We start from the raw sequence: 70,632 nt of genomic DNA on the forward strand, positions 1-70,632 counted from the left end.
TTTCTTTCTCTATAGCTTTAATGACTATGTCTGTCCTGAAGTTTGTCTGGTTATTCAGGTTTGTCCTTAAGAGATCTTGGGAATGAGACCTCTAACTTCGTGGATCCTAAAACAACCCCTGGCCTCAGTGTGCGCAGAATGTATGGCCTAGTTAACAGGGGGATCTGAAACCTGAATTTCTTCATAGAGGCTGAGTTTGTATTTGGGAGTTTCCAGGCTGTTTGAACGAGATGGATTTGAGCATCAGAGACCTTGTGGAAAGGTCTGGATTATTATTATGTACTGGATTATCTCTGGTTCCTTTTCACAACCATTTTGTCTACCTCTGTGCCTGATGGAGCATTTCTGTGACCACTAGATAAATGGATACTCTGCTTGACAGACTTCTGGCCTCTCCCAACCTTAAGGCTGGGATGAGTCAGCACCAGAATCCTGTCGACTTCCCCGCCTTATTGAAAACAACATCTGAGAATTATGGATTTCCCCTTATTGTAGACTATTTGAAGACCCCACCTACTTTGGGGACTATACAAACTAAAGTAACCTTCTTTACAAAAACAACAACAAAACATGTCTTTTCCAGGTAACTTGAGTTTGAGTTCCCAGGGCATGGTCACTCATGTTTGGCTCAGAATCAATTCTTATTTCCTCGAAGCAGAGTTGTTATTTTCCACGGTCAGCTCTAAACTTGTTGGAGAGCATGCAGACTGATTCCCAGGCAGAAGCCCCTACAGGGAAGACTGGGGAGGGCTGTGGGAGTCGTAGAGAAAGGGATTCAGAAAGGTTACCCAGAAGGTGAGCTGGGGTCTGAATCCTCACCAAACCTCAGGTCTCTTTTAACAGGACACAGAGTTGTAAGGAGTGGAACCAAAGCACCCAATGAGGACTTTCTACTAAAGAGCATCCAGGGTCTCACTTCCTAATCTGGAGCATTCTGCCCAGGCCCCTCCAGTCTGCCTTGGCAGAAGCCTTAGCTACTCTGCACCCAGGTAATAATGGGGACCCTCTAACTGTTGAATCTGAGAGAAGGGGTCCTGGGTAGGCCTGGGCACTGCTCAATTCTAACTGGTTTAGTATCTGCTGCCTAAGACATGTCTGCTATCTCCTTTCTGCATTTGTTGAGAAGAAGAGGAAAGCCAAGTACCAATGTCTAGGTTTTCCCTTTTCAGATTTTCTTACTTCTCCTTTACAGGAAATAATTCGCTGTGTCTAAACCGTATACACTCCCCGCTAAATGTCAGGACAGCTGTCTTAGGCCTTAATTAGCTCAAGATGCTAAGTACTACTAGGAGTCCCAGGAGGAAAACCCCGGGCAAGACCGAATCAAAGACTTCCTCCTGACATGGCATTCACGAGGATTCCAGAGAGCGACAGGGAAGTTCGGGTTTGTGTTCTAATACTGAGCTTCTAGAGAAACTGATCTTTCTGCCCCAAACCACGCACTGCCTAGCTGGCCACTGCCCGTCCCTACTCCTCTTGCAGTCCCCAAATCAGAGGCGCCAACTGTCCGGAAGGGTCTGAAGATAATGCCAAGCATCTCTGGCTGCGTCAGCGGGCGAGGACCCTTCCAGGATCATGCCGAATTGGGGGAGTCCTGGTCACGCTGCTTGCGCAAGAAAGCACAGAAGGGAGGGTGGGTGACCCGTTGCCGACTAGGTGCTGTGGTCTTTGGAAACCATAGTTCAGCTCCCGCTGCCCCAGGGGGACGGGAAGACCCTCCCCTGGGAGGAGCTGGCCGAGAATGAGCGCAGAGGAGGGGGTCTCCCGGGGGCGCGAGGGTAACGAAACAGGGGGGGGGGGTAGCCTACGGCAGGGTGAAGCCACCAGGATCTCCACGCAGGCTCTCTCTTCATCTCCTCAGCCCAGGACAAGCAGCCTCTCCCAGAGGGTGGGAATCCAAGCGGTGCCCAGCAAGTCCCCGGGGACGCGCGGTTGGAGGTGCAGCGCCCGGAACAAAGGCCCACCGAAGGGTCCTGGAGAGCGCGCCCCCCCGGGGGCGGGTCCCCTCCCCTCAGCTCCTCCCCCTGCTCCCCTTCCTCCCGCCCCAGAGGCCCAGCGGGCGCGCAGCCCCAGCATCGCCAACTTCGCCAACGGTTCCCAAGTTGCCGGGCGCGCCGGGGTGGGAGCTGGGTGGGGTGAGAACGGAGCAGGGAGGGGAGGAGGGGGAGGGCAGAGGAGGGAGCCGAGAGGGAGGAGGAGGCTGTCCCGGCTCCTAGGACACGGTTCCGGAATCCGCCGCCGGCGCGGGCCGCTCGCCCACTCGGGCCGAGCGGGTAGGGCACCGGACAGGACCGCTCGCTCGCCGGCTTGCGGCGCAAGACGGCGCCCGCCTGGCGCCGCTTCCTGCCGGGCTAGCGGAGCGGCCGGGCCGCGCCTCCTTCTCCCTGCCCCCTCGCCGCCGAAGGAGGGCGCTGAGTCCCGCCGCGGAGCCGCTGCAGCCCGGGGCTCCAGAGAGGAGGGCGAAGTTGCGAGCGGATGCTGCCCGCGCTGGACGCCGATCGGGGAGAGTCGGATCCGCCTTCGTCGGACGAGGCTCGGCGCCGGGGTAAGTGGGGCCCCGGAGTCCCGGTCCCGGAACCGCTTCCCCGCTCGGCCGAGGCCGCCCAGCCGTGCCTTCGGGTCCCGGCGCCCAGCGCCAAACTTTGCAAGAAGGCGCAGGCGGAGGGTGGGAGAGGGGCTCCCGGCTCGAGAGAAACCCCACGCAGGCGCCTGGACTCGCGGCGCCCAGATTTGCATCTGCCAGGTACCCGCGCCTCCTGGCCGCCCGAGCCCCACGCACAGCGCGTACGCGTGTTAGCGCACGCCGCCCCGACCAGGCGCGTGCAGCCAGCCCAAGTGCACCTTCCGGGAGCCCCGCGAGTTGGGCTTTGAACCCAGGCTCGTCTCCATCTCTCCCAGTTCGATCCACGGTCTTTGTCTACTGCCCTCGCACTCCCTCAGCGAGAGGGAGCCCCCAAAGTGCCAGGGGCAGGGATCGGACTGCCTGGACTTTAGTAAGTCGTGACTGAGATTCCGAGGCCGAGGAGAGGGGAGGAGAAAGCAGTCAGTGCAGATGGTTTTGCGGGTTCGACAGGAGAGGATTTGGTAGGGGCAGGTTTGGTGCGGAAACTCAGCGTCTGGGTGATGTGTCTGGGTGTGCGCAGCCCTTCCGGAGGCGAGGCCGGGAGGCAGGAGGGACTGAGCGTAAACTCACATCGGTGTGCTGGGGTCTGTGAGCAGGGTGGGAAAGCCTGCAGGCCGGCGCTGCGCTGGACACTGAGGGTTGATGGTGACAGGGCCTTGAAAGGAAGCAGAGACCCTTCCCCCTAGCGGATGTACTTCCTCAGAGGGACTTCCAGGGGGACAGGGTGAGGAGAGTCGAGCTATATGCATGGGGAGGAGGGAGACTCCAGGGTGTTAGAAAGACACTTATTTTCCTTGGACTGAAGTTGTGTTTGGTTTCTGATGCAGGGCACTCTGAGGCCCGAGCATGTTTCTGGACCTGGTGCAGTTCTGGGCACAGTGGGTACTCAGTAAGTAGATACTTGATGAGTAACACCAACAATTTATGTCTTTTGCTCTGGCTCTGAGCTGAGCCCACTGGACTTCAGCCAGGTTAGAATTGGTCTTCCTGAAAAGGTCGGGTCCTGGGTGGCTGGAGAGAACCCTGCCTCATCTTTGGGGGAAGCGGATCAGCAGCATGTTCCACTGTGCCTGTGAGCTAGCGTGAAACTTTATCATCTCCCTTTCCCAGGGCAGCAGGAAAAGTTCCATTTCTTTGTCCTGCTAAGCTGGGGATGGAGGAGGAGATGGCATGCTGATTGGCAGACTCATTGGGGTCTTAGGGAAAAACTTTCCATGTGCCGCAGAGAGTAAGAGTAGATTCCCTCAACCCTCCCACACCCTGGCTTTAGGGGACAGGGATGGGTTAATGGGAGAAAGAGATGGGCCAGGCTAGTGGACATGTGCCAAGGTGGAGAGACCATGGGACATGTGGGATTGGGGAGCACCTGCTCTTCTTTCTGGCTCCTGCTAGCCTGGCTGGAGAGAACTCTCATGAAGGGTCTCTGAGCTATGTCTTCCAGCCAGGGCTTGGCTGGATGGTGGCAGCAGGTAGAGGGGCCGTCACAGTCCCCGTACTAAGTATTGGTGTGGATTCTTCTCTGCCAGTTGGCATGAGTTTCCCAGAGGAGCAGAAGCATCCCCTGTTCCTGGAACTGGGACTGAGAGTGCACAAAGACGTGGGGGCGGCCTAGGCATGTCATGGAAAATGTCTCACTCTCCACCCCGCCCCCTCATGAAGAGCTCTGACTAGGTGCAGTGTGCATTTCAACTTCTAAATACTGAAATTAGCAAAGCATGTAGGCAGCTCTGAGGACTGTGGCCCCAGGTGAGAGGGGGAGTGCTCTGGCCTTTGGCCTTGGCCACCCCCAGATTCAAGCAGCACGCTACACACATCCAGTCATTTCTGCACCTTTCCACCTTCGTCATGCCTTCTGGGAATCAGGAGCTTTAGACAGGATCTCATGAAGCAATTACATCCCAGCGAGGTTAGTATTTCATCTCCTTTTTACAGATTAGGAAACTGAGGGTCAGAAAAGTTAAGTCACTTTTTATAAAAGTCACGTAGCCAATGAGAGACAAGGCCAGGAGTTGAACCTGGAGAGTCTGACTCCTGACTGTGCTGTCTCCATCATGGAATTCTCCATAGCAACCAGGAAACAACTCTGATGCTGCTTACTAACACGGTAGTAAGTTAACAAGGAGCCTCTTGACGGTGTCCCTTTTTCCCCCTCACTGCTAAGCCTGGGTTATACCATAGCTGTGGGAATCTGAGGCTGGGTGGTAGCTGGGCATGGTGGCGCACACCTGTAATCCCAGCTACTCAGGAGTCTGAAGCAGGAGGATCATAAGTTTGAAACTTAGTAAGACTCTGCCTCCAAGTTAAAAAAAAAAAAAAAAGCTAAAATTAAAAGGCCTGGGGATGTAGCTCAGTGATAAAGCATCCCTGGGTTCAATCCTCAGTACTGCCTAAAAAAGAAAGAAAAGAAAAGGCTGGGTGGTACCAGGCTTCTAGAGCCTTCTATGTGGATCTGGAGTCAGGAAACAGTGGAGGTTTGGGGGATGGTGAATGTGGAAGATGGTATAGCAATTCCAATGAGAAATTGTCCACTGTTAATCTGAGAAATGTTGACACAGCTGTCCCTCATGACCTTACCTCCGGTAGGGAGGAATGCCAGCAATCCATCCTCAGATAGATTACCACTTCCTCCCCCCTTTGGCCCTCACCAGCTTCACCTGTTACCTGGGGAAATCAGCCCTCACCTGCCAATTCCTGTTGTCACTTAGTTGGGACCATGTCACAGCTGTCTGTCCATTCCTGCCGTGGGCTCTGGAGAGCTAGACTCCTCTACAATGTGTGGTCATCTGAAGAGATGGGTGGGCAGACTGGGGACATGATAGTCACATGGTTCCTGGTTCTTGGCTGTGCTGTCACATAGTCACCCTTCAGAAGGACAGTGGTTATCTGTTGGTCTCACTGTACACATGAAGAAATGAGGCTCTGAGAGGTGTGATGGTCACCCAGAGTCAGGAGGGTAGCAGCTGCCGCCATGCTTCAGGGCCCCCAGCTGAGTTTCTCCATCTGGCTGGTGCTCTGCACCCCTGGACAGCCCCCCAGGACTGAAAAGGGTAACCCTGCTGGGGCAGGGTCCTCACTGCCCTGCCCGGCCCAGCTCATCCACCCCAGAGCTTCTGATACACGTGTCCATAGTAAGAAAAAATTGACACTCTTAAAAGGAAGTGAGGGGCATTGGGTTAGCCCAGCCCAGCTGGCCTCCGCCCACTTCGCCCTGGGCTGGTTCCAAGAGTGTGAGGCTGCAGAGATACTAGAGCCCGCTCCTCCTCCAGGGCACAGTGGACACACTGTCCAGAATGGAATCTGGGACACAGGGTACAGGGAGAAGCCGCCCCAGCTGAGGGGCAACTGCTATCATCTTTGTCCTCCCCTGGGAGGGACTTAAAACCTTGTCAGGTGGTAGGTGAAGCCCTGGGAGGGGCTGGGAGTGTCTCTGCTGAGCAGTGGTACTGCAGGGGCCCCAAGGCATCTTAGCTGAGAAGGATGCTCAGAGAAGACTCTGACTTTGGTGATGTAAAACAGCAGGAGAATCAGCGCTCTTCTTCTTTCCTTAAATAGAAATGGAATTTGTCACCTTTTCTTCTTGGAGGCCCAAAGACCATAGGACGTGCTTGCTCGCTGTGCTTCTTGCTCGCTCTGCGCTATGCGTGCAGATTCCACAGTTGGGAGTGGGAAGCCCCTAGCAGGCCCAGACAGTTGGTTCAGCCTTCAGTCTTCATGGGCCCAAACCTAGCTGGTGGCTCCTGGTCCCCTGCCAGTGTGGAGGGAGGGGGCAGCCTTGGGAGCCCCTGAGCACAGGCAGCTTCGTGTCTTTGGCACCCAAGCCCTCCTCCGCCATGCCCACCCCGCCTCACAAAGATATCTCTGTGTTGAGGGACTGTGGGTTTTCTCTGGGCCCTGGAAATTTACTGGGCCTGGGGAAGACTCTTTACAAAGGACCTGGAGGAAGAGGGGAAGGTCAACACCCCACTTCCCTGAGCAGCCTCTGCAAGTGCCAAGCGAGCGCCATGGTAAACACCACCTCTCCCAGCCTGGGAGGTTCTTATTTGTGGTTATACCTGCCCCCTTCCTGGGAAGTCCCTCCCCCTAGACTTTGGGAACCTCAAAAGTCAGGACACACACCCTCTGTGGCCAGTCCTTGTGCTAGTGGCTGCAGAAAGGAAGAACATGTGGGAGAAAAGACCTCCCCAGGGCCCAGCCCTGCTCCTTCTGGGTAAGTCCCAGCCCCCGCCCCTGGCTGGGGAAAGCAGGTTGGTTGGTGGGTTTGGCTTTGATCTTGGGGCTTTTCTCCAGTTCTGTGACATCTGAGGAAGCTTTGTATCTTAAATGTTGCTTTAGGGTGGATTTATCTGAGTTATTGTCTGGGTTACATCTAATCTGTCAAGAAACCCTCAAAAGCCATGTGTCCGCCACACAGGCCTATAATCCCAGCGGCTCAGAGGCTGAGACAGAAGGATTGCAAGTTTGAGGCGAGTCTCAGCAATTTAGCAAGACCCTGTCTCAAAATAAAAAAGTAAAAAGGGCAGGGGATGTGACTCAGTGCTCCTGGGTTCGATCTCTGGTACCAAAAATAAAAAGTATTGGTTTCCTCTGTAGGCCAACAGAATGTCAAGTTTTTTTCTTTCTTTTTTTTCCAGTAATGGGAATTGAACCTGGGCCTGCTTTACCACTGAGATACATCCCTATCCCTTTTTAATTTTTACTTAAGGTTGATTTTGACTGTAGTCACGTCAACTCAGGGAGAGGTGGTGACTGTGGCACTGATGGATTCCCGAGGCTCAAGCATTGTTGTACATTTTTGTGTCTTTGAGATAGGAAGCGGGTTCTTCATCACTTAATGATGGCAGTTTATTTGGTGACTGACTCTAAACTTAGCACACAGTGAGAAGGGGAGACAGGAGCTCTGGCTGGGGCAGTTCCTCAGTGGGTTGGAAGCCAGGGAGTGACCGGGGGCCTCCCATTGTATGTGGCTTTGACAAGGTGGGTCTGCAAACACGGAAACCTCTGGGATCTGGGAGGGCACTGCCTGAGTCCCAGGGTCTTGTCACTGTCCTGTTGCTGCCAGTCTGCCAGGGTTATGGGGTGAGCTATGTCCTGTACTCTTGGTAGGAGAAGGGCATAACCACGCACTCACACAACAGTGCATGTATCATCATGGACAAAAGTGCCGTGTGGCCTTGGACAAGTACTTAACCTCTCTGAGCCTCAGTTTCCCAGTTTGTAAGAGGAGAATGGTAACCGTAACCAACTGTAGCATGTGGTTGTGAGTTAATAGACATAAAGAATCTAAAAGTGCACACAGTGAGAGCTAGGTATGTGTTAGTGTTGCTAATCAGTCTTGAGTGCAAGCACACAGGGCATTGTAGGGGTACCCACAAACCTGTCAGTGAATGAGATCAATACTTCGCATGCTTTGAGCCCCAGTTCTCTAAGATGCGTGGCATTCCCTATGCTAGACTCTAATTAGAATTTACTGGAAAGATAATCTCATCTTCCCACAGGAAGTTCATATTTTTAGACACTGTGTGTGCTGATTCTCTCGGGAGTGAGAGTAACAGCCTCAGCTACAAGCGTTTTCAATTAGGTTCCGTGGAACCCCAGGGTTCAGTGCAGGGGAACCCTTAGGGGCCTGATGAAGGGGTGGCAGGTCCCTGTCCCTTTTCTGTTCTGTCTGTTGGACTGATGAGGAAAGCTCTGGTTCATAAGAAGTTTCCACAGCTGAGACGTTTGCTGTCCGTGTTCACAGCTCGGTTGGGCTTTCCGTCCTGCGTGTGCATGCTCACCTTCGCACGTGTCACACTGTGGCCCCTGTGCCAACCTCACGCTACCTGAGAGCTGGCCCGGGCCTCCACTGCTGTCTCCCTGCGTCCCTCTCCTCCCTCCCCTCCAGCTGCCTCACCATCTGCAGGGTTCTGGAGAGTGCTAAGGCGCCCTCTGAGCCAGAGCAGTGCTGAGGAAATATTTTGAAAACAAACGGGGCCACCCCCTGGCTGTGACTGCGTGGAGTTTCAACAAGGAATTTCACAACTCCAGCTGCAAGGGCAGGGCCAGGCGTGGGCACCAGCTTTCCTCTGGAGACCGCCAGAGGCTTCTCAGGGGACAGAGGAGCCCAGCCCTTGGCCCTCAGGGTCAAGGACAGGTGCGTGTCTGCAGAGGCCCTGAGCTCAGAACCCAGAGCGTCCTCCACAGAGAATGAGCAACGGAGGCAGCCACCAAGCAGGGACCCTTCCTGGATCCAGTCTGAGAGATGCTGTGGTTCTCCTTCGCTCCGCACCTGGAGCAGGTGTCTGGGGGAGGGCACCTAGTAAACAGTGACAGCAACAGCTGGCCGCCCTGAGCACCTGCTGGGCGTCCCCACCTGAGCTTTCCCAGGAAGCTCCTGAGGTCACAGAGAGGAGAACAGCCAGACGGGCTGGGGAGCTGCCCACGTCCACGGCCTCCACAGTGAGCCCAGGCCTGAGCTCAGAGGCTGGCACCTGAGCCCCTGCCCTCCCACAGTGTCACCTGCGTCTGTCCTGCTGTGGCTGTGCTGCCGACAAGAAATGGCCCAAAGGGACCCACCTCCCACCCGTGGCCAGGGCATGCTGGGGATCCAGGCAGGGAAGCCCGGTGGGAGGCATCTCCCAGCCCGCTGTGGACATGGCAGGTGAGGTGGAAGCCATGACCTCCCCCAGGTCGGAGCCCAGCACCCTGCAGCCCTGGGCGAGGCGTTTCTTTGCAAGGCCCAGCGTCCACTCCCGTGGTTTAAGCGAGCAAGGAGGACTTGCCGATTGGAGCCTCTGTCCCCCATGAGGCCTTCCAGCAAGACAGGAGCCCCACCCTGGAGTGAGCACGTATCCGCTTGGGGTGACAAATGGCTTCCGTGAGCCCTGTCACCTATCAGCAGATGTTTCTTCCCTGGCCTCTTCTTTTACCAGCCCTCACTGGGACACGGTGTCCCAAATTTCCAACCTTCCCCGTTTCCCAAGGTCACACAGCCTGCTCTCGTGGCCTCTCTAGCTGTCCAGGAGGCCCCTCCTGTTTTGCCCATGGCCTGGACATCTCCTCGCCCTGGAAGCCAGAGAGAGGCCCTCCTTGTGGCTGCCTGCGATCCCCCTCACGGTGTCACCTGCTCCCTGGCGGTGGCCGGCTCAGTGGTCTGTGGTCTCTGCCCGGTAACGGGCTATGTTCACTTTTGTGTCCCCTGTGCTTAGTCAGCACAGCCACAGGTGTGCGGCAAGCATGCGCGAGGGTGAGGGGTGGGCTGTAGGTGGGGTGGGAACCTCGAGGAGCTGCTGGCTGTGGGGTGGGACGTCCTGTTCAGGACACTTGTCAGGGCATGGTCCCTTCCTGGGGAGGGTGGTTGGTGAATGGGAGGAGCAGCTGATGTGGGCCTGGAGCAGGAAAGAGGGACCCCAGGCACATGGTCTCACAAGGTCATTCATTACCCCGTGGGCACTGGGCTGGGATCTAGGAATGGGTCCCTCTGTCCTGTCCCTGCCACCCATGGACACCTTGGATTATGTGGGCTGGACCTACCAGCACGTGCTTCCCAGTCCTGGCCCCAAACATGAGTCCAGCTGCTCCAGGGTCCAGTCCTGAAAGTCAGGCTATGCACGTCCCATGGCCGCGTGAGTTCTCCTGAGCAGAGAGAAGGAGGCCACCGGCAGGCTGTGTCACTGAGCGGGGAGGAACTGCCCTGAGGTTCCAGTTCCAGCCCTCCGTTTATCCTCACAGAAGCAGTGGCCCCTCCACCATGGCCTGGGGGCTTGCTATTCCCTGCCCACGTGCTACATGCCTGGTCCCGCCCGACACCGTGCAAGGCAAGCTGGGGCGAGAGCTACTCCCCTGCAGAAAGCCAAGGAGACTCTGGAGACCCTGGGACACCTGGAGTCCAGCTGTGATGACAGACCTGGGTGGACCTGTGGCCGTGAGGAAAGACTGAGGAAGGCTTCTCGAAGGGAAATTGGCCAGAGACACAAAGATAAGAAAATTCAGCCGGGCGCGGTGACATGAGTGGAAAATGTGTTTCTATACAAGTGCTCGGAGCAGTACCTGATACACAGCATTAAGAAACACCAACGATTCTACACGACCTTTGGTGTGTGTGTGTGAGTGTGTGTGTGCGTGTGTGTGTGTGTGATTTTTATGCTGGGGATTGAAGATAGTATAAATTTTTAAGTTCAAGTAGAAAAGTAAACCGAGGTCAGATCATAGAGGCCCCCGAATGTCACATTGACCATTTCTAAGTGCTTTGTAGACATTCTTACTAAGCCCCATAAAAGCCAGCCAGGTCGTTAGCAGTGTCTCCCTGTTGCATATAAGGAAACCGAAACCCAGAGAGGCAAGGTAACCTGCTCAAGGCAGCTCAGCCAGAGGGACACAGAGGCAGCCGTGACACCCACGTCTTCCTGGCATTCGGTCCCTCCTCAAAGTAGAGATTGGAGAGACGTGGCAGAAGCAGCATGGAAATGAATCAGGAACTACCGGGATGTAGCCTGGGGTCCCTGGGGCGGGGAGGACAGGAGGTGACCGGGGAGGGGGGACGATGCCAGGTCATCCTGGAGGCACCGCACACAGCTCGCCATTCATCGCCCAGGGCGAGCCACTGAGTCATTTTGTGGAAAACATGACATCACCGAGTCTCCTGTCTCCCGCCCACCTGCCAGTCTGCCCTCTGTGCTTCTCCTGGCGACCTCAGTGCCCAGAGTCCCTGGCCAGGTGGCCAGGCCAGGTCAGCTCCCCGACTTCCTGCCCCGGGTTCTCCGCAGCCACTGTGTCCCACCCCCCTGCTCTCTGTCCTGCTCTCTGCCATGGCCCCCACTCACACACACTGCTGAAGCAGAAGCTTCTGGAAATGGGGATGGGCACAGAAAGCCTCCACTTTTAGGAGCTCTCAGGGGCCATGCCAGCCCCTGACTGGAATGTGGCCTGCGAGGGGACAGCCCCGGAGCCTGTGTTTGCTTCTCCTTTGCGAATAGTGTGGCTCTTGTGTGGGGATCAGATTGAGGAGAGCGGAGCCTGGCCGAGCTGTGTGCCCAGCACCTGGCCGCACCTTAGAGGGCAGTCAGGTGGATCAGCGGCTCTGCCTTCCAGAGGACACCATGGGGCGTCGGAGGGCCGTCTGGTTGAAGCATCCTTGGGCAGAGTCATTTATGAACATCCCTCTGATGGCACGAAGGGTGTCCTATTTTGCAAGTGCCAGCAATGAGAGGGATCCGGTGACTTGTCCAGGGTGCACAGCCAGACTGCAAACCCTGGCCATCCAATTCCAGAGGTGCCATCAAGCCAACCAGAGACCCACAGCAAGAGGGGTGCAGTCCTATTGCCAGTGCCTTGTGAAGTGCAGACAGGAAGCGCCAGGCAGCGTCTGTCTCAGAGCGTGGGCCCAGGCTCAGAGGTCGCAGATCCCTGTCGGAGGTGGCAGCGAATATCGTGGCCCTCACTCTGCTTATGTGGCCCTGTGGGCTGAGAGGTTTCTTTAAACCCCGGCTGACTCCTTTTGGGAAGGAGCATTGGGACGCAAATCCGCAAATCCACGCCTGTCCTGGGCTGGCGGGCAGACCTGGAAAGGAATATGAGTCAAGCGGGGGCCGAGTGCCAGCCTCCTCGCCCCAGTCGGTGGGTGCAGGATGCCAGGCTGCTGCAGCTGCTGCCGCCCTCTGCCAAGCAGCTGGGAAGGAGGGGCCGGCTGCAGGCCTGTGCCGAATGGCGCCTTGCCACCACCTCCCAAGGGAGGCCTGATTAGCCCCATTTTCCAGGGGAGGACACTGAGGCTAGGGGAGGGTTTCAGTTCCCTCAGCTGGAAAGAAAAGGACTCAAGACTCAAGTCTTCTTTTCTGCAGAGAGAAGGACAGTTTCCTTCTGGAGGAGGCAGGGACTGGCCTTCCTATGACCACACAGCACTCACCAGTCCAGTTCTCTCCAGATTTTAGGAGCCGTTTTGCTTCTTCTTGTCCATTTCCCTTGCTGGTGCAGGATTTTGCCTTGGTCGCTGCTTAAATTTAAAGGCCTATTAAAATGGCTTTTCTAAAACAGAAGAGTCTAACCTTGTGAGAGCTTTGCCTCTACTTCTACAGGTAGACAACTGGTACCTACTTTTATGTCATTGTTAATTTTATTAAATTTTATAATATACATCCATGGTTCAAAATTGAAAAGGTATAAGAAGATATATGGTGAAGTTTCTTTCTTGTGCCTCAGACACCCAGGACCCTCCACGGAGGCAACCAGTAATGTTAATTGTGTGTGTGTGTGTGAGCTGCTCTTAAATCGTCCCATTTGTTTCTGTGGTGCTGAGGATCTAAGGATCAAACCCAGTGCCTTCTGTGTGCTGGGCAACTGCTCTGCCACTGAGCTAAGTCCCTAGTCCTGCCCAGTTTTGTCCCCCAGTACTGCAGATGGAACCCAGGGCCTCACTAGGCCAGCACTCCAGGACCGAACTCCCAGCCCTCTTGATATTTTGAGAAAGGATCTTGCTAAGTTGCTAAGGCTGGCCTTGAACTTGTGGTTCTCTTGCCTCAGCCTCCCAAATTGCTGGGATTACCTGTGTGAGCCACCCTGTCTAGCCCAGTCCTGCTTTAAAGCAATTGATATCTTGACTCCATTGGGCCCCCCGTGAACAGGTAAACCAAGGCACAACCTGGAACATAACCAGGCCTGGAAATAGTGCCAGGGTCCCCGCACAGACCACCTGTGCCTGAGGACTATTATGATAATTGCTTACAGTTATTGCTAAGTGGCTGCCCACCATCAGAAATCACCTTTATCTCCACCCACACAGTCAGATGGGCCCCCCATCCCTGTGTGCCCGGGAGCCAGCCCCAGCCTATCTGCTCGGCTTCCTCCAGGCTCCCCGATGGCCCTATGCACCCCGCTGCCCCTTCTCCTTTGCCTACTCTCGTCTTGCGAGGCAGGGGGCCACAGCTTGGGTGCAGCGGGGGGCAAGGGTGATCAGACTCGACCAGGCTGGGGCTTAAACTCTATATTCAGAGTCTTGTAAGCTTGATTTTTTTTTTAAAGTCCCCCACCGCCTGGCTTGGAGCCACCTATTGGGAAAGGCTGTCCACAGAGCCTTTGGTAATAGTAACACCATCTCTGTCTTGAGTGGAACCCTGCCTATATGCCAGGCACCTGCGACCTAGTAACAGCCTTTGTCCCATGTCTGTCTTCATGGCAACCCTGTGAGGTAGCAGCGCTGTCCCTGTTTGACCAAGGAGAAATGAAGCCGGAGAAGTCAGTCTGCACCGTGGGTCACACAGCAGAGAGTGGCTCAGCAGGGCCCGGGACCTCTGCAGGCTTCCGGCTCCAGCCACAGGTTCTAACCCCTGCTCCTCTAGACTTCCCAGGAGCCTGTCCAGGACCACAGATCAGCTCACCTCCTTGACAAGGTGACCGCTCATTCCCTACAGCTTTGACGACAAGACCGGTGCAGAGGCTTGCTTTGCGAGCAGCATTGCTTGAGGGACTCAGGCACAGCCTCCAAGTCCTCAGGTGCTTCTGTGTGGTGGGCCCTGCTGTCCCTCCCCTTTGCAGATGAGAGGGCAGAGGCCAGGAGCTGCTGTGGTGAGCAGCCAGGTTGAGGGGCCAGGGAGGGGGCAGCCTGTAGGAATGTGGGGAAGCTTCCCCCCATACTAGGTGACAGCTGTCCTGCCGTCCTGTCCAGCCCTTGGAGATGGCCTCTGAGGAGCCTGTACTCAGCCCAGCTCAGTGGACCAAAAGCAGTCTTCAAGGCACAGCAAGGTGATGTCCGGACCCCTCCCAGGCTGTCTCCCCAGATCTGAACCTGTGAGCCCAGTGTTGGAGGAAGGTCAGCCACATACTGGTTGTCCATGGCCCCGGAACACATTCCCTCCCTTCGTGCTCCCCACGTCCTTCCTTCCTCCTTTCTTACATCCTTATCCAGTGCTGAGCAGTGGGACAAGGTGGAGCCCACAGGAGCGGCAGGAGGTGGAAATCCGTGGTGCTGGGAAGGAGCAGGCCACAGAGACCCTGCCCTGTGCAGCCTGGCCTTGAACCTCCTTGAACCTTGACTTGGGCAGGTCCTTGGGCCTTCTCTGAACCTGGTTCTCATCTAAATAGAAGTTGAGGATGGTGGGGAGGATCCGGCTTGCCCACGGAGCTGGCATGAGAATTGGGAGTGCAAAAGGGTGGGGGTTGGTGCCAGTCCCCTGGAAATCGATGATGGCTAATAGGGCAGGATCAAGGACGGCTCTGGGGACATGTGGGGTTTGGGCTCAGCCTTTAAGAGCTGAGTGGAATTTGGGCAGCACCTGGCCTGGGTTAATGACTACCTCTCCTCCTTGCGGGGACTGCAGGGGAACTCTCAGGCCACCCTCTTTAAAGCCTCTCCATTCGGTCCCCGTGGGGAAAGGGGGGCCAGTGTCCATGAGAACCTTCAGCTCTAAACACTGGTTTTTAGACTTCTTTGACCAAAAGCTCAGACACAAACACACATAACGGAAAGAAAAGCCTATGAAACCTGTATTTATCCTTATTACATGAGGCCCTCTGATATTTTCTACTCTACATTATACCGTTCTATTAAAAAGGAAAGAGGAAAAAAAAAGAAGCTTGCCTGACCTACTAAATTGGTCAAAGGTATTCGGTTTGAAAACCACTCCTCTGGCACCATGGCATTCAGTCCTAAGTGTGCATCAGGCCCCCTGGGCAGGGCTTGTAGAAGCAGTTTGCTGCTCTGGCCCCAGGATGCTGACTCCGTGGATCTGGTGTGGCCTGAGGATTTGCCTTTCCAAGTTCCCAGGTGATGCTAATATTGCTGGCCGGGGCCCCACTTTGAGACGGGTCCTCCTAGCACATATTTAGGGCAGTGCTCCCTTTCAGAGCCCCCTGGGGGTCCTGCTTTACTGAAGAGATAAGAATGGATGGTGGTTACTACAAGAAGTGTACATCTCTGCTGGGTGCGGGGGCACACACCTGTCATCCCAGCACCTCCAAAGGCTGAGGCAGGAGGATTGAGAGTTCAAAGCCAGCCTTAGCAACTTAGCAGGGCCCTAAGTAACTCAGTGAGGCCCTGTCTCTAAATAAAATACAAAAAAGAGCTGGGGAGGTGGCCCAGTGGTAAAGTGCCCCTGGTTTTAATCCCTGGTACCAAAAATAAAAAAATAAAAGAAGTGTGGATCTCTGGAATTTTCCAGGATGCTGGCCAGGCCCTGTCTTTGGACCTTTAACACCACCCTCCTAAAATCCAGCTCACACTGTTCCCGTCAAGTGCTGAATGTACAAAAGCTCTGTTAAGCACAGAGACGATCATGCGCAGCCCTGGTTGAATTACCTGCCTCGCAAATCCTGAACCCAGAGAACATAAAACCCTCCCAGCCTCCTCAAAAATACTGGCAATGAAAGACTCCATTTACCTGTGGATTTCACCTTCCTGGGTTTTTTTATTTTTTTTAAGAGAAAAAGGTAGGTCAAGCATGACTGTCCCATGGGGAACACGGTCCCCGCGGGCTCTGGTGAGGTCTGGGGGGTGTCACTGACTATCTCTGGCTTCCCAACGTTGATCAGACCCTTTCCCAGCATCGCAGCCTGCTGACTCAGGAGACCATATGAAGGAACAGGGGACACTCAGCCCCCACCCCTAATCCTCCATGGTAGCCTGGGGCCCCACACCCCCTCCCTAGCATCCCAGCCCTCCAAAAGCCTACTCAGCTGGGAGCAGCTCTGCTCAGGGAGGGGAGTGTTCAGTGGGCACAGAGCCCCTCTGTTCCAGTGACAATGGCCCGTTGATGACTGGATCCTGCCCTGGCTGGCCCCCTGGGCTGCACTTTGGAGAGGAGAAAGGACTCCAGCCCCCCAGGCGGCCACTGCTGGGTGTGAGGTTGACTCGGAGGCCTCAGTCCCTGTCTGTCCACAGAGCCTCATTCTTCCTCTCTTCAGGCCCTGATGCGGTGGCCAGAAACCCCTTTCCCTCAGCCCTCCCGCTCCACCCAGGGCCCCGTGGAGCCCGGGAGTGACTCAGTTCAGTCCAACTCAACAAGCACTTATTGAACAGCTCCTGGGCCCTGAGGTTTGGTGCTAAGTAGCTGTGGGGTGTAAGGATGAGTGCTCACGTGGACTTCAGCCCCAGCCCTGGCTGCCCACCATCATCAGGGAGCTTATAAAAATTCCCAAGCGCAGAACACACTCCTCGGAATCTTCAGGGCTAACTCCAGGCGCTGATATTTCTGAAAAGCTGTCAAAACAATTCTCACGCCCCCCAAAATTCAGCACCCCTGGCTTCCTATCAGATACCGCCAGACGTTTGACTCCCAGTACCCTTGCAGGGAGGCAGGCACCGGTGGGAGGCTGGACAGGGCCCCCCAAGATGTCCACATGGGTGTGTCTGTGGTACAGGGGTTTTTCAGATGTCGTGAAGTTTAGGGTTTCGAGGTGGACAGTTATCCTGCATTTTCCTGGAGGCCCTAATTAGAATCACAAAGGGCCCTTCTAAGAGGGAAGCAGAAGGAGATTTGCCTACAGAAAAGGAGTCAGAAGAAAGCAGCCTGAGGAGGGCCCAGCTGCCATGCTGGCTGTGGAGATGGAGGAGTGGCCAGGAGCCAGGGAAAGCCGGCAGCCTCTAGAGGCCAGAAAGCTGCTCCCCCTGGGGCCTCCAGGAGGAGGGCGGCCTGTGACCCCTAGGTCTTAGGGCTGTGAATCTGATTGTGAACTTGTGACCTCAGAACTGTAAGATCATAAAAATGGGGACCTCATCCCACCCGACGACTAACTTTGTTTTACAAATGAGTAGAGAGCAGCCAGGCAGACACCTGGGGTCCCACGGTGTGAGTTATGGAGCTGGAAGAAGCCAGGGGTGTCTGGCCCCTCATTCAGGATCCTCCCCAGCTCATCGCATTCTTCATTTTTCCTTCCGTTTGGCGGTGCTGGGATTGAAGCCAGGGCCTCATGCACCTAGGCAAACATGCTGCCACTGAGATACAGCACCCCACCACCACCACAGTCTTTACTCAGATGTGGGTTCCAATGCCAGCTCTGTCCTCCTCAGTCTGTGTGTCCTCTGCTAAGGGTGAGGCCTGTTTTGCCAGGGGGAGGTTTCAGTGAGGGGAGTCTAGTTGGAAAGATGGGGTGGGCCAGGTTTTCCCCGGGGAAGGGGTTGAACTTGATTTTGGAGGAGCGGAAGGCCCTCTTTCTCTGTCCCCTACCGCGAGGATGGAGCTTCCTCATCCAGGTCTTGTTTCCTCGTTCAGCCTTCTCCTCCCAAGCCCCCACGCTTATTGCACATGAACAGACCCCAGGAGGGCCACCAGCCCTGGGCTGTGCAAAAGCCAGACTGAACTGGCTCATTTTCTGTCCCAGGAAGGCTGTTTGCGTCCCTTTGCCCCACCTCTAACTCCATTTTGCAAAGAGCTCTTTAAACCCTGCCTACTGTCTTGGAAACCAGTTGAGTTTGCTTTGTTTTTCCCCTTTAATATACTATTTTTTTTTTTTACCTGTGATGCTGGGAATCAAACACCAGGCCCAGGCAAGCACACTACCACTGAGCCACACCCCCAGCCTCATGGCAGCTTTAAGAAATAATACAGTGAAGCCAGGAGCAGTGGCGCTCTCCTGCAGTCCCAGCAACTCAAGAGGCTGAGGCAGGAGGTTTGCAAGGTCAAGGATAGCCTGAGCAACTCGGTGAGACCCTGTCTCAAGGTAAAAAGGGCTGGAGATGTATCTCAGTGGCAGAGCACCCCTGGGTTAGATCCCTACTATTGGGATGGGGGACGGGAGAGAAGAAGAAAGAGAAAGAGACACCTGAAGTCATTACCTGATTTTCCCCCAGTGGCAACGTCTTACAGAACTTCAGTCCAATATTGCCACTAGAATATTGACCTGGCTACAGTGGAGATACAGTGTCACCACCTCAGGGATCCTTGGTGTTGCCCAGGGATAAACTCACTCCTCTCCTGTACCTGCCCCTTCTTCAACTCCTGGCAATACCAATCTGGCTCTGTCCTTATAATGTTGTCACTTCAAGGATTTTATATAAATGGCATCACATAGTATGGAATCATTTGGGGTTGGCTTTCTTCCCCTCAGCCTAAGTCCCTTAAAGCTCATCCGAGTCCTGTGTATCAGTTATATCCATCGACCTTTGGAGCTGAGGAGGAGTCCGTGGTGTAGGGGAGTCCATGGTGTTTTGCACTATTTAGGTTTTAAATGGGTCACTCATACATGGTCCTAGAAGCTCCTCAAGAGCTTATGTCCTGAATAAAACAAGGAACACAGACCCATCGCCTGATCTGTGCCTGCTCAGCAAGAGAGCCAGCACCCCCTCTCCACACCAGTGTGGACCGCTGATGAGCCAGTGTGCCATCAGGCCGAAGCTGCTGCCGTCTCTGAGATGCCCTGGGGTAGTTGAGTTGGGTGGTCTAAAATAGTCTTGGGGCTGGGGCTGGGGCTCAGTGGTAGAGTGCTTGCCTAGCATGCATGAGGCACTGGGTTCGATCCTCAGCACCACACAAATAAAACAAAGATATTCTGTCCATCTAAAACTTAAAGAAAATAAATATATTTTAAAAAATAAATAAATAAAATAGTCTTGATCTTTGCTGATTCTAGATTAAAGTCACCTAAGGAGCTTTATTCACTTTTTTTTCCCATGACTTTTTTATACTTTATGATTTGTTATTTTTAGGTATACATGACAGTAGAGTGTATTTTGACATATTATACATGGAGTATAACTTCCCATTCTTGCAGTTGTACATGATGTGGAGTTTCGTTGGTCGTGTATTCATACATGAACATAGGAAAGTTATGTTAGTTTATTCTACTATCCTTTTCCCATCCCTCCTATTCCTTCCCCTTTGTTTAATCAATTAACTTCTGTTCTACGCCCCCCCACCCCCTTATTATGTGTTAGCATCTGCATATCATAGAGAACATTTGGCCTTTGGTTTGGGGGGATTGGCTTATTTAATTTAGCATGATTGTTTTCAGTCCCATCATTTACTGGCAGATGCCATAATTTCATTCTTATTTATGACTCAGTAATATTCCATTGTGTACATGTACCACATTTTCTTTATCCAGTCATCTGTTGAAGGGCACCTACGTTGGTTCCATGGCTTAGTTGCTGTGAATTGAGCTGCTATAAATATTGATGTGGCCATGTCACTACAGTAGAGCCCAGAATTTTGCAGTAATGAGCATGACCAACACAGAAATAACAGACACTTGAAGAGTAAGGGTAGAAAAAACTCGAGGGCCCAGAAGCTTCCTGGCCTGCCTTAACCTGCTCCTCCTAAAATTGAAATAGCAAATATGTGACACAGGCCAACTCTTCCCCGACCTGCACACATGGCCACATCACTAATTAACCGCCATATTCTTTCCTGCGGAAAGCAAGCTTGCTCTCAGCCTGTTTCTCCTGTTGTGCTCTGGATGCCCATACCAATCTGTGGGCTTTTGCTCGTGGGATGAAAACTCTTTGCTGTCCCCAGGTTAACAGCAGCCTGTGGTTCAAGAAGTCAGAACCCTGCACAGTCACCGTCTTTGTCAGGCCCTGCTTGTTCTGGGTCAGTTTTGTCACAAAGCTAACAAGGTGGACTTGGTCACGCAGATGGACATTCAGCACTGTTTAATGTGTGCAGGGCAATGGATTGGGACCCAATTCCATGTGCTCTTCCACATGACAGTGGAGTGTATTTTGACATACATGGAGTAGAAGTTCCCATCCTTGAGGCTGTTCATGGAGTTTCACTGGTCGTGTATCATATATGAACACAGGAAAGTTCTGTTCAGTTCATCCTACTGTCTTTCCCATTCCCATCCCCCTCCTTGTCTAATCCAATGACCTTCTATTCGCCCCCCACCATATGCTCTTTTAATTCCAATTTATTTTTATCACCATTGCCTTTTATTTTGAAAAGGGTAATATATAAACATGATGATAAATCCAAACAGCAGAAGAAATTGTAAGTTAAAATGGGTCCCACTTCTCACCCTTATTCTCCAGTCCCCTCAAGCTCCCCCACCGATTTCTTGTTTCCCTCTCTGGAGGAATCTGAGGCTGAGCCAGCGCTTGCGTCTCCACTCCTGTCTTCCACAGCTGGTGGTTTACCACAAAGGCCCTGCTCCTTGCTTTCATCACGTGTATCTTGAACAGCATTTCATGTCAGCCTCGGCAGACCCGCCTCTTTCCTTTTAATCATGACAGAGTATCACATTGTTCAATGTACCTGACGTTTATCTAACAAGTGGGGTTCCCCCCCCCATGAACATGCATCAAGGTCACAGTGAGGCTTTTGCTGTTAGAAACAGTGTGTCCTTGCTCTTACCCATGCAGGCCTACCTGAAAGATTAATTGCTGGGTCTAAGAGTTTCACAGGCCATTGGGGCTGCAATAACAGAATACCAAAGATTTGGGAGATTTATAAAAAACAGAAACTTACTGTGCACGGTTATTGGGTCTGGAAAGTCCAAGATCAAGGCACCAGAAGATTCAGGGCCTGATGAAGGCTCATTCTTTGCTTTAAGCATGGTGCCTTCTTGCTGCGTCCCCACATGGTTGAAGGGGTGAGCAGGTTCCCACAGAACCTGATCTTTTACAAGGACCCTAATCCCATTCACAAAGGCCCCCCCTTCGTGTCTTAGTTACTTTCCAAAATTCCCCTTAAAACTAGTACGTTGTGCTTAGATTTCAAAATAAGGATTTTGGAGGGACATTCAGACCATAGCAAAGAGTATGCATATTTAATTGTGATGTTTAGGCCAACATGGCCTTCAAAAGGATACCCCTGTCAGCATTATGGGAGAATCTTATGTATTAGTCAGGATAGGATAGGCTGTGCTGCAGAAACAATTAGACCCCAATTCTCAATGGCATAACACAGCAAAGGCTTAGTTTTCTCTTGCATCACATCTGATACAGACTGGTTGGCTCTCCAAGCAGCATCCTGGATCCAGTTGCTTCCATTTTGAACTAAGCCTTTTTGGAACATGTGGCCAGCCAGAGAAGAGAGTCCCTGAGGAATGTGTGGAAATCATTTCAAAGACCAAACCTTGAAGTGGCTTACATCACTTTCACCCACATCCCACTGACCAAAACCAGTCACATGGACTGCAAGAGAGGCCGGGCAACATGGAGGAACACATGGGTCCTCAATGAGGGCCACATCTCTGTCAGTTCCCCCAAACTTCACCCACACAGAATACTCTAGGACATTTTGTTCTTTGTCAGTCAAATATGTGAAAAAAAAAATGACATTGTGTATGGTTCCAGTTTGCACTCCTATGCTTTCTCCAGCAGTTGCTTCTCCCGTCTTTTTCTGCTGGACTACCCACAGCAGACTTTGTTCACACTTAAACACACCCCCGTGTCCCTGCCCAAAATTTCCCCAAACCCAAAAACCTTTTGTGGGGAAGCCTGAGGACTTTTTTTTCATTTTGGCTGTTATTCATCAAAACATATAAAGGTATGTGAGTAATAATATAAAATTAGCCGGGTCAGGAGCCTTGCCAGCTGTGGTGTGGAAGGGATTGGCAGCAGTTTCCTCTGCAGTTTTCTAGGCTCGCTCTAGCTCCACCTCTTCTCTGGTTCATGAGGGACAGAGGTGCATAAGGGAGAAGGAGAGCCTGGCTCCCACTGCTATTCTTTGCAGAAGGCAACATTTTTGCAGACTTTGATGATTTAACTACTCTGAACCTTGCAATTAAGGTGACCTGTGGCGCTCGTGGTACAGAGGGATTTCTGAGTTAAAATCCTGCAGGCTGGATGTACAAGGAACATGTATGGAGGGTTTGTGTAAGTAGAAGGAGAGTTGAAATTCAGTCTGGTGTTTTAACATGATGTCATGTAGTAGATTGCCAAACTAAGGATGGTTTTGTAGCCAAAGGGGATCCTCTATGGTTGGGAGGGCAAATGGGTTTTTTGTTTTATTTTTTTTCCTTGCCAACTCCAATGAATTGGCCCTGCATTGAAAGGGCTTATGAGGTTCCATCCAGTCCCAGCTGAAAAGAGGACAGTGATTGATTAGTGATGTCTGGCCCAGGCACAGGCCTGCTGAGTGGATGTGCCTTGTAGTTAACATTTGTGCTGAGGGTCCCTGAGTGAGCTAAACCCTGAGTGTCTGGGTGATATCCTGCTCATTGATCATTTACCTGGAAGACAGGAGACATAGAAGATGGTTCCAGTTTTGTCACCACTAGTTTAAATTTTGGTCAAACACTTCACTTCTCTGAGCCTGGGTTTCTAGAGGTGAAAAGTGAGGAAACATGGTTCAGAAAAGTCCTAAGCCTTTCCTAGTCCTGACATTCTGCCGTTTGAGGGTGAGAGCCATGCTTCTTTGTGATTGATGGGGTGGTTTACAGGACCGATTTCTCTTGAACCTCTCAGAAATAAAACATCCCTTCAGACTTGAACAGCGGAAGGAAAATACAGGCTGAGCATACCTAATCTGAAAATCTGAAATGTTCCCAAATCTGAAACGTTGAGTGCTGACGTGACACAAATGGAAAATTCCACACTGTGAAACTTTGTTTCATGAACAAAATTATTGTTATTTTATTTTTATTCCTTTTTTTTAAGTGGGGGAGAGCTAGGCATTGAACCCAGGGTCTCATGCATGCTATGTGAGCACTCTACCTCTGAGCTACATCCCCAGTGGTTGTTATTTTATTTTGAGACAAGGTTTCACTGTTTCTCCTTCCTTGCCCTCCCGAGAGCCTGGGATTACAGGCTGAGTGACATGGGAGTCACCACACTTGTCTCATATACAGAATTATTTAAAATATCGTGCAAAATCTCCTTTAGGATCTGTATATATGGAACAGAAATAAGTGTTGTGTTTAGACTTGGGTCCTGTCTCCAAAATATCTGATCATTACATTCAGATATTTCAAAAACACACAAAAATCCTGAACACTTCTGATCTCAAGCATTTCAGGTGAGGGACGCTCAGCTTGGTACAACTAAAATTGGAAAGCCAAGCTGCTTTGTGTGAGGCCGCTGACCTGAGCCATGGCTGACATGTGATTCTGTCCTAGAACAAAATCCCCTGGCCTCCAGATTGCTCTCAGCATAACAGCCCTAAGGCCTCTGGGTCAGGACCTTGCACCCAGCACCCACGGGCATGCCTTCCCCACAGTCCAGCGGAGAAGGCAGCTGTCCCAGGGCCTGTTGTCCTCAGCTCCTGTCCCCCACCCCCACCCCCAACTCCTGCCACTCCTACAAACTGCTCGGCCCTTCCTGGCCATGAGGGGCCACATAGAACATGCGAGCAGCTCTGGCCTGCAGGGCAGCTGTGGGAGGGCAGTTGGCAGGTCTCGCTGGGGTGCGGCAGCAGGTTTATCCCTAGATGAGCTGAAGGGCAGGCTGAGATGCCCAGGGTCCAGCGACATCCAGTGGCTCTGCTTGAGGGACATTTCCGGCTGGTGGCCAGGTCAGGTTGCACTGTTCCCTTCATTGTGGTGTTTTAGGGGAACTCAGACCCCCCCACCTTCCGTCACTCACCACCAGTATGCAGACCCCCAAATCAAGGCCTGCAGTTCCTGCCTGGGGCCACTTCCTGCGTCCTAGGCTGCGGTGAAGCACTCCACCAAATTCCCCATGGCCACTGGGTCGACCATAGGGGCAGTCAGTGTCCCCATGTCACAGATGAGAAAAACATGCTCAGGTGTCAGTTCACAGGGCTTCAAAGACAGTAAGTAAAAGCAAGGGAGCCAAGAGCACGTCCAGCTCTAGAGAGAATCTTCATTTTGTCACACTGGGCTGAGGGCCACCGCTGGCCCTTGGAGACAGTGTATCAGTGCATTCATTTGCTTCACAGATGTTCCTCGAGCCCTGCCATGTGCCAGACGCTGTGCCAAAGGCTGTGGAGACAGTAGAAAATAAGACTGCCATCCAAGGCACGAACCAGGGACCCTCCCAGGTTCCTTGGTTCCCCTACCCAATGCCCACAGGCATCGTTGTTTATTTATTTATTTCTTGTGGTGCTGAAGACCCATAGCATGGAATTGACCTTTTCCTTTGCACGATTCAGTGCCACTAAGTATATTTGCATGGTCATACCACCATCCCTACCTCCACCTCCACAGCCGCTCTCATCTGGCAGAATTAAAACTCTGCCCATTCAGCAAGCGCTTCTCCCGCTCAGCCTCCCGAGTAGCTGGGACCCCCGAGGTGCATCCTCACACCCAGCATCCCAGGCATTCTATGTACCAGTCCCAAGATGGATGATCACATGTTCCTCTTCTGAAACTTCAGATTAAGTTTTAAAAATGATTAAAGTGATACAGGTGCACAGGTGTCAAAAATTCAAGCAACAGGAAAGGGTATAAAGTGAAAAGATCTGTCACCTACTATGACATTTTTGTAGCTCCACATCAGCAGAGCTGCGTGGCATCCCACCCCCTTTGTGAGACATTCCAGTTGCTTCTCACACATGTGGGAATTTTAGGGCTGGGTGCACATCGTTGGCCATGAACCTTGGTCCACGTCCAGGTCGGCTCCGTAGGGGTTGGCAGGCTCCTTCCCAGGCTGCCTGCCATGTAGGTAGGGGACAGCAGCCTGCACTGTAGCCCCTGCCTGAAAAAGGACAGGAAGCTGGGACTGTGGTTTAGCATGAGAGGCCCTGGAAGTGCCTTCATGGACAGGGGCCTGCAGCTGTTCTCCGGGCTCTGTCTTCATGCAGCTGTGGAAGCGACTGTCCAGTGGGGGTGGGGAGAGTGTACTCCCCACACCCTCACACAGCCCGTCCTGGCAGGACTGGCTCCTTGGGGACCCGCAGCAGCCTTCCCCCACCAGGCTCTGGCCCACAGACCCTCACAGGCGCGTGAGCATCTGCTGACTCTCGGGTGACACACACCTTAGCCTTTGGCTGCTTCTATTCTGTCTCTGCTGGAGGTGGACATGAGGAAGGTTAGAGATGGCTTCCTTCTTGCGAGAGGAAATGGAAGCCCTGGGGATGCTCAGACGCCAGCCAGGGTTTCATTCACACCTCCTTTCATTCCTTTTAGGGGCCACTCCACAGCTGCTAGGCATTTACTCCTGTCCAAACCAAGGAGCCGTGGCCTTCCCAAGCCATCTCTGGGTGTCCCCGTGTGAGACAGAACCTGGCCTGACAGGCTCCAGGTGCACAAGCCATGGTCTGTGCTCTGTCCCCTGCCCTAGTAGGCCCGTGGTCGGGGACTTCCCTGCTCTGCCTTTGGTCCCCTCTCCGGGGATTCAGCGACAACACAAAAGCCCTGCCCAGTTGTTGGGTGGCATGGCAGGGGCAGCCCCTGGCCCCTGTGGTTGGCCCGGTGCTTTCCCAGGGTGACCACAGCTCCATCTCTGCCCTGGAGCCTCCTTCTCCCCAGCTCCTCTTGCCACGCAGCTCCTCCTCCCACAGGGAGAGGCTGTGGCCGGGGGTTGCTGACTGGGAGGCCACAGGCCACTGCGCTCTAGGCCCCTGGAGCCAGTGAGCGAGGGCAGTGGAGTTTTGCTGCCTGATGCAATATCTGGCAAGGCCCCGTCTCTTATCAGAGTTCCATTCCCAGCCTCCTTGCTGGGACCCCAGCTTCCCAGGGGGAGGAGGGCTGGGCTGCAGTCCATCTGGGGCCCACAATGGAAGGGCCTGGCTGGAGGCCATCCAAGCAGAGAGCTCCTCCTGTGAGGCGCCTTGCCAAGTCACGAGGGAGGCCGGACAGAAAGACCCCGAGGAGAGCAGGGAAGGCGCAGCTTGCAGGGCCCTGGGCCTGGCTGCCAGCCCTCTTTTCTTCCTACTCCTTTCCCCACTTCCCTTGCCTTAGCTCTTCTCCCCCCGCCCTCAGGCGCACACAGCTGCCTGAGCCTTGAACTGAAGGTCCCTGGGTTGGCAGGAGCACGGGAGAGACTGAAGCAGGTGAAGCCTTAGGTGTCAGCTCCGCAGTGGCCCACGCCAGTATGCGTCATAGATGTTGCAGCACGAGGGCCCTGTGCAGGCCACGGCCCACGACCAGAGTGGACGCGGCCACACAAGCTCAAGATCTGGGCACTGAGCCACTAGGTCCCCTCACCTGTGAAGCAACTGCTTTTCCTTCTTCCTCTGCTCACTTTCTACCAAACCAGAGCAATTAAGCGTCTTGCACGTGGCTGAGTGCTTGGGGAAACGCTGCCCTTCATTCATTCATTCATTCATCAATTATTTATGGACACCCACTCTGTGAAGCACAGTTCTGGGCCCTGGGAACACAAAGGCGGTGGGACAGTCACACTCTCCTCTGTGGAGCTGACATTCCAGTGGGTGAAAGAGGAGATCAACAACCACATTTCCATCCAGGAAGAGAAAAAGAGGATGCGGAGAGGGGAGGTGATGGGGGTGGGGGTTGTTTGGCCAGTCTTGGGAGAAGGGGACATTGGAGCTGAGTCCTGAATGTTAGGATCCCACCCGAGAAGGTCTAGAAGAGCCTCTGGTGCAGCCACCAGGTAGGCAGAGTCCCAGGTGGGGAGTGGCAGGAAGGGCCGTGGAGGGCGGGCTGGGGTGTGAGGAGAGGTGGGCAGACCGCACCCTCCATCAGGGGCCTGGAGGCTTGTGTTCTACTCTGAGTGATGCAGGATGGGGCTGGATATTCGAGACGCTTCCATGAGGCAGAGGAATGGGTGTCTACACAGCTGTGATCAGGTGCCGTGTGTTGAGGTGGGGAGAGTTGGGGAGAGGAAGTGGGTAGGGATTGAGTGGAAAGATAGAACTATACTGAAGAAGGAGGAGAGGTGAGTGGCACCCCCTGGGGCAAGTTGGGGGCGGCCATTGCCTAGGGAGAGCACCGAGGCAGAGAAGAAGGGCCCCATGCATGAGGGCTGAGAGGAGAGGGATGGGAGAGGATGGGAGACAGGAGGGTGATAGTTACAGGTGGTGAGTGAGAATGTGCCAGGCAGCTGCTGGTTCCTGGAGGGCCAGACTGGACCCAGTTCCCCTCGAGTGATTTCTGGCATCTTCCAGGACCTGGCACACGGTGCACACCCCCCAGATGGTGGCTTGCATGAAAGAACGCAGCACTTGGGCTCTTCCTGCCTCTGGTATTTGCTCCCTACATGCAGAACACAGGGTCCAGAGAACTGTCCCATGCTGTCTGCTGTACCTAGGCAGAGCTAGGTGGCACACGCCCTGGTGGCACCACTAGCCTGGCACCCTGCAGTGTGGCGTTCACTGGTACACAGGCAGGGGATGCCACATTTCCCTTCAGCTGTCATGTCGTTGCTGGGGCTATTGAGGGGATAAACCCGCGGGGTATGAGGGCCAGGAGGGGCATCTAGCAGGAGGAAGAGAGAGGGGCTTTTCAGTTCTTCCTGTGAACCAAGCAATGGAGGCAGGACTATCCCTTGCACCAAGAGACTGGGGAGGGCGCTGGGCAAAGTCATTCGGTGTCAGGGATCCCACGGCCCACTTCTTGTAGAGGCCTCCTGCAGGCAAGCTCTGCCTGGGCCTTGGCCAAGTGATCCTAATCTGGGTCCTGCCCTGTACCCTTCCCTCATGACCCTGTGACCTCTTGGTACCTGTGTCCCTGCCTTCTGGCTCTGGGGACCTGCCACATCCTGTAAACCTCACCCTCATCCCCCTGCCCCTTAGACTCCCAAAGCTAAATGGAGGGGTGGCCTGCCTGGGGCAGGGCCAAGGGGCCACCAGCCTGCCTCATGCCTCCTGCCAGAGTTTTCAGACTTGCCGCTTCTTTTTAGGGCACTGCTGCAGAAGATCTTAGGAACCCTATATCATTCTTGGGGTGAAGAGGCTGGGACCACAAAAAATAGAAAACAGTCTCTGGATGGGAGGGGAGGAGAAGGAGCCTGTCATGGAAGCAAGCTGACTCCTAAGTCTTGCCAAAGATATTAGACCTGACGGGAGAGGGCAGTGAGGCCCTTCCTCCCACCCTGCCCACCTTTCCTTCCCTCTCCTAGTTAATGAAACTTACTGTGCACCAGCTGTGTCCCTCACAGAAACCGTGTGCTCTAGGGACTGCCCTTTTCATACTGCACGGGAAGAAACTGAGGCCCAGAGACTTTTTAAGTCACTTACACAAGGTTGCACAATATGGTAGAGGCAGGAAAGACTTGAACCCAGCACTTCTGGATGGTTGTTTGCAGTGCTGGGGACGGAACCCAGGGCCTCACACACGCTAGACAAGTGCTCAGCCCCGGCCCCAGGACTTCTGATGGCAGCTCCTTCTGCTTCCCTCACATCATCAGACTCAGGCAACCGTCACTGGAGAGCTGAAGAGCAGAGCGTCAGGAGGTCAGCACGTTGCTCCCCGCAGACATGGTATTGAGTCTCCCCTTCTCAATGGGACAGGCAGCCTCACGCCTCAGCACAGGCTAAGCAGGGTGCATGGCGAATGTGACCTCATTTACACACTCAGGCCCAGAGCAAGTAGGTGCCAGGTGCCACTGTCAGCACTGGTCCTGCCTTCAGGGAGCGTGTGACCTGGGAAAGGGAGACAAGCCATCAGCCGGGAAGCCCTATCATGTGTGCTATAATGGGGTCCCTGGAAACCAAGTGACCTGGACGTGGGAGAGGTGGTCAGTTCCCAAGAGCCTCACTGCTTTCCCAAAGGGATCTTGTCTGGAAGGTGCCACTCCTGCTGTGTAGCCAGCCCTGCATCCAGCTCCTGCAGATTCCTACTCCCATCTTCTTGTCTCGAATGGGATCATGATGCAGCGGAGGTTCTCAGTTTGGAACGCTCTGGTACCTCCTTGCCCCAGGGAACATTTGATCATGTCTTGAGACATTTTGATTGACAGAACTGAATAGGGCTGTGCTACCTCAGTATTCTTTGTGGCCACATAATAAACCAGTGCAAGCGTACCCCACCGTTTTTATTTAGGCATTTCTAAGCCTTTGCTATTGTAAACATACTGCGAATGGCGTTCTTTTCCATATGCAGCCATGTGTCACTTAATGGTGGGGATATGTTCTGAGACATATGCTATCAGGTGATTTCACTGTGTGAACATCCTGGGGTGTACTTACACAAACGTAGAGAGCACGGATCAGTGTGTTAGTCAGATTTTCAATGCTGTGACAAAATGCCTGAGAACAACAACTTAAAGGAGGAAGGATCTATTTTGTCTCATGGTTTGAGAGGTCTCAGCTTCATTGTACCTGGGCCTGGGGTGAGACAGAGCATTTTGGTGGAAAGTTGGAAAGAGCAAAGCCACTCACCTTATGGTGGCTGGGAAGCAGAGAGGGAGAAAGGGGCCAGGGACAAGAAATATCCATTTAGGGCCCATCACCAGTGACCCCCCTCCTCCAGTTTCCAACACCTTCCAAAATGCCCTCAACTGCGAACTCATCAATTCATTGATGAGATTGAAGCCCCTATAATCCAGTCACCCCTAGAGTGCCACCTCTGAATACTACTGCATCAGGGACCAAGTCTTCAACATGTGAGCCTTTAGGAGACATTCCAGACCCAAACCATGACACTGAACTTGGCCTGTATATGTGTGTGGCATGTGTGCACACGCACATGTGCACATGCACATGCACTAGGAACCAAACCCAGAGTCTTGTGCATGCTAGGCAAGACTCTGCCCTGGAGCTATTCCCAACCTGCTTCTTTTTTTGCGGGGGTGGGGGGAAGCAGTTCCAGGGATTGAACTTAGGGGCATTCAAACATTGAGCCACATCCCCAGCCCTATTTTTTTTTGTGTTTTATTTAGAGACAGGGTCTCACTGAGTTGCTTAGTGCCTCATTTTTGCTGAGGCTGGCTTTGAACTCGAGATCTCCTGCCTCAGCCTCCTGAGTCATTGGGATTACACAGTGCCCAGCAGCATATTGTCTTAAAGTGAACTTATTTTTCTTTTAATAATTGGAGTACACTCTAAAATGATGATGAAAAGGTATAGTAGAATATAACCCTATGGCAAATTTTATTATCAAGCGTTATGTACCATCCATAATTGCATTCACTTTTATCCAGCTGTCTGCACAAATTTGCACCAACACAAATACCAAGTAATGCATTGACATCACCACAGCTATGATGTCATTAGGCAATAGGGATGTTTCAGCTCCATTAAAATCTTCTAGGACCACCATTGCATAGCCAGCTGTCCTTTATCTAAATGGCATATGCTGTAGGTGGCTGTACATGCCTTTGACCTGTGAGATGGAGGGAGTAGCTGAGAGGGGTGGGGTGATGAATGGCTTTGTTAGCTTTTCTTTTTTCTTTATTTTTTTGGGGGGATATTGGGGATTGAACCCAGGGTCCCTATCCCTGCTTATCAGCATTTTCAGTGACCTATTAAAGACTCCTCAAGTCTCCTGAGGCATAGTCTATTTCAAGAGTGAGTCTGGGGCTCAAGAGTGAGTCTGCCTGACAGGGCCAGAATCCTCAAAAGTCTGGTGGAGAGGCGTTCTCTGTCCCCCCCGTATACAGACACAGTGTCCTGACCACCTGTCTCTCTACAGGACAAGGGTGTTTCCCACCTGAAGACCACAAGCCAGGTCCTGAGTGCTGCCCCTGAGCTGAGTACCTGCGGCCAGCCTGTCCCCATGGAGAAAGGACTCACTTTGCCCCAGGACTGCCGGGACTTTGTGCAGAGCCTGAGGATGAGGAGCAAATATGCCCTTTTCCTGGCTTTTGTGGTGGTGGTTTTTGTCTTCATTGAAAAGGAAAACAAAATCATATCAAGGTAAGGGATACGATCAAGGACAAATCTCCCTGATCAAGGTGGGATGGCTGGGGACAGGGGACAGGAGGGCTTCCTGTGGACCTGCAAGTGCCTCCCTTCAACAAGTGATCACCAGGCCCCTCCTGTGGCCCAGGCAGAGTCCCAGGCACAGCAGTGAGCCCTGGGCTCTGGACTCGGGCAGCTGGGTTGGCATGTCCATCCTGCCACTTCCCAGCTGCAAGAGCGAAGATGAGAGATTTCACTTTTCTGAGTCCTGGATTAGTCTTCTGTAAAATGTGACTAGGAGCTGCCTTGTTGGAAAAAGTAAATGAGAAAATGTATGAGCATTTGGCGCACCACCTGGCACACTGTCCATGTCTGCTGTTTGCTGGCTGTGACTATGTATTGTTACTAATTGGTTTCCTGGCCTAGATGATGGCTCACGTCAGCAGCACAGCTCCTACACTAGTCTTGGTGTTATGGGTAAGGGTGAGCCCACAGGAAGGCAAGGTCCTGGTGTGGACACTCTGGTAGGGCTGCCAGATTGTGTACTGCTCAACTCCAGAGATGGGTCCCTTAAATAGGCTCCTCTGGGAATCCGATACCCGCCTGCCCCAAGTTCATAAAGCATTACTATGTGCAGAGGGCCTGCTAGACACACAAGGGTTTCTGGGACCCCTTCCCCTCCCAGGCACAAGCCCTGTAGGAAAATCGCAGTTCCTATGCATAAGGAAGGGGCCTGAAGCGCACTGTTAGTGCCCCTCCTGGGTGGCTTATTATGGATGGACCCAGTTCATGTTTACTGGTCCTACTGAAAATCCCTGGACCTCTCCACCCACACATTGGCAAGCCAGAAGTGCCAGGAAATGCAGGTTCAGAGCTCTCGGGTCAGACTGAACCTCATAGATTCCTGGGGTTCCCTGCTCGGTAGCAGTACACCCTTCACCTACATCTCCTCCCGCCTCAGTTCTTCTCTGTCCCGATAAACTACACTCAAATCCTGGCCTCAAAGTCTGCTTCTGGGGAAACCCAGCTAGACACACTATTTGTTGGTGATGAACTGGAAAGATTGCCTAAGAGTTGCATAGGCGCACCCCCTCCCCCCAAATCAGGCACTGACCCTGGACTCCCTGTGATCTCCACAGAGTCTCTGACAAGCTGAAGCAGATCCCCCAATCCCTGGCAGATGCCAACAGCACCGACCCAGCGCTGGTCTTGGCTGAGAACGCGTCCCTCCTGTCCCTGAGTGAGCTTGACGCGGCCTTCTCGCAGCTGCAGGGCCGCCTGCACAACCTCAGCCTACAGCTGGGTGTGGAGTCGGCGGCGGAGGCCGTCGGGGAGCAGCAGCAGGAGGAGCCCTCGCAGCCTGCCAGGGCCGGGCACCGTCGCCACGTGCTCCTCATGGCCACCACCCGCACGGGCTCCTCCTTCGTGGGCGAGTTCTTCAACCAGCAGGGCAACATCTTCTACCTCTTCGAGCCGCTGTGGCACATCGAGCGCACCGTGTCCTTCGAGCCGGGAGGTGCCAACGCCGCGGGTTCGGCGCTGGTCTACCGCGACGTGCTGAAGCAGCTCTTCCTGTGCGACCTGTACGTCTTGGAGCACTTCATCAGTCCCCTGCCCGAGGACCACCTGACGCAGTTCATGTTCCGCCGCGGCTCCAGCCGCTCCCTCTGCGAGGACCCGGTGTGCACGCCCTTCGTCAAGAAGGTCTTTGAGAAGTACCACTGCAAGAACCGCCGCTGCGGCCCCCTCAACGTGACGCTGGCGGCGGAGGCCTGTCGCCGCAAGGAGCACATGGCCCTCAAGGCCGTCCGCATCCGGCAGCTGGAGTTCCTGCAGCCGCTGGCCGAGGACCCCCGACTGGACCTGCGCGTCATCCAGCTGGTGCGCGATCCCCGGGCCGTGCTGGCCTCCCGCATGGTGGCTTTTGCTGGCAAGTATGAGACGTGGAAGAAGTGGCTGGCGGAGGGAGAGGACCGGCTGCAGGAGGAGGAGGTGCAGCGGCTGCGGGGCAACTGCGAGAGCATCCGCCTGTCGGCCGAGCTGGGCCTGCGGCAGCCCTCCTGGCTGCGCGGGCGCTACATGCTGGTGCGCTACGAGGACGTGGCGCAGCAGCCGCTGCAGAAGGCCCGCGAGATGTACCGCTTCGCCGGCATCCCACTGACCCCGCAGGTGGAGGACTGGATCCAGAAGAACACCCAGGCGGCCCTCGATGGCAACGGCATCTACTCCACACGGAAGAACTCCTCGGAGCAGTTCGAGAAGTGGCGCTTCAGCATACCCTTCAAGCTGGCCCAGGTGGTGCAGGCCGCCTGCGGCCCTGCCATGCGCCTCTTCGGGTACAAGTTGGCCCGGGATGCTGCCTCCCTCACCAACCGCTCCTTCAGCCTGCTGGAGGAGCGCGGCACCTTCTGGGTCACGTAGGGAGCCTGGTGCCCCGTGGACCCCTCCTCCTGAAAGGTCTGCCCGCCTTCCTCACACCCAGGCCGCAGGGAGACGCATCCCTGGCAGCGGGCAGTGGGAAGCTACCCTGAACGCAGGCAGCCCCTGCTGTAGCACTAGGCCCCAGCCAGCCAGTTTGCTCAACCCCAGAGCCGCCCTGGGGTCTCCTGCCGAGAACAGGACAGTACCTTCCCTCCAGGGCCTGCAGTCTCCGGAGCAGACCCCAGCCTATTGGCAGGTCCCCCGCCCGTCTCTCCTGCACACACAGAAACGTACATGAAAAACGCATTAAGGCCTGGGAGCTCTTTGGGCCAGGGGCCAAAGATTTAACAACCAGCAGGGGCGTGGGCCCTGACCAGTTGCTCAGACCTCCTGTTACATGCTCAGTGTTAATCTTTTCCTTTCTGGATTGTGGGGAAGCCTGGAACCTGGGTGAGTCCTTGGGGAGGAAATAGAGCAGCCCAGAGGTGGGGTACTGGAAGCTCATCAGGTGACTGTGTAGTTTACCATCCAGTACAAAATGATCTGCTGTTTTAATAAATAGGATCGCGGTGCTGGTTCCTGATGACTGTCAGCCCTGCACAGAACTGCAAATACACACAGATGTGCACACGGACAGAAAAACATCATCGAACAAGTCCACGCGCACGAGTGTGTATAGAAAGGTTTCCCCCATTCCTTTCTGCCCACAGGATTCTTCTGTGTCGTATCAAAGAGAGCCCTTTGATGACATTCTTAGGATTATTTGGAGGGACAGGGGAAGGAAACGTGTTCAAGGGCAGTGACCATTCCCTGACCAGGTGTGGAACTGAACGGTGGACCAAGAACTGCTGAGCCCACCACCCCTGCCTGCCTGAAGCTTGTGCCTACCTCCTATGACCTGTCCACATCCCACAGCTGGCAGGCAGGACATTTTGAGAAGATGTGGCTGGTCCTCATGTGACTGCAGACCCAAAGCCCCATGTAGCTCTTGCCTGGCTCCCTGGGAGCATGTCTGTAGTTGAAGGCTGCCTTGGGCCCAACTGGCAGAAGCAACTTTGGTCCCTGGAGGTAAAAGACAAGTGACAGTTCCTGCCATTTCCAGCCAGGCCTCATCTGGAGCAGGGCCAAGAAGTTTGGAGTGCGGTGGCGGGGAGAAGTCCCATCAGGACACATTCCTCCCCTGAGGAGCCTGCCTGCTCCCTGGGTGGAGGGCGGTCAGCCAGCTGGTTGCCATGGTTACAACTAGTGTCCAAAGGAATTCCTCCTTTAGAGTTCTGAGAAGAGTCTTGCTCAACTCAGGATGGGCTGGGTGTTTTACTTAGGGCTTTTTAAGTTATTTATGGCTTGGTGTCTTTCTTGTTTTGTGGCTGTTTTTGGTTTTGTTTTGCTGCTGACAAGCTGTCTGGACTTGAGGGCCTGGTGGGGGAGGCTGGGAAAACCAGCAGGGAGCACGTGTCTCCTGGCAGAGGGAGAAGGGTGCCTTCCCCAAAGAGGACTGGAGAAGAGATGGCACACGGCAGCCCTCAGTGCCCCATGGGATTTTCTGTGTGAACCCCACATAGAACAAATCTCAGAAGCCACCAGTATTCTTGCTGGTGTCCAGGGCAGTGTGGAATGAGTGACAGCCCTCGCTCCCTCCTGGAGAAGAGGCTGAATCTTATCCCACATTTCCTAAGGGGGACAAGGACTCAAACCTGTTAGCAAGTGGCTGAACGCAGAGTGCAAACCCTGCCCCACTCCCACTTCAAACCCAGGAGCAGAAGCCAGGATGGCCTTGGAGCTTGCAGAAGCTGCCTGGTTCACGAGGACTGCCCTCCTCGTTCGTACTTCCTGGACAGCCTTTCCTCCAGATACAGCCTCGTTAGACCCAAGGGCTGAGTTGGTTTCAGTAACACCATCAGGTCGCCAGAAAAGCACAGCATCGGAGTTCAGCTGGAGCTGTGGAGGGAAGGGCAGAGTGGCCTGGCAGAAAGCTGCCCTGTGTGACCATCTTGCTGACCATCTTGTGGGATTCATTATAATCCACCTCTTTGAGCCACTGAGTCCCCACCACTGGACTTCTGTCATTCGAGCAGCCCTTTGCTTTAGATGTTCTTCCCCCTCTGCTTTAGATGTGCTGGTCCAAGAACAAGTTGGGTAGGGAGCTGACTCTTATTTGGAGTCCAAAGGGACACCAGCTCTGGAAACTTCATCGTGGGGCTCCGTGGGGCCCAGATTTCTTGCAGGCCCAGGAGTGCCAGCTGCTCTAACCAGCCCCAATTCTGTTCCTTGAAAGGGTGGTTGGGAGGGATACCTCTATGGGGGGCTCTTCCTAGGGGTCCTCTTGTTGGACAGCAGACTTCTTCCTTCCTCCTGCACCAAGGCCTCCGTCTCAGCTCTCTGAAGACAGTACCAAGAATGGACCTTTAGGATTCTCAGGACATTGACAATGTGTATACTGCAAGTTGACTTAATTTATTTATTGTGTGAAAAGAAGAAACAGAAAATATTATTTTCAGGGACTCAAAGCTAAACCCAAATTAAGACAGACAAATAATAATAATAATAATAATAATAATAATAGAAACCACCCTCGCCCCCCCACACACAAGGACACCCACAGACAGTTCTGAAGGCAAGAGGGGACTAAGTCAACATGCCAGCAGACAGTGGCCCCAAGGTACTGTTTAAGGAGGTTCCTTAGTTTTTCTCCTAGGGATTTGGAAATGTGACACGAGGGCCCTTTCTCGTTGCCTTTGCCCAGGTATCTGACAGACTCTAGTGGGTGGTGGCCTTGACACTGATCCCCCGGGGCTCGGTAATGCCATGGGAGCGCTTCTGGTTTGGGGAAGGACTGTGGGGTTCACTGTTGGCTTCCCACTCTGTGGACATGGCCAGGGTTGTGCATTTGAGGTCTTCAGCACGGAGCTGGGAGGGAGAAGGTGGTCCAGCTGGTATATTGGGGCAGCTGCTGCTCAAACACCAAAGAGCAGAGGATGCCCAGGAAGCCCATCACAGTGGCATCTTTTCCCACCATCCCTGCTGTCTGTCAACCATGGAAGGAGCAAGAGATGACAGGTGCACCTGGCCTGAGCGATAGGGAAGGAGATAGAAGCACCCGAAGTCTGATCCAAACCCCAACAATCTCTTCCACCCTCCCCCATGCTATGACCTGTTTGAGGGGTCTGTCCCATGAAGGACCGGAGCAGAAGACAAGCTGGCTGCCTCCTCAAGGCAGTCTGCTCCCACGCCCACCCTAAAGGCTGAAAGTGGAGGCAGGTCTCAGGAAAGGGAGAGAGAGGGGTGGGGTGGGGCTGAGGACAGATGTTAAAGACGCCAAGTGGGTCCTATTGATCTGCACAAGCAGGAAAAAGGAGCATCCACTGAAATCAGGAGCCCTGAGATGGTGGATTTGTTGTGAAGCTCCTCAGGATGTGGTCCAGAGAGATGGGAGGGAGGAGGCCCGGTTTCCTGAATGCCGCCACATCCCCCGTCAACTGCCCACAGTTTCAGAAATAGTGGAAGTTATTCTTTACCTCAAAAGCATAAAGCAGAACTGGCAACTTCAATGTCTCAAGAGCTAAGATCTTTTCACCTAGTGTCCTCTGGTGTCCTGTGAAGGACAAGTGGGTATCTTTCCAAGGATACAGACCTGGCGCCCTCCTGATGGGCCTAGCTCATGTTGCAGACCAGTTTATTGGGGGGATACAGTTCTTGCGTAGCCTCTCCCATCTCTTGGGCTGGAACTGGGCACCCTGGGATGTCTCCGTCTTAGCTGAATATTCTGGACCTGGTTTGCTCAAGTCCCTTGTTCCTTCTAGGATCCACCAAACTCTGCCAGAACCTGGGTCCAGTATCATGGCCTGTTAATTGTGTCCACGCATTTGTAGAGTACATTCTGCTCCACCTCTAGTGGCCCCCGCATAGTTCCCAGCCCCTTTGCCATCATTGTTCTAGATGTCCTTGTCGTGGCCACAGACAATCTGCCAACTCCTGGAAAGGCCGGGGCTGCCCTTCAGACAGCTGGTGGTCACTGGCGCTCAGGGTCTGTTTTGTGGAATGGAATGTGAACCCATCGCCCGAGGGCTTACTTGACTTATTTAATTAAAGATGAAAACATGCAATGAGAAAATTCTGCAGCGTTTCTTTTGCATTTGTTCTCGGTAGCCATTGAACCATAAAAATTAACAGGAAAAATACACTAAGCAGTAGGTAAGACATGACTTCCAGCATGAAGCAGGGCAGGGACACCTGCTGCCCATTCCCACAGGGTGACAGAACAGAGGGCATGATGAATGCCATGGTCCCAGATGGCAGAGCCGGCAGTGACCGTGTTCCCAGGAGCCAGCTGCAAGGACAAGGCCTGAGAGATCAACGTCCAGATGGGATAGGAATAGGAAAATCAGGCTAGCCATCAGGGGACCCAGTTTTGCTATTAGCTGGCCGTAAAACCTTGGACAAATTACTTCCTCCACCTGGGTCCCAGGTTCCTTTTGGAATGAAGGGTACATGTAGTTTACGATTTTCCAAAAATACCCTTTTACAAGGTTTCTTGAGATTTCATTCTCCTTTCAGCTAAGAAATACAGTGGCGTCCTTTCAAATCGCAGTGACTTTGCTCTATAGGTTGTAACAGCTCTAGTGGGAACGAGGCTGCAGCCCTGTGTTAGCTTTCTGCTACTTTCTGTAACAACTACCCCCAGAGAACTTACAAAGAGAAGAATGTGCCAGGAGCCGTGACTGTAATCCAGCAACTGAGGAGGGTGTAGCAGGAGGATCCCAAGTTCAAGGCCAGCCCCTGGCAACTTAGACCCTGTCTCAAAAATGTAAGGGGCTGGAGCTATAGCTCAGTGGTAGAGCACTTGCCTAGCATGCAAGGCCCTGGATTCAAACTCCAGCACCATCCCCCCAAAAAAAGTGTATCAAAATAAAACTTTAAAAGGCTACGAGTGTAGCTCAGTGGTGGAGCCTCTCCCACCCTGGGTTAAATCTCCAGTATCATCATCAAAAAAAGACATTTATGTAGCCCCACAGTTTTGGATGTTTCAGTCCAAGATTGGGCAGAACCATTGCTTTTAAGCCTCTGGTGGTGGGGGAGGGGTGGCACTTAATGGCAAGAGAATGTGGCTTTCACTTATGGTCAAAAAATTGGGGGGGGGGTTGGTCTGGGGTCCCACTATCCCCTTCAGCATCATGTCCCCAGTGACTTAAAGACCTCCCACTAGGCCACCACCTCCCAACAGTACCTCCCTGGAGCCAAATCTTGAACACATGGAGTTTGGGGGGCTCTCCTATTTCCTAAGAGCCCCCCTGGAGGGAATAACGCATTTCCCTGGGAAGGAAGGAAAGAGTTCATTTTGGGACACAGGAAGACAGTTGGCAGAGCTTTGGGGTCTGGGGTCTGGAGTCTGGGGGTCACAGGAACAGCAGCATCTGTGAAGGGGCAGAGGAGAGCTGGGCCCCGCAGACGGTGGGTGGTTCCTGCAGGAAGGAGTGATAACACAGTGGGGCACGACGAGGGGGATGGGAACCCCCTGGGACCCCTCCTCAAAATGCAACATGAATCTCTGCCCTTGCACCCAATCCAGTCTTTGGGACCATTTCGTGCCCAACCCTCAAGATATTTGAATCCACGTGGTGATACTCCAACAGGAATAGAATCTCCCACTCCTGTCGGGGACACTTTGCTGTCTCCACTCCCCTGGGGACTGGATATAGTTAACTTCTGGCTGTGTTTCCTGCCACAAATAAGCCCCTAGAGAACTAAATTGCCCTAATCACAGAGCAGAGAGGCCTGGCCACCCACCCACCCACTCCGTTACCAGCCCAGGCCGGAAGTCACCTTTTCTCCTTCCTCCCACACCCCTTGGACTCAACCTACACCCCAAGTTACTCAACCCTGGAGAGGAGCCGAGCACACCACAGGGACTCTGAGGCAGTGACAGCCATCACAAATCCACCCGGAAAGCACTTGGGTCAGCAGGGCCTGGGACCTGCGGCAGGCCAGCCCTGGCCCAGCTGGAGCCAGCAGCAAAGGAACCTGATGGCTGGTCACAGCGTTGCTCTTGGGACGTCACAGCGCACAGTAGCTTATTAAAGGCTCTGAGAAGGCCTGTGTCGACCCACAGTAAGGATTCCTTCACAGAAAGGCCCATTTTTATGGGTGGAATCCTTAATCATGATTTTTTTTTTCCTCAAATAACAATATTTTCAAGTCTCTGGAATTCTGAAGAACAGTCTGGAGGCAACAGAGGCCTGCAGATAGGCACATCCAGGACCAAGAGCCACAATAAGCAGACAGGAAGGTGACAGGTTAAGAAGCTGAGGAGAAGCAGCCCAGGGACAAGTAGGTTTAGGGCCCCTTTCCACCTTCATGACGTTCTCACAGAGCTGTAGGCGGGCTGCAAGAGGAGTCATGGGGACGGCCGCAGCCTCAGGGTCGCCGCGGGCAGGAGTTCCTGGAGTTCCGATTTCTGTGCTGCTGCCTTGAAACCTCCTGGCATCTGAAACCCTTGACCCTCGGCTCTCTCCACTCAGTCACACCTATGGTGACCCCTAGGGAGAATGGGAATTCTGAACTAGGACAGGCACGAACACCACCAGCTTCGTTTAATAGAAACTGGAGATCTAGAAAGTTCTTAAAGCAGCCATTTCTGAACAGCCGGGTCCCTGGAAGTAGTAGCCCTCTAGCAGCCACTGACCCCTCTGCTAACTTCTGCTGCACAGTTTACTAGAAGAACAAGCTGATAGTAAAGGTTCAGCAGGAGAGGGCTGCCCATGGTCAGAGTGGAAGAGGGAGGAAGGAGAGAGGGAGGGAGGAGAAAAATGGGAGGGAGGAAGAAAGAAAAGGAAAGGAGGGAGGGGAGGAAGAAAAGGAGAACAGGAAAGTGACAATGGAACTCATTCTCAGGGTACAGGGGAGGAAGACTGTCAGGTTGTCAAAAAGAGCACCCCTGAGGACAGTCACAGCCAGGCCTTCCACAAGCTAATGTGCCTATCATTAATAGGTACCAAGATTTCAGGGTGCCCAAGAATTCAGGGGACTCTCAGGGTCAGGCCAAGCCCGGGTCCACACAGAGCCCTGCACACCACGGGTCATGGACCAAACCCACCCCGTGGCCATGCAGCTTCTAATTGTGTTTGTTTTGTTTTTGAAGTTGGCATTGAAAGCCAAAATTAATGGATTTGCATTTAAAAAAAAAAAAAACAGATTTCTGGTTCCTCTGAGACTGGGGTGCATCTTGGTTTGAGTCAACCAGAAAATGACTCTGGGACAAGGGCTTGGGTGGCAATGCAGCCGTTTCTCTGGGGGCTCCAGGCAGCCCTGCAGGGAGGAGGGGAGGGAGTCAGGAGTAGAGGGTGCTCTGTGAAGGCAGCCATCACCTTGAGAAGTTGCAGCAGAATCCTCCAGAAAGGACAGAGAGCCCAGGCCTGGGAGTTACCCAGGGTGAGATGAGGGAGCCTGGAGTGTCCCCACACCAGCCCCCCCCCCCCGTCTCTGCTGAAGGCTGTTCTTGGAGAGTGTTGACCCCCCAGACCCTCTGTGGGTCCCAGTGGAACAGCACTCTGGGTTTCTGGAAAAAGCCATCAGGCCCAGGAGCAAAGAAACAGGTGGTTGGAAGCTTCCAGACACAATGAAAAGTGAGGTGTGAGGGAGGGGGAGGGGCCAGTCAGCATCTACACCCTGGGGTGATCGGGTCACCTTCATTCCCACAGCAATAGCAGGCTGCACCTGGGAGAAGGGCAGCGTCCCCCTGTCCCTCTGCTATCCCCAGTGCTGAGGCAGCATGCTCATTGCCGTTTAGCACAGCACCTGCCCTGCTCATTTACTTCCAGCAAGGAAAATTCTCTGTGAATCCATATGTGTTCAAGAGGAGAAAGCCACAGGCCAAGAGGCCACAGCTATCGGGCTATTCCTATGACAGCTCCCCAGCCACCATAGGCATTTGAGCTTACGCCACTGGCTTCAAGTCCTGGTGGACGCTGAGGCCTGGGCCGACTATCCTGACAACCACCCGTGCTCCGTAATGCTTAGCCTCAGGAGGCAAGTGTCAGTGTGCAGTGAGCTGCCCTGCCTGGGGCTGCTTGTCAACACTACCAAACCAACTGTCCCATTGCCATCTCCCGTCACACCCACCTGGATTTCTCCTGACACCTAAGCAGTGAGTGTCTTATTCCATTTTGTTACCATCACCAAATACCTGAGATCTGGTAATTTATAAAGAATAAAGGCTAATTTTGCTCCTGGTTCTGGAGTCTGGGAAGCCCAAGGGCATGGCCAGGCCTCCGCTCAGCACCTGGTGAGTGCCTCAGGCTGCATCACAACATGGTAGAAGGTGTCTCATGGCAAGACAGAGCAAGCTTGCCAGAGCCAACCTGCTTCTATACCAAAACCAGCCCCTTAATGACCCTCTAATCCATTAGTGCCAAAAGTCCCCGTCAAATCCCATTAGCATATGAGTCTGGTCCCTGTTGCTCGTGTGTAAGTGGGGGACACTATCAAGGGCAAAAGGACACGTTCATGCAGTATGCCTGGTTCACAGCAGTCACTGGGACTTTCAGCCCATGCTCCCTCTTCTGGATGCGGCTCAGTTAATCACTGAATGGACATAGTTTAGCTCTTCCCCGGGGACCCCTCCCTCTCTTCCTGCTTCGCCAGCTGCTATGAGTCGAGTAGCTTTCCCCCACCACACTCTTCCTCCATGATGTTTGCCTCACCTTGAAGGGCCCAGAGCAAAGGAGTTGGCTGACCATGGACTAAACCTCTGAAACCAGGAGCCAAAATAAACTTTCTCCCTCCAAAACCAAAACAAAAACAAAAAGATAGTTTAAAGTCTGGGATTTAAATAAAGCTTGTCATGGAATCTGGGAATGAATACTAAGGTCCCCCAGTGCCTGCCCCATGCAGGCGAGCAAGCAAGCTACTCCCTGCAGGATGGACACTGGAAACCAGAGCAGAGGCCACAGACAGCCTGCCCTGCCCCAGAGCAGCTCCCAGAGTTTGCACAGTGGGTAGGGGCTAGTTCTCTCCTTCCTCTGGGAAGCGTCCGTGCATTCCATTTCTGTTGGTTTTAATACCTTCTTTCTCTTGACTTGATGTTGATTTGTTTAAAGCTGTTTCCCCTCCAGGAAAGAATGCCCCCTGCCTCTCATCCGTATGAATGGAGGGAACATCGGAATAAGACGCTGGATGAAATCAGCTCATTGAGAACATCGCCCATCTGCAGCGCTTCTCCCCCTCCCTGGGCCCCGAGGGATCTGCCTGGCCCCAAAAGAGCCGCCTTCACACTTGGCCCAGAGACTTCAGCTTCTCCACGCCTGTCCCGCTTGGCTGGGGAGCAGAGGAACAGTTGAGGAGACTTGTGTCACAACTTGCACGAACCCCAGGAGCCTGTTGGGGGGAAAGCCCCTGATTCTTACTCATAGAAGCCGGGGCCTTTATCTTTCCCAGGAGATTAAGCCTCAGTCCCCAACCTCAGCGTTCACACTGCTGACCCAGCCAGAGAAGTGACTGGATAAATGAGTGATTGAAAGAATAAATGAGGCGATGAAGATCAAGTAGCACTTGGAAGGAGCGCATTCATATTCATTTTATTACAGCACAATACATAGGACACAAAATTTACTGTTAATGACATTTAGTCCATCCATAATATGCAATCGTCACCTCATGCCAGCACATTTCATCACCCTAAAAGGAAGTCTTCCTTCCCCTGATACTGAGATAGCAAGCAGCAGAAGCAATGCATCCCACGAGTGTGGACTGTGTGCCTGCAGGGGCTCAGAAAGCAGAGCAAGGTCCCCGGCTCCCGGAGCTGTGGCCTCTGTGTAGTGACAGACCTCCCATGTCACATTTCCCAAGCAGACTCAGGATTACGTATACTTTCCAATAAAGAAAATTCATCACCGTGGTCTGTGTGGCTGTATTTATTATCATCTGTACAAACACATTTCCAAACTGGGAACAATAAAGCTCGCTGTCAGGCCCTGTGTCTGTGTCAGTCTCCTCCTGCACAGAACTGGTGAGATTGCCCAGTTCCAAGTGGATCACGCCTCGCTGGCCCAAGCTCAGCAGCTCTGTCCTGTCCCTGACACTGCAAAGTCACTGGAGATGATATCTGCAGCTCTGGCGCCCAGCAGGGAGCTTTATCAGGACTCCAAGGACTCCAGAATTTCCATCTTGGAGATAGAAGCAGCGAGGGCTGCAGGCATAGCTGGGGCAGTGCCATGTGTGACCTCTTAGAGGGCAAAGGGAAGAAGAAGGTAAGTGAGATTGGGCATTTTTTCCTACATACACAGGGATCCCAGCGTTTTTGCAAATCCCAGCGTGTGGAGCCAGCCTGTGGCTCTCAAACCCTAGCTCTGCCCATTTCCTCACTTGAGGGAACTTGGGCAAAGTACACAACCTGTATTTTCCAGTTTTCTTATCTGTAAAAACCAGAGTAAGATTGTTACCTATCTCCTAGGGTCATTGTAAGGATTAAGTAAAGTTAAGAGGTGGGAATGGCCTGGAACTTACTAAGTGCCAGTAAATGTTAGCTGCTCTGCTCAGAGTCTGGACAGTGGTGGGAATAAAAAGGGTGAAACAAGGAGGACTCATAATCTTGCTTCCCAGAAATGATGAGACCAGTTGCGTGTCCATGAACATTGTATACATCTGTAGTATTGCTGCTCACGCAAAATACCTCCCTCAAAACCATTCAGGTGCTCATATCTGAATGATAATAAGCTGCCTTGTGGTCCTACCTTTATCTCATCCGGTGAGCCACCCAGTCTTTGTGAAGTGAGCACTATGTCGTCACATGTTTCACTGGTTGGGAGACTAAGGCTTGAGGAGGTGGAGTGAGCTGGCTCTCAGCTGAAAACCCAGGTCTTTCTGCCTCCTAAGCTTGACCTTAGAACAGCTGTGCTGCACCATGGTGGGGACACGCATGTGCTCGGCACCCTGGGCACCTTGTCCCTCTCCTGACTGAGGAGACAAAGGCACTTACTTATTGCCCCAGTGGTCTGGGTCCTCAGGCCATCCCCACAGATGTTGTCTGCCTAGTGAACAGCGCTCACTGGATTCTGACCTAACCAAGGAACAGGCAGTCACCGAGGAGACTTTCTTTATGAACTTAGCATTTGATGCCAGCAATGCAGAGAGAAAGGCAGGGAAATGTCACAGGAAGAGCTCCTAGATTTAAAAAAAAGCAAAAAAACTCCTGTTCCCCTCCAGAGGTGAGCCCAAAATAAACATGGGAATAAAGCTCAAACTCAGGGGCTGGGGATGTGGCTCAAGCAGTAGCGCGCTCACCTGGCATGCATGCGGCCCAGGTTCTATCCTCAGCACCACATACCAACAAAGATGTTGTGTCCACCGAGAACTAAAAAATAAATATTAAAAATTCTCTCTCTCTCTCTCTCTCTCTCTCTCTCTCTCTCTCTCTCTCTCTCCCTCTCTCACTCTCTCTAAAAAAAAAAAAAAAAAAAAAAAAAAAAAGCTCAAACTCAGCACAGATCAAAGAAAGGCAAACCCAATGGACAGCCATCTCTTAAATTGGCAACAGTGTTTTTTAAATATAGTAACACTGGTGACAGTGTGGGGAAACACTCATTCATCTGATGGGATGCTCACGGAGGCCAGTTCATTAATGACTATCCCACCCCCAAACATGCCCCATATTGTCCCCACCCCACCCACCCCCCCCCGGCAAATCAAGGAATTTATCCTGAGAAACTGTGGCTGAACGCTAAGATGCGATGTTAAACATTAAATCTTGTTTATAATAATGAAAAATTGGAAAACCACTATGTGTTAGATAATAGGGAGATTGGTTAAATAAATTGTGGTGGCATATATAGTAGATCTCTGCAGCCATTAAAATGGTCATGCAGAAGGCTTTTTAAATAATGGTTAAAGGGTATTTATTGACAAAAATGAGCTATAAAACAATACCATGTGCTTCCATTTTGTAAAATAAAATATCTATAATGTGAATATATCTGCATACACAAATGACTGGGAAGACATCAATCAAACTGTTGACAGTAAATTGTTCCTGTGTTATGGTTTATTCTTCCTGTATCTGAATTTGCAGCAATTCCTAATAGGGGATAGATTATAGCTCTATCACAGAGCACTTGGCCTGGCACACACCAGGCTCTGGATTTGATCCCAGCACCCTCAAAAGACTTTATCCCTTGTATTCACCACCTAGCACGAAGAGTGTAGCCTCCAGAACCAAGTTCAAGCTCAAGTTCAGTGCCCAATTCCATTCTTAACAGCTGAGACCTCTCGAGTTCCAATCTTCAAGGACAAGATGGTGGTGATAATAAAGCCACAGGGCCTGGCTCATTGGGCATCAGGAGGCTCTGGATGAGAGGATACCCCAAAGCTCCCTGCACAGTGTCCCACACAACTATTTTTCTTTATTATCACTATATGATTCATCTGATTATTGTTACCATCATCAATTCAACTTCTGCAATTAGGATAGAAGCAAGCCCGCATCTTGGCCAGCCTCCTCTGCCCACCCAGCCTGCGGAGAGCTGTCCCCGGCAGGGTCCTCCGCAAGGTGGGTGTCTGCCCTCCCACTTCTCACGACACCTTCGCCGGCCCTTGCCAGACCCCCGTGTTTGGTCTTCCTCACCCCTATCCACAGAGATGACTTGGAAGAAATAGCCCAGCAAACACCAGTCTGCTGGCCCCAGAGTGAGACGCGGAAGTTTACAAAAATGCATAACCAAATGTTTGATTTGGGAGGAGAAACCGAGCGGCGTCTGAACCAAGGGCAAAACAGAAGCAGAAAGGGGCTTTTTCAGGAAGGCCTGAGACGTGCCCGACGCTCACCACTGGGGCCTCCTTGTTCTCCCACCTCGTTTCTTCCTTCAGTCCTGCCCCCTCGGTTGCTGTGGAACATCTGGCCCCAATATGGAGCTGATTTTAATAAATCCAAGACATCTCCCTAGCCCAGCAGGCTTGGAAGAAGCCAAAGAGAAAGCCCAGGGTGTTGTCAGCAGGAAGACCAAGAGGCGAAGAGCTGGTCGGGAAGGGGGCGGGGCAGTCATAACCAAGATAGGACTGGGCCAGGGCTGGGAGTGGGGCAGGGCAGGGAGACACTGAGGGGTTCAGAAATGGAGATGAACTGGTTGAGAGACCCCCCCATTGATGCCAGAGGCAGCCCCTGGACGCATCCACCTGCTCTTGGTTTCTGGCGTCTCCTGCAGCCCTCACTAGGCAGAGCTGGCTGGTGTGAGTCACAGATTTCTCCCTGTGTGGGAGAACAGGATGGAGTGACGGACGTGGGGTTTTTGCATGCACGTGCATGTGTATGCACACACACACACACACACACACACACACACACCTCCTTCCACACCAGAAACCCAGAAGGCCCATGGAGTATCAGTTGGCCTCCACCCTCCCGTTGGTTTTACCTGGAGAGACCCTGCAGCCCAGTCTGCTTGTAGATACCCAGGCAGGTGATCGTTTCTGGTGACCCAAGACAAAGCCGAGTAACTTGGCGGCTGAAGCATCAGAAGGGATGGAGCCTTAGATTGCAAATAGATAAAGAAGTCAATGTGAAGAAAACTGCAACTCCCAGACTCTCCCCCTCCGCCCACTCTCATGACTGCTCTATTACTGCAGACTGAGAAATCAATTCTTCCAGAGTCAGGACTGAGAAGGTGGTGCCAAACCCAAGAAAATGGTTATACATTTGCAGGGTGCGAATGTAGCATGAATTGGAACTGAGCCACAGCCGCCAGGCCCTGAGCCCGCGCGCCCCCCATCAGCCATGTTGGCGAGGAGACCTGAGCAGGCTGCCGAGGGCCTCCTCTCACTGGTGGTAGTGAGACAACGGAGTGGGCAGGAGTGTTAATTGTGACCAGAGCTTTTGTCTTGTTCTCACTTATGTGTGGAAAAGATGCCCGAAGAATGAGAATAAATTTGTCCCCTTTCCCTCCACGGAGCAGAGACCAGCCTGCCTCAGTCTACAGTCTGGGCCTCAGTAAGGAAGAGAAGTCAGTGACTCAGAAGACGCAGAGCTCAGAGCTTCTCCTCACTACTCACAAAGACAAACCAGGCACCTCCCTAAACTAACCCAAAGCTTTCTGCTCTGCATACATCTTAAAATCTCCTGCAGGCCTCCACACTTTCCTGTAAATCAGACTCCCCTAGAAGGCTGGTTAAAACACAGATCGATGGGCCCACCTCCAAGAATTTCTGAGGCAGTAGGCCTGGGGTGGGGCCCGAGGGTCTGCATTTCAGCTGCTGGTCCTGGATCCAACTTAGGGAATCACTACCCACCCCCACCCCCACCAAGTCCGCAGAAAAGGATTCCATTTGTCCGTAGTGGGGTCGGGTTTGGATTGCTTGAAAGCACCCAGGGGATCCTGGGGGAGCAACAGCTAACGCTGCCAAGGCTAGAGGCCCTGGAGCCAGTTACAGCGCTAAGCACAGACCTGCAGTGACCAGAGACTCGCTCAGTCCAGCTGTTGTCTGCCTTCCCTAACGCCTGTCCCCTCTTCTACATCAAAGGAAATCTTTTATCTCTTTTTGTGAGACTGAGGATTAAGCCCAGCAGCCCTCTACCACTGAGCTACATTCCTAGACTACTTTATTTTTTAACTTTGAGACAGAGCCCCATTAAGTTGCCCAGGCTGGCCTCAGACTTGGGGTCTTCCTGCCTCAGTCTCCCGAGTGGCTGGGATTACAGGTGTCCTCACGTGCCCAGGGAAATCTTCCACGTCCCTGTCTGCCTTGGCTCATCTGCGGCCTTGCCGGGCCCTCCCTGCACATCCAGACCTGGCCCCCGGTTCCACCTGAGCTCTGGGGCGTGAGCGCTTGGTCACAGCTTGGAGCTGTCAGTGTGCACGTTCACGGGCGTCTTGATGCTCCGATTTCCTCTCAAGCGCCTCTCCCTCTTCCCAGTGCTCGGAGAGGACCATTCCCTCTCCTTGAACGTGGCATAGAGGTCTCTCAGGTCTGGCCTCTCTTGTGAGCACAGGAAAGCTAGTCCCCTCCATGGGTGGAAAAGCTCAGGTCCTGTGAGTGCTCTGCTCACAGTGGCTCCCAGAGGGCCCGACCCTTGGTCTGTGTGGGCATAAACCCCAAAGATGCCCAGGCAGAGTGAGGGCCTGGCTCCTTTAAGACCTGGCAGGGAGGAGTTGTGGGGAGATTTACAAAACCAAGAGCAGACGCTTCAAAGGATGACTTCCCTGCAGAAGGTCCACGGGGAAGGGATGGCCAGGGGATGCTGACCAGGTCCTGCAGGGGAGTCTTCAAGAGAAACAGGCAGGCGAGCACTAGGGCCACATGGCCGCAGTGAGGACAGGGGAGAGGGACAAACACCCCACCAGAGAGGCTATTTTGAAGATTAAAAACGGGCTCAGAGAGGTCAAGCATCTTGCCTAAAGTCACGTAGCTGCATTGAAAGTGGACATCTATTGAGCCCTTACGAAATGCCAGGCACAGCTTTAGTCGCTTCACATATATTAACCCTTTTGATCTTTACCCTCCAAGGCAACTTGCCTTTATGCAGTGACCCAGGGACCCAGGCAATTCTGAGTTTATGGCTCAGCCAACTGAATTCAATCCCCAGCACCAGAAAAAACAAACAACAATAACCAAAAAAAAAAAAAAAAAAAAAAACAGAAAACTGGATTGGAGCCTATTATGGTTTGAATATGAGGTGTCCCCTAAAAGCTCATGTGGGAGAAAGTGCAAGACAGTCAGAGGTAAAGTGAGGTGACTAGATTATGAGAGCTGTGACCTAATCAGTGGGTTAATCCACTCATATAGACTAACTGGATGTAAGTAGAGGCGGTGGGGAGTGGCTGGAGAAGGCTGGTCCCTGGGAGTGTGCCTTTGGGGTTTATATTTTGTCCTTGGTGAGCAGAACTCTCTCTGCTTCCTGACCACCATGGCCTGAATGTCCTGAGCTGCATTCCCCTCCACCATGGTGTTCTGCATCACCTTGAGCCCAAAGCTATGGAGTCGGCCATCTGTGGACTGAGACACCCAAAACCACGAGCCCCAGATAAACTTTTTCTTCTCCATATTGTTCTTGTCAGGTCTTTTGGTCACAGCAATCAAAATATGAGTTAAACAGAGCCCCTCAGAGGACAAAGCCTGAGATTGCCACGCTACACAGGAGAGACAGAGAAAGAACAAGACCACAAGCGACCACCGACTCGTAACTGGCCCAGCAGCCAGGTTCCCAATCAAAGGAGGACGTGGGAGGCTGAGACACCCGGCAATTCAACCACAAGAAATGAGATCACTGAAGAAGGTCTGGAGGAAAGAAAATAAATGGGTTTGTTCTCCTTAGAGATCAACGGAGGAGCCAATTTGAAGAAAAGGAGAGAGGAGGGAGGGAAAGAAGGAGGGAGGGAGGATAGGAAGGAAGGAGGGAGAGAAGATAGGAAAAAAGAAACTAGGTGTGGGGTGCACGCCTCTGTCCCAACTCTATGGGAAGCTGAAGCAGAGGATCAAAAGTTCAAGTTCAAGATCAGCCTGGGCAACTTAGTGTGACCCTGTCTCAAAAAAAAAAAAAAAAAAAAAAAAGGAAAAGAAAAAAGAAAGAAAGAAAGAGTGAAGGGCTAGGATGTAGCTCAGTGGTAGAGACATGTGTAAGACCCCAGTTCAATCCCCAGCACCACACACACACACATACACACAGAAAAGGCAGTAGCGATTATGAAACCTAAGTCAAAAGAAAGGAAACAAGAACCATGAATGTAAAAAATACATGTCTTGGGCTGGGGATGTGGCTCAAGCGGTAGTGCGCTCGCCTGGCATGCGTGCGGCCCGGGTTCGATCCTCAGCACCACATACCAACAAAGATGTTGTGTCCGCCGAGAACTAAAAAATAAATATTAAAAAATTCTCTCTCTCTCTCTCTCTCTCTCTCTCTGTCTCTCTTAAAAAAAAAAAATACGTGTCTTATTTCTTGGCAGTGAAGAATGTATCTTGAGCCTAATAGAAGAGACAGACTCTGGTGGAACACTACCCAGCTATGTAGGAGGCTGAGGCCGGAGGATCCCTGGAGCCCAGGAGTTAGAGGTCAACCTGGGCAACATAGTAAGATCTTGTCTCAAAAAAAAAAAAATTAAAATGTTTTTCTGTATTGGCTCCTGCTTTTGGTACCAAGTTTAAGAATGCTTTGATTAGCCCTAGAGTCTCATGGGTTTTTTTTTTTTTTTCCTTTAAAAAAAAAAAAATCTTTGCTTTTTCCTTTTTTTGGACTTGGTCTCACTTTTTTTTTTTTTTTTTTTTTTGCCCAGGCTAGACTCAAACTCCTGGGCTCAAGTGATCCTCCCACCTCAGCCTCCCATTTCTCAATGAGAGCCGGTCTGTGTTGCACCCAAGGCCACATGGTTGGTAAGTGGTCCAGCTGAGATCTGGTACCTGTGTCCCCTAGGCCATGTGCTCCCACTTCTGCCCTCACCCCTCTCTACCTGGTTCTGTCCATTCTCAGCCCCACCCCAGACCCCTCCATGCAAGGGCTCCCTGAAGGGGAGTGACAGCCACCTGAGGGGTGACGCCATCAGGAGCAGGGCCAGTGGCTTGGAGCAGCCTCTTAGCTCTCTCAGCCCTGCTTCCCCAGCCTGCCGGTGGAGAAGGCTGGTGCCCTCCTCCAGGGGCCGCAGGATCAGCAACGCCACTCAGAAGCTGATGATAATGGCGGCCTCCACTCGGCACTTAGAATGTGCCAGGAACTTCACCGGCCATCGCGTCTTCCTTACCTGAAAAGCCAGCAAACGTGCTGAAAAGTCCCTGTGCCACCAAGGTGCATGGGCCACCTGGAAGGGTGGCGGGAAGGGGCAGACGGGAGGACACATCAGCAGAGTAGACTCCTTCTCAGTCCTGGGCTTGCAGCTTCCACCAGCCTCTGCCCCATGAGGACAGGTCAGCAGGGGTCCTGGACCCAGGGCCTCACCCTCTGGGCAGCCCACATGAAGACCACGGCTGAGCACCAGCCCTAGCTCAGCTTTCACTGTGGACAACCCAGGGCGTGGTTCTGTCTCTTTGATAGCCTCAGTTTCCTCATCTGTAGTAACCCTCAGGTTTGCTGTGTTGTGACATTCAAATGAGATAATGCAGGTGGGGAGCTGAGACAAGGGCTTGGCACATTGAAAGGCCTCAAAAATGCTACTTATAACTAAGGCAGGGATGAGTCTCAAAGCCATGAAATGCTCGCAGACCACGGGCTGCCTTGTCCACATGGATAGTCACGTCTCCTCTGGGACACTGGGGGAGGGGGGCAGTGATGACTGAATGACCCCCACCCATCACTCCAGGGCAAGAGAAATCTCTGAGCCCCTGTGGTCCAGCATGGGCCCTCCCTCCAGGTCCCTCTGGCCCATGGACACCCGGTCCTGGGCTCTGTGCCAGCAGGCTGCTCACACACACCCCAGAGGCCTTCTTCGTGTGACTTGGCCCAGGGGTGAGGCTAGGGGAGGCCAGGAATCTGTCAGCCACGAAGGTGCAGAAAGAGCCCTTCTGCTGCTGTCACTGAGAAGGAAGGAAAGGTTGGGGGCTGGGAGGGGGGACGAATTCTCCTTGTCCCCACTCTCCCCCTGTAGAGAACCCCAGCCTAGTCTCTGGGCTTGTTGTTGTTGTGTCCTGGCTGCTCTGGACCCGTGGCCAGAGGGAAGATCCTTCCCCCAGACCCTCATCTTCCTGCAGGGTGCTTTCAGTCCAGATACCAATTCTCCAGCCCTTGGTAGCAACAGCCCTCCCCTGCTCCCCTCAGGTGGTACCTTCCGTGGACTCTCATTGATTTGTAATCCCAGCAACTCGGGAGGCTGAGGCAGGAGGCTGGCAAATTCAAGGTCAACCTGAGCAGCCTTGTGAGCCTCCTTCTCAAAACAAAATGTAAAAATGTCTGGGGATTCATCTCAGTGGTAGAGCACCCTGAGTTCAATCCCAGTACTGGGTGGGGGGCGGGGAGAGAAAGAAACCCAAAACTAAAAGCATAGTCATTTTGTTTGAAGCCCTATCCTGTCCTCTGACAGAGGTTTTTCTTTCTTTTTTAAAAAAATATTTTTAATTGTAGTCAGACACAATACCTTTTTTTCATTTATTTTTATTTGGTGCTGAGGATCGAACCCAGGGCCTCACACGTGCTAGGCAAGCGCTCTGCCACTGAGCCCCAGCCCAGCCCATCTGACAGTTTTAAACAACCACAACGTTGGTGACAGCCATCGCTCCCTGTGCACTGTCGGAAGGACTCTGGACTAACCCAACCTCACGACAACCTGGGTGTGTACCTTGTCATCATCCTCATTATACAAACAGGGAAACTGAGTCACAGAGTAGGTAAGCCACTTGCCCAAGTCACACAGCTCAAAGCAAGAGTGTAGAAAGCCCCATTCCCTGGTCGCCCCTCCTGACTGCAGGGGCTTGTGTGACCCTCTTTGGGTGCATCTTCTGCTTGGGAGTTTCTGCTCCCAGGGGTGGGCACAGAGGGCCCTCCACCTGGCCGTGGACACAGCACTGGGGAAAACATGGAGCCTGACAGCGAACCCGGCCCCAGACCATGACCTGAGCGTCCACACTGGCTGCCGTCCTTGTTTACCCTGAGGCCACCACGCCAGACAGAGGCTCCTCGTCGGGTCCAGGGAGTGGGCAGGTTCCTAAGGACGTGGGTTTAGGACAAGGGCTATTTCCTACCAGGATTGGTCTTCTTCTTTTGGAGACTAAGAAGTCACCATCACAGGCTTCGTGGCTGGGTGGAGAGCAAGCCATGCTCCCTGCCCCTTTCCCAGCTTGCTGGCCCAGGTCCTGCCTGGGCACATGGTTCTCCTGACAGCCGAGCTCAAAAGGGCCACCGTCCACTCCCAGGACCTCATGGCTCCTGGGCCCTGTCACTCTTGATGGAGCCTCTTTCCAAGGCAGGGCAGCCAGAGAGGGTTCTTAGGAAACCTGGGGCCAGTGGCCCTTGGTGCCTCCTATTCCCCTCCAACGCTCATGTGTAGCTCCTTGGGGGCCCCTGCTTCCCCTCCAGCCATCTCCATGGGGCCTGCTTCCACCGTGGGGAGAGGAGTCCCAGTTACCCCGGCATCCGCCTCCTCCCTTCCCCCAGCCTGGTTTCCAAGCATGGCTCTGGGGTCTGACAGCAGGGACTGGAATGCCTGCTGGGCCCTGGGAGCCTGCAGCTCTTGGGTCTCCACGTGGACATCTGCAGCATGCAAGGGAAGTGTCCCCATTTCTGTCCTGGGCGCGCCCTCCGCCGTGCACCCACCGTGAACAGTGAACACCATCTCTATACTGATGAAAAATGGAGTCAGCCAGGACTAGAGGCCCTGGGTGGGATCCCCAGCACCACACACCAAAACAAAACAACAGCAACCAAGACCCAGAACTCCACCAGGGGTCCTTGAAGAGGGCAGAGGGTAACTAAAGGTGCAATAGAAATATCCTGATAGAGGGCTGGGAGGGCTCAGTGGTGGAGGCTTTGAAGCTTGTGCAAGGCCCTGGGCTCAATGTTCAGCACAAAAAGAGAAAAACAAAAAGAAAGGAAGTGGAACAGTAACACAGCATTTGGAAAAATCTAAGTACGCTGGTGTAAAAAGGTGTTCGGGACATATTTTTTTTTAATCTTTATTTATTTATTTTTATGTGGTGTTGAGGATTGAACCCAGAGCCTCACATGTGCTAGGCGAGCGCTCTACCGCTGAGCCACAGCCCCAGCCCCTTGGGATATATTTTTAAGTGAAAGCTGAACATTGCAAAATAATACATACGCTGTCCATCATTATGACACAACAAACAATCCATTCTCTAAATCTCTCTATGCACAGGGAAAGTCTGGAAAGATATTTTACAGTGGTCATATAGGCTGCCTCAGAGGAGGGGGGGGGGGACGGTAGGGATGGTTAAGAGGGACTCCATGCCTCCCTTCTGCAACCTTTACCCTAAGTCCAGGAAGCCTGTCCCAGCTCCCAGACCCCCCAGAAGAAATGGAATTTCTAATCCTAGAGCCAAGGCCAAGTTGTGCTGCTAGCATCCAGAGTGGGAATTCGGAGTAGCTTGTAAATAACCAACTTCCAACCACGACAGTAAAATGGTTACAACCACCAGTTATTAATTCCCCACCTGGCTTGGCCTCGTACCCTTCCCAGCACCGTGGTGAATGTGGCAAGCACAGAACTGACCGTCTAGAACAGTGGGGGATCTCAGATTCTTACCCTTCTGTGAACAGGGAAGTTTTCCTGCCAAGATTTCATGAATGCTGGCAGAAGACCCGAGACTCCTGGGTCAGAGACAAAGGACTGATTGATTGATTGATTGATTGATTGTAGTCCTGGGAATTCAATCTGAAAGCACTCTTCACTGAGCTATGTCCCCAGCCCTTTTTATGTTGAGACAGGGTCTTGCTAAATTAATAAGGCTGTCCTGGAACTTTCGATCTTCCTCATCCTCCAGAACAGCTAGCTACAAAGGACTTTGTTACTCAAGCATGACAGGCAATACAAGTTCAAGTTCACCTTGACTCCGCTCCGCCGCCTCCTTGGGTCACAGGGCAGACTGGCGATGGGCTCAGGGAGATGCTGTGCTCACGGTGGGTTTATGCTCCAGTGGAGGAAGCCTGTGACACTAACCTTTAGTCTGCTTCTTCCTCTTTCTTTTCTTTTCTTTTTTCTTTTTCTTTCTTTCTTTCTTTCTTTTTTAATTTTTTTGTACTGGAGATTGAACCCTGGAGCACTCTACCACTGAGCTCCATTCCCAGCCCTTCAACCCTTTTATTTTTTATTTTGAGACAGGGACTCACTATGTTGCCCAGGCTGGCCATGAACTCGCCATCCTCCTGCCTCAGCCTCCTGAGTGTCTGGTATTACAGGCATGTGCCACCATGACTGGCGGGAACCGGGGAGACAGTCTTTTTAGCCCATAACACAAGCAAATCTACCCTCAGGGGAGAAGGGAGTCGTTCTCTCTATCTATCCTCTAAGGCCACCTGTTACTAAGTATCTTCAAAGAGACAATCAAGACAAAAAGACAAACAGAAATGCTAACAAATGGGAGACTGGCCTCCTAAGGTTGACAACTAAGGACTTGGGCAGTTGAGTCTCTCTCCAGGATCACAAACTAGGACAAAGCTGACTCCAAAGCCCCTGTCTTCTCCTCTTGCCTCCAAAATGAGCTGCTCCACTGGCCGGGAACCCAGGAGGCACAGACAGAGTCGCTTCACAGGGAAAATCCACTCGGACTTCTGCACAGGGACCTACGAGAACCGTGGCCTGTGGCTCTGAGAATAGGCACTGCCACACGCGCCTGATCCCCAGGACACAACCGTCTGAGAGAGGACAACCCCTGCAGTGCTGTGCCTCGGGAGCCACAGGAGAGCTGGAGTAAGGCATGAGCTTCCGGAGATGGCATCAATGCTCTTTTCTTTTGCAGAAATTTATTTTGAAAGCGCGTTGTTCGGTATTTATTTATACAAAATTTATTTATGGAGCAAAGCGAACCGGCATTGGCCTTCAGCACCCAGCCAGGAAATGGTCTGGACTTGTTTTCTTTTCTCCTCAGAACACCTTGTCCCACAGCAGCCGAATCTGACTTTTTCAGAGTTGGAGGTTGGTTGGCCCTCCCATGGCCCATGACCAAGTTCTGGTCCCCAGAGCCCACTGCCCTGGAGAACAGGCAAGGAGAGGCCAGGTTTAGCCCTGGGTTCTGCCGCAGTCTGGCTGGGCACAAAATCACGAGCCACCACACACCTTGTAGATTCCAACAGCAACTCTTTATTCTCGAACTGTCACCGGCACTCTACACACAGGTTCTGGGCAAAATCCACGCTCTCCACTGGGCTCTGAATCCCATGAGAACTCAACGGGAACTCAAGGATCGGGTGCCTGGAGGCAGCAGGATACGCCCTATTCCCAGCAGGGTACACCTTAAACCTGGAACCGCCCTAAACCCAAGGAGCGCCCTAAACCCTGATCCGCCCTGGTCCTTGAGCAAGGTCACCTTACATGCAATGTCACTGCAAATGACCTGGGTCATGCCATGCGTCATTCCTACTTGGCAATGGCTCTCAGCAGGGTTCCTCCATCTCTTTATCCACAAAATAGGGCCACAGGCACCTGCGCTGCCTCCCTCATAGGTAGAAAGCAATCTCATAGCGATGGTAGAAGTTTCTATCTTGGCAAATTGCTAATATATGCATCTGTATTTCTAGATACGGAGAGAAATGGGGCTTCAGGGTTTCCCTGTCTGAAGGTCTGCCCTGTCACATCACCTTACCCGACTTGGTTACCGAGGAGCGCACTCCCTGCCTGTGCTTCTTCTAGCACTCTCTGAAATGGTTGGGGGTTTGCATGCTCAGCGTCGGGCAGGGCTGAGACGAGGGTCTTGCTCCTCAGGTAGCAGACCCCTTTGCCCAGGAAACATTCCATACGAGGCCTTTTAACATTGTTTATCTCATTTTAGCTTCACATCAACACTGAGAAAAGAGCACTAGCTCCGTTTCACAGGTAGGAAAACTGAGGTTCTGGGGGTCTTCCACGGCCAGACCTCGTGACTGGGAAAGGTCAGGATGGGACTGGAAGTTCTCTGCTCTCCAGGCCTGGTTTGCTCCCACAGCATAAAGCTTCTGAACCAGGACAGCAGACTGATGGCCTGCACACCTGACGCCATCTCTGGCACCTCACCTGCTGTGACACACAGCCTCAGGTTCCCCTCTACAGCAAGAGACAGCACCAGATGCCTTGCCATCCGAGGTCCCCAGGAGGTTGAACTTTCTCTGGAAAGGCCCAGAGAGGGTTAGTAACCTGCCTGGGGTCACCCAGTGAGTCACAGCAGGGTGGGACAAAGCCTGAGCCTTGGTCCAGGGCTCTGTTACTCACACCACTGTGCCATGGGCTTCCCTGTCTCAGGGAAGGGACCGAGGACCACATTTTCCCCCTAAGCAAGACAATTTCGGGTAAGTCCCAAAGAAGCTCCCACAGCAGACAGGGAAATTATAGGGTGGGGTGGGATGGTGAGGCCAGGGCAGGCCAGGAGGGTCAAGGAACCAAGAGGAACAGGCCCAACTGCCCACACTCCAGCCAGTGGGCAGCTGTGGACAGAGACACCTGGGTATAGCCTACCTGAGCCGGGCCAGACGCCCTGGGGCATGCCCAGGATGGGGTGGACCTGGGGGTGTTTCCCCCACGTGGAGATGAGCTGGGTCCCCTCTGCCTGAATCCCTCCCAGCCCTCACTCTTAAGGTCAAAGTTGAAGTCGCCTTCTCAGGAAGGCCTCCCTGACCTCTCTTTGTAAGCAGCCTCCTCCCTCACCTGCTCACCGCCAGGTGCTGGCCACACCCAGTTGCTGTATGAAAAAGAACGGATTGGAGACAGCGCTTCTATTTGGAAGGCTGTGTGCATATTGCTGTATTTAAACCCCATGTCGTGGCCTGGGGTGGTGGCCTATGCCTGTAATCCGGGAGACCTAGGAGGCTGAGGCAGGAAGATTGAAAGTTCGAGGCCAGCCTCAGCAATAGCGAGGCCCTAAGCGACTCAGCGAGACCCTGTCTCTAAATAAAATACAAAATAGGGCTGGGGACAGGGCTCAGTGGTAGAGCGCCCCTGGGTTCAATCCCTGGCACCAAAACAACAAACATGCAAACCAAGTATTCCTCACTGAGAAGCCTGCCATGGGGGGCCCCCACCTCCAAGCAGACAGCAAGAGCCTGACTGTGTGCAGGTGCCTGCGAGGACTGGGCTGGAGGGAGCAGAGAGCGCCTGCCCTTTCTCCAACGAGGCAGGGCTGCTCCAGGCACTGAGGGAATGGAAGGAGGAGGGAGGGAGGGAAGCCCCCGGCCCCTAGCAGGACTCACACCTCCCCCAAGCCCCTCAGGGGCCACACCAGGGAGCCCAGGAGCAGCACCTCCCCCCCTTCCCGGCCACCCAGAGCTGGCACCCTGCTGCAGTCTGGGGGCCGCCCTCCGCTGGCCATAAAGGCCCTTTCTCTGATGCTGTTTGTGTTGGGCCCTGCTCTCCTCCTCACAGCCCCAGTCACTGCCACGGGCCCAGGAGAGGCGCAGGGCCACTAAAGGGCTTGCTTTGTGGTCTTGAAGATCAGGCGGGAGCTCAGCCCTGGAAGCCAGCTGTTTCCACCCTCCTGCTCATCCAGGGGGTAAACAGGACCCGGAGCGGCCTCTGCCACCTTCCACCCCATTCCTCCAACCCGTCCCAGCCCTGGCCTTGCCCAATCCGATTCCAGAAAGGAACACACAGCCCCTGTTCTTCCTCGGCCCACGAGGTAAGTCACCGCTCCTCCTTCAGCTATAGTTGCAGCCAGGTCCCCCACAGCCTGCATCCCAGGCGCCATTGACACCCTGCTGCCCAGAGGCCGTGGCCAGCCCCTGTCTTCCTGGCCCTGCCCCATGGAACTGTGGTGAGGCGGATGCCTGGTCCCTCTCCAACACCACAGCTGGGGCAGCTCTAGTGATGAAGTTGTCATTTTTTAAAGGCCATGTGTTTTAAAACACATCCTTGTTGTGCGAGGCCAAGTACCTAAAGAACAGGAGTCCCGGCTGGGTGCAGAGCTGCACACCTGTAAACCCCAGTGACTTGGGAGGCTGAGGTAGGAGGATCACAAGTTGGAGGCCAGACTTAGTAACTTAGTGAGACCGTATCTCAAAATAAAAACTAAGGAGGACTGAGGACATAGTTCTGTGGTAGAACACTCCTGAGTTCAATTCCCAGTACCACAAAAATAAATAATCACAGAAGACACAACAAGCATGAATGAAGATTGGGACAAGATGTTCATGATTGTGCTACAGAGATTTTTGGTACAGTTTAAAAATAGAGGAACCTCAGAAGGCCAGCAGGGGATTAGTTAAACAAATAACAACGCAACCACACGACTATTAGGTGCCTTTAACAGCGAACCTACAGCCATGGAGCGAAATTTATTTATAAATTATGTATTTATAGAACCTAAAGCCAGATTTTATGTGTGTGCTTAAGGGTGTTTTTCTACAAAGAGCTAGAAATGACTATGGAACCCTAAAACTGGATCTCTGTCCGACAGAAGGATATGTTACTCCATGACAAGATGTTTATGTTATATAGAAAGTGGAGTTCTGTAAGTCCCACTTTCAGGTGTGTGTCTAGCTTGGAGGCCACACACAACATTCAAAGGCCCTAAGTGAGCTTTCTCCTTTGTTTTTCTACCGGCAAGATCTACACCCTTATCGTGGTAGGTCCCGACTTCAGTCACATGGTTTCCAGAAACTAAGGCAAAACCAAATACAGGACCAGTTACTAATCCCCAGGGTCCATAGAGAAAATTTAGTAACTGCTTTTGGAATTTCAGAGCGTGCAGAGTTCTCTGGAGAGGTGGGGCTGTGGGACGTGTCTCTGGGGACCGTCTCCTGCTCCCTAGGGACAGGGTGTGGGGCAGCCTTGACTGAGGCTGAGACTCTGCAAATCCCAGCTGCTCTGGAATCTGAAATGCAGAAAGCTGTTCCCTTCATCAGGACTAGGAGGTCCTCCCGCCCATCCCCAGGGCAAATCCCAGAGCATTCTGGGTGTCTGTTGCTGAGGAACAGATCACCCCAAAACTTGGTGATCTAAAAAGACCGACCATTTATCAGCCTCAGGGTTCCTGCAGTCAGGAGGTGGGGATGGGCTCAGTTGGGTGGTTCTGGCTCAGGAAGGGTATCGGGAGGAGGCAGTCAGATGGGGGCTGGTTGGGCCCAGGGCACAGGAAAGCTCTTTGCACCTGAGTCTCCTGCACAGCAGCTCAGGGCTCCAGCCACCAGGCGACACCTTCATTAAGTAGTACTAGAAGCTTGGTTGGCCTCTGCCGCTTTCTAGTGGTTCTGAGCTAGCCACTGGCCTGTCTGATTTGGGGATACAGGACACAGACTTCATCTGTCAATGGGAGGAGAGTCAAGGTCACTCAATAGCATGTAGTTTGGGAGATGCTGTGACCATCTTGGGAAAGCACAGAACTGTCACCCGTACCCAAGGCAGGCCAGGACAAACGCAGGCCAGTAGAGAGCTTGTAACCTTTGACCTTTGTTCATTGGCCACTGATACCCTTAGATCATCCTTTATCTACCAAAATTCAGCCATCGCAGGCCTCAGTTAAACCACAGGAGCTACAATGCCACAGGGACACGGGGGCTGGCCAAGAGATAGGCTCCGGCACTGGCCTTTGTCATCAGACAGCAGAGGTGAGTTTGGGCCAGTAGTAGTAGCAGCAGCAGCAGTGAGGGTCGTTTGGGGGTTGCTGGGTGTTTTTGTTGCTGGAGATTGAACCTAAAGTTTCATGCATGCTAAGCGCCACTGAGCTACAGCCACAGCCGGTGGAAGTGTTTGAACACACTACTGAGTTTTACCCATGTATTATCTGATTTTAAAAAATCAGTGGAGTTGGTCACAGAGGCACACGCCTGTAATCGCTGCTTCTCAGGAGGCTGAGGCAGGAAAATCACAGTTTGAAGCCAAGTGTTTTACAGAACTTGTCTGTAAAAAAAAAAAGAAAGAAAAAAAAAAGAAAAGAAATTAAGTAAAAAGGACTGAGGGTGGAGCTCTATGGTAGAGTGCCCCTAGATTCAATCCCCAGTACCACCACCGAAAAAAAAAAAAAAAAAAACGGAAAAGGAAAAGGAGAGAAGAAGGAGAAGGAGGAAACAAAGAAGAAAGAAAATGAGTAGAAACAGAAATAACCTGGCTGCTGGGAAAAGGCCCACCCCCAACAGTGAAGAGCCACAAAACAAAAGAACGAAACAGCCAGGAGTAAGGTGCACCCTGTAACCCGGATCCTCCAGGAGCATCTCAAGTTCAAGGCCAGCTCAGGCAACTTAGCAAAGCAAATTAGGGCTTGGGATGGGGCTCAGTGGTAGACTGCTTGCCTGGTATGCACAAGGCTCTGGGTCCAGTCCCCGGTGCCGCCACCCCCCCCCCCAATAAGTGTGAATAACTAAAGTTTTTGTTTTTTGGTTTTTGTTTTTGGAAGAAATGATATAATGCCTGAGATTTACTTTTAAATACTACAGCAAACAAACTAAAAGCACCTGGAGGCTGCGGACACAATTGGTCACGACTTGCCAAGTGTTGAGCCTGGGGTACAGGAAAATCTCCAATATGCTTTCGTTTCTGTAAATGTTTGAACAGTCCCCCAATAAAAGATAAAAACAAATGTATATTAAATTTTGGGAATATGTCACTATACACTGCCTCTAGAGTCACCAAGATGAGGTGTGATGAAGTGCTGGCAATGCTCCCTCCTCAGAGCTGCCACAACATGTTCATTCATGACTTTTATTTATCTCAGGATCACATTCACACGGAAATCAGTAACATCTGTACTGATGCACTTACTTTAGCGTGAAAACATGCAGAATTTTACCTGTGAGGAAAGCATAGTCTACATATGCAAAAAAAAAGTCATCGGAGGCCGGACGACTTTTGCAAGTGTTTTGGAGAGAGCCGGGGTTGGGAGGGGGAGCAGTTATAGGTTGCATGGTCTGAAATTTTTCTTGCCGTGCACATGTGTCAATGTAAATTCTATGATGATTTCAAATCAAGAAAAGCCACCAAACGGTATTGTTGGCTGTTCATTTCTTTTTCTGTAGCCATTTCTTTGCTTCTTTTCAACTTTTTTTTTTTAATCTGCCAAGGGAACAGGCATCATTAAGGGACAAGAGATATCAGCCATTAAAGATTGAGAGTAAATTTTAAGAGGAATGCATTTCAGCCATTAGCTTAATCCCTTGCTCTCCCCCAGCCTCACTCTGCTGGATTTCAAGCCTGGATGCCTCCCAGGAGCCATTGCCAAAGGCCTTGCTTTACGGAATGACTGGCGCGCCCTCTGGTGGCCTCTGGCAGAAGTGCACAGGCCCGTGTCAAAGAAGCCACTGCAGATCACAAACTGGAGCTCCAGGGGACAAATTAGATCTATTGATGTGCTGTTCATAAACAAGTAGGTGTATGGGTCATGGTGCTTTAAATTTTTTTCAGTAGGTTTCTATCATTTTGAAATCTGGATATTTTTCAGGAACATCCAGATTTCTGGCTTCTTTGGGAAGTAGGATCTGACCATGGTTAGGGCTGAGGGCTGTCTGGTCTCTGCTGTAGTCACTTGGTGTTCACTCATGTCCTGCACACGATCCCTGTAGTGGACTGAATAGTGCTTCCTTATGAATACTCACATCCTCCTGGGACCTTAGAATGTGACCTCATTTGGAAATAGGGTCTTTGCAGATGTAATTATTCAAGACTCTCAAGATAAAGTCAACCAAGATTTAAAGAGGGTCCTAAGTCCAATGACTGGTGTCCTCTTAGAGAGAGGACACAGGGGGACACAGGGAACACCATATGAAAACAGGAACAGACAAGCATTCACAAGCCAGGGGACACTTAAGGTGACTGGCAGCCACCAGGAGCCAGGCAACAGGTTCTCCAAAAGGAACTTAACACCTTAGGTTTCAGATTTTGGCCTCCAGGGCTGTAGGAGAATACATTTCTGTTGTTTTAATCTTTGCAGTTTGTGGTCATTTATTATGGCAGTTCTAGAATCTAATATATAATCCCCAAGAAGTCCTGTCCTTTCTACAACACACCCCGGACAGGTCTCTGTTCCGAAGCCTCCAAGGCAGAGGGCTCCCTGCCTTCGACCTGGACAATAGGCTACTTGTTGCAAAGTTCTTTCTGCTAAAAAGGTAGACAAACCCTACTGGTTGGAAGATTCAAGAACGCTTCATGGAGGAGGCGAATCCTGAACTGGGCCCTAGAAACACTGCAGAACTGGTGGGTGGTCTGCACATTCTGGGCGACAGGCAGTGAAATTGGGAAAGAGGGCTACGGACACTCACCCCTCCCTTCCGTGGACACATTTGTACTGCTCACCAAGCAACGATCTTGGAATGGAGGCCTGTGGCTGGGCGGGTCAACAGGATGGAATTAAGTCGTGCAGGTTCCAAAACTTTGAGATTTTTGGGTTCCCGCCCATGCTAAGAATAGTATTTGACATTACTCATATCCAGGGAGGGCAGTTCTTTAAGCTAACTACTCCACTCTCTGGTAAGGCAGGTTGTTGGGTTTGTATCTTTTCAGGAAGCATCCCGGGTCCCTTCCTCTGGTAACAGACCTGGGCCCTGGCCACAGGGGTGGGCACGTGATCCAGGCCTGGCTGACCCCAGCATTCCCTCCAGCAGCAGCACAACAGACACAGTCAGAGACCTTCCTGGGATGGATGTGTAGACTCTGGGTGCAAGTGACTCTCTAAGCCAATCTGAATTTGTTTTCTGTCACTTATAAACAAAAGGGTTTTCGTAGATATGGTGCTTCTAAAAACCCTGTCCCTCCTGACCAAGAAGTCAACAAAAGCAGAGGGTGGTATCCATCCTCCACTTCAGAGGGGCCCCTGTGCACTTTGTGGTGAGTATATGAGTCCTTAGTGCTCTTAGGATGAATTGGAAAAAGTGTGAGAGCCAAATGATCAGACTTTGCAAGATCAAAGGAACTTTTTACCCTTATTGTGGGTAAATAGGGAGCCATTGAGGATTTTATGTAGAAGAAGAGAATCACTCTGACACCATGGTAGTTGTGACATAATGGGACCAGCAGTGCGAGAAAGGAAGGGGCCAGCAGGCCAGGTCATTGGTGATAGTTGATCAGGGTTGTGCTGGGAGTTCATTCATTCAATAGCTGTTGATGAGTCACCACCGGACTAGAGGCAGGTGCTGGAGGGTGATAGCTAATTTCACGGGTCAACTTGATTGAGCCACAGGGTGCCCAGATTAAAAAGCTCAATACCCACAGTCCAGGCAGTGGGAAGAGGCAGGTGAGGGGAGCACACCCCCGTTTTCTTCAGAGCCACAACCAGGAAGCACCACCTTCCACTTGTGCTCACTCACAGCCTCTTGTTCACTGACCTGGGCACAAGGCTGCAAGGGCGGCTGGGAAATGTAGTCTTACTTAGCTAGAAGCAAGGGGCCATGTGACTACAGAAGGGGAGAGCAGCTGTGGGGTCATCCTGGGGGCTCTGCCACAGCCGAGGGATGCTCTGAGCTTCGGCACCTAGGCTGCATGCCAGGATCTCTCCCCCAGAAGCAGGGTGACCGTCCTCCATGCCCCTATACCAACTCTCAGGACACCAGTGGCTCTCAGAGCTCCCCCTGGGCTTCAGACTCTTCTGTCACCTCTATGAGGAGTGAATGACACGACTCAGGTGGGCACAGGGCCTGGTACAAAACCAGCCCTCGGTGAATGAAACCACGGACACCATGGCCCAACCTCCAACCTGCTCCTGCTCCTTCTTCTCCTCTTCCTCACGGGGCTCAGCTAACAGGGTCACAATCTTCAGGAGCCCAAGCCAAGAGCCCCAACACCCAAGTCAGGGGTCCCCGAGAATAAATGACCAGGTAGGATTTTAACTAGGAAGACGTGTAGGGGTCCACATATATTCCCACTCATGGCTGAGATGGATAACGGTGATGGGACAGAGAGGAAAACCAGCAAAACCATCGGATGGGAGGCAGCAGATGCTTCCAGGGGGCCACACAGGACACAGCTCCTCCTCCCAGGAACTCGAAGACGCCCGGGAAATGTTGTCTCCGGGGAAGCTCATTTGTGACTCAGTGCTGGGGTGTGTTCTAGAGGCAGATGGCATAGGCACCCCCCGCCTGGCATGTACCAAGATTCCAGGCTCCCCAAAGGAAAGCCGCGTTCAGCATAAGCCCTGCTGTTTCCCCCAGAATATTTGGGCCCAGCAAGCCACATTGCTGCAAGAATCATGGGACGTTTCTGAAATCCAAGTTCCCAAACGCCAAGCTGGCAAGCAGGTATTTAAGAAAGGTAATGAGGCCACTGTGTCACGGCTCTGCCCAGTTCCCGAGAAGCCCAGGGCGGGCAGGAGGGAGGGTGCCACTCTGGGTGCTGTCCCCACTGGTGAATGGCATGAGGGGGACACTGTGATATAAAATAGATTTGGCCTTTGCCTGGTTCCTGACCCAGAGCTCCTAAGCACTTCCTCATTTCCTGAGTATCAGGAGCTTCCGACACAGAGTTCCCACATCCCCAGGGATTTCCTGGGTGGTGGGACATTTCTGGTGGGCTCCTGGATAGCCTCAGGGTGGGGACTGATGACCCGGGAAACCAGCCATGTGATTTGAGGGTCGCACCACCCCAGCAGCTGGGGAGGGAGTGGGGCCGGTGGCTGTGGCCAGTGATGTACCCAGTCACTGGTGGTAACTGTAGGCAGATAGGGTGTGGCTAGGGGAAGGAGGTCACGGGGCGTGCCTTTGGAGTTTTGTTTGTCCCTGGTGAGTGGAGCCCTGGGCCCGGGCTGTCGTGTCCTGGTAGCTGTCTGCCCCCATCCCCTCCTGCTTCACCCCAGCTAGGCAGTGGCTGACCAGGGACTGAACCTGTGACACCAGGAGCCCAAAGAAAGTTTTCCTCCTCGTGAGTTGTCCCCATCGGGTCTTCTGGTCACAGGGACACAGGGATGCAGAGTTGACTAAAACACGATCCTTCGTCATCCTTTTTAAAGTAAAATTTAATTTTGCTTTGCAAATGTGTGAGCTATCGTGGTTAATTAGAGCAACTGTGGAGAGAGAGAGAGAGAGAGAGAGAATGATGAATCCTGCTGAACCTAACAGAAATGTTCTGGATTCATTCCTTTGCACTCTTTCACAGAATCCCAACACTGGGTGATCTAGTCCAATCCCTTAATCTTTTTTTGTGTGTGTATGTGTGTGGCGGGGTATAACTAGGAATTGAACCCAGGAGCACTCTGCCACTGAGCCATATCATTTTTTTTTAAAGAGAGAGAGAGATGAGAGAGAGAGAGAGAGAATTTTAATATTTATTTTTTAGTTCTCGGCGGACACAACATCTTTGTTGGCATGTGGTGCTGAGGATGGAACCCAGGCCGCACGCATGCCAGGCGAGCGCGCTACCGCTTGAGCCACATCCCCAGCCCCTGAGCCATATCATTTTTAATTTTGAGACAGGGTCATGCTAAATTGCCCAGGCTGGCCTCAAACTTATGATCCTCCTGCCTCAGCCTCCCAAATTGCTGCAATTACAGGTGTGAGCCACTGCGCCCGGCTCAATCCCTTCATTTCACTGGTGGGAAAACTGAGGACTATGGCAAGGTGCTGACTCAGGGTCAAAGGCAGAGATGGGGAAAAAATCCAAGTGTCCTCACTTCCATACTTCTTCCCCAGCACCCAGAGTCCCTCAATATTCACTCATGCTTTGTTTCTAGAAGAATAGGATTCTCCCTTGTCCCATCTCACCTGTGTCATCTCATCATGGGAATCTCACAGCAGAGCCAGGTCAGGTGCAACACTGAAGAACCAAGGTCACCATTTAGAAATATCGTTTTTCTGGGGGCTGGGGTTGTGGTTCAGTCATAGAGCATTTGCCTAACATGTGTGAGGCGCTGGGTTTGATCCTCAGCACCACATAAATAAACAAATAAATAAATAAAATAAAGGTATTGGATCCAACTACAACTGAAAAGAAATTTTTAAAAAGAAACAGAAATGTAGTTTTCTGGGCTGGGAATGTGTAGCTTAGTGGTAGAGCATGTGTCCAACTTGAGCAACTCTGAATTCAACTCCCAACACCAAGAAGGAGGATGAGGAGCAAGAGGAGAAGGGGAGGGAGGAGGGAGGAGGAGGGAGGAGGAGGGAGGAGGAGGAGGAAGAGAAGAGGGAGGAGGAGGAAGGGAGGAGGAGGGAGGAGGAGGAGGAGGAGGAAGAGAGGAGGGAGGAGGAGGGAGAATGAGGGAGGAGGAGGGAGGAGGAGGAAGAGAAGAGGGAGGAGGAGGGAGGAGGAGGAAGAGAAGAGGGAGGAGGAGGGAGGACGAGGGAGGATGAGGGAGGATGAGGGAGGAGGAAGAGAAGAGGGAGGAGGAGGGAGGAGGAGGAGGGAGGAGGAGGAGGAGGGAGGAGGAGGAGGAGGGAGGAGGAGGAGGGAGGAGGGAGGAGGAGGGAGGAGGAGGAGGAAGAGAAGAGGGAGAAGGAGGAAGGGAGGAGGAGGGAGGAGGAGGAGGAGGAGGAAGAGAGGAGGGAGGAGGAGGGAGAATGAGGGAGGAGGAGGAAGAGAAGAGGGAGGAGGAGGGAGGAGGAGGAAGAGAGGAGGGAGGAGGAAGGAGGATGAGGGAGGATGAGGGAGGATGAGGGAGGAGGAAGAGAAGAGGGAGGAGGAGGAGGGAGGAGGAGGAGGGAGGAGGAGGAGGAGGGAGGAGGAGGAGGGAGGAGGGAGGAGGAGGGAGGAGGAAGAGAAGAGGGAGGAGGAGGGAGGAGGAGGAGGGAGGAGGAGGAGGAGGGAGGAGGAGGAGGAGGGAGGAGGAGGAGGGAGGAGGAGGAGGGAGGAGGAAGAGAGGAGGGAGGAGGAGGGAGGAGGAAGAGAAGAGGGAGGAGGAGGAGAAGGAGGAGAAGGAGGAGAGGAGAAGAAGACAAGACTGGAGTGGGGGTGGGAGGAAGAGGAGAAGAAAGAAGAAGGTTTTGTCACCCGTGAATCAGGCTTGGTGGCTAATCTTGCCTGCCGTATGGAGCTATAGGGAGGGCTCATCGACATGAAAGGATGCAGGGCATTGACAAAAACACAGACATTTATTTTTTGAGGTTTTCTTTTTTCCCTGCAGTGCTGAGGATCAGACCCAGCTCCTGTGCATGCTAGGCAACTGCTCTACCACAGGGCTACATCACCAGCCCCAAACACTCATTTTTTCTTCCTTTCCCTCACCTATTAGGCTCCAAATATAAAAGTCACGCTCACTCTGGCAGCATGTATACTAAATTGGAATGACCCCCAGCCCCCACACCAGGATAACACACATATTCTCAAGCGTTCCATATTTTCCTAAAAAACTTCTGCACAGCAAAGGAAGCAACCACAGAGCAAAGAGACAGCCCACAGGTGGGAGAAAATATTTTTAAACTATTTGTCTGACAAGGGATTAATATCCAAAATACAAAAGGAACTCAAACAACAGAAAAAATAATAATCTGATTAAAAAATGGGCAAATGGTCTGAACTGACATTCCTTAAAAGCAGATATACAAATGGCCAACAAATATATGAAAAGGTATTCAATATCACTAAGCATCAGGGAAGGATCTATCGAAGCCTCAGTGAGCTTCCACTCTCCCTGGTGTGGTGGCCTGTGATCCCAGCAACTCAGGAGACAGAGACAGGAGGATTGCAAGGTCGAGGCCAGTCTCAGCAACTTAGCAGGGCCTAAGCAACTCAGTGAGACTCTGCCTCAAAACAAAAAATAAAAAAGGCTGGGGATGTGGCTCAGTGGTCAAGTACTTCTGTGTTCAATTCCAAGTACCAAAAAAGAAAAAAAAAAAAGGTACCACCTCACCTCTCTTAGAATAGCTGTTATAAAAAAAGACAAAAATAAATAAATAAAAGAAACGATGGTGAGGAAGGAGAGGGAACTGTCATGTACCATTGTTGGGAATGTAAATCAACACGACCTTCACAGAGCACAGAAGCAGAAACTGGGGTGGCCCAGCAATCCCACTGCAGCGGGGAGAGCCAACAGAAAGGCAACTGGTATGCACTTACATCTGTACTTACACATATTTTTAAATATTTTTTTAGTTATAGATTATCATAATATCTTTATTTTGCTTATTTATTTTTATGTGGTGCTGAGGATCGAACCCAGTGCCTCTCGTGTGTGGGGCAAGCGCTCTGCCACTGATCCCCAGCCTCAGCCCCTGCACTTATACATTTATTGCAGGACCATCCACAATAGCCAAGGTGTGGGACCAACCGAGGTGTCCACAGACAGATGAATGGATAAAGAAAATATTGGATACATACACAACAGACTACTACTCAGCCATAAAAATGAACAAAATCCTGTAATCTGTGGCACCATGGGTGGAGCTGGAGGACATTATGTTAAGTGAAATAAGAAATACAATCTGTTCTCACTTACATGCAGTAGCTAAAAAAGCCGATCTCAGAGAGGTAGAGAGTAAAGTAGTGGTTACCAGAAGCTGGGGAGGCAAGAGGGGGTGGCGAGAGGGTGGTTAATGGGTGCAGGTGAGCAATTGCAAAGAAAAAATAACTTCTAATGTTCTAGAGCCCGGTGAGGGAACAATGATTGGCAGCAGTTAATTGCAGATTTCAAAATAGCTAGTGGAGAGGGTTTTGAATGCTCCCAACTCACAGTGATCCTAAGTGTTTGAGGTGTTGATGGATAGGCCTATTACCCTGGCCCGATCACTACACATGGTGTACGTGTGTTGAAATGCCACTCTGTACCCCATAAATATGCATAATTTTTAGGTGTCAATTTGCTGAGAGCCATTGCCAAGTAGGAATGACGCATGGCAATTTCTTTGTCAGCCTACCCAATGTTGCTTAGAGGAAGGACTCTCCATATTGGACCCAGGTCATTTGCAGTGACATTGCATGTAAGGTGTCCTTGCTCAAGGACCAGGGCAGATCCAGGTTTAAGGTGTACCCTGCTGGGAATAGGGCGTATCCTGCTGCCTCAGGCGCACCCGCTCCTTGAGTTCCCATTGAGTTCTCGCGGGATTCGGAGAGTATTTGGGATTCAGAGCCCGGTGGAGAACGTGTGTGTAGAGGCCGGTGTGAGTTCGGGAATAAAGAGTTGCTGTTTGAATCTACAAGGTGTGTGGTGGCTCGTGATTTTGTGCCCAGACAGACTGCGGCATCAATTAAATACACACACACACACACACACAAACATATATACACAAAGTTAGGGTTTTTGTGTTTTGGTTCAAGCATGCCCCCTCTCGGAGCCCCCAGAGGTGGGTGATCTCAAGCATGAGTCCAGTGCTCAGTGGCAGATGGGGACGGAAGGCCACTGGTATGGATTTGTGGTCATTTGGCTTTTTGTCTTTTAGGCCTCAGTTCTTCACCTGGAAGAAATCAATATATAGGCCCCGCCCCCAGGAGGCTAAACACTGAGGAAAAGCCAGGTGCTGGATGGGAGAGGGCCAGGACCAGAAAGGGAAAGGGGACTGACTGAGGACAGAGCCATGTCCAGGCAGGAGAGGTGGACAGTGGATGCTCTGGGCAGCTGGGTTCCAGCCAATGGCTTCCTGAATGGCCACAGCCCTGC

At 52.4% G+C, this 70,632-nt stretch overlaps 1 protein-coding gene across 1 annotated transcript; it reads left to right on the top strand.

Annotated features, from left to right (window-relative positions):
- The first annotated feature begins 1,870 nt into the window (after window positions 1-1,870).
- CHST3 (carbohydrate sulfotransferase 3) lies at window positions 1,871-37,688 on the top strand. The gene is made up of 3 exons (XM_081267694.1): window positions 1,871-2,545; window positions 30,968-31,191; window positions 32,316-37,688. The coding sequence occupies exons 2-3, from the start codon at window positions 31,052-31,054 to the stop codon at window positions 33,595-33,597; spliced, it is 1,422 nt and encodes a 473-aa protein (XP_081123820.1). The 5' UTR covers window positions 1,871-2,545; window positions 30,968-31,051; the 3' UTR covers window positions 33,598-37,688.
- Window positions 37,689-70,632: the final 32,944 nt, after the last annotated feature.

This window comes from Spermophilus citellus, assembly GCF_964194105.1.
Source record: "Spermophilus citellus genome assembly, chromosome: 15".
In the NCBI taxonomy this organism is placed as follows: Eukaryota; Metazoa; Chordata; class Mammalia; order Rodentia; family Sciuridae; genus Spermophilus; species Spermophilus citellus.

Bases quoted from the DNA above. Each gene is read 5' to 3' on its own strand.
- CHST3 (XM_081267694.1), top strand. From the start codon at position 31,052: ATGGAGAAAGGACTCACTTTGCCCCAGGACTGCCGGGACTTTGTGCAG. The intron at 31,192-32,315 runs GTAAGGGATACG...TGATCTCCACAG, and splicing joins GAAAACAAAATCATATCAAG to AGTCTCTGACAAGCTGAAGC.